We start from the raw sequence: 72,089 nt of genomic DNA, 5'->3' as shown, positions 1-72,089 counted from the left end.
GGGTACTTCAATCGCTTGAATCAAGTGGGAGTTAATCTTCCAGATAAGATAGTGATTGACAGAATTCTCTAGTCACCATCACCAAGTTAGTAGAACTTTGTGATGAACTATAGTATGCAAGGGATGACGAAAACGATTCCCGAGCGCTTCGTGATGTTGAAATCAACGAAGTTAGAAATCAAGAAAGAGCATCAAATGTTGATGGTTGACAAGATCACTAGTTTCAAGAAAAAGGGCAAAGGGAAATAAAGGGGAACTTCAAGTAGAATGACAAGCAAGTTGTCACTCCCATGAAGAAGCCCAAAGCTGAACCAAAGCCTGAAACTGAGTGCTTACACTGCAAAGGAAATGGTCACTAGAAGCAAAATGCCTTGAATATTTAGTGGATAAGAAGGATGGCAAAGTTAACAAGGGTATATTTGATATACATGATATTGATGTGTACCTTACTAGTGTTTATAGTAACCCCTGAGTATTTGATACTTGTTCGGTTGCTAAGATTAGTAACTCGAAACAGGAGTTACAGAATAAACAGAAACTAGTTGAGGGTGAAGAGACGATGTATGTTGGAAGTGGTTCCAAGATTGATATGATCATCATCGCACACTCCCTATACTTTCGAGATTAGTGTTGAACCTAAATAAATGTTATTTGGTGTTTGCGTTGAGCATGAATATGATTTGATCATGTTTATTGCAATACTTTATTCATTTAAAATTAGAGAATAATTGTTGTTCTGTTTAAATGAATAAAACCTTTGATGGTCATACACCCAATGAAAATAGTTTGTTGGATCTCGGTCGTAGTGATACACATATTCATAATATTGATGCCAAAAGATGCAAAGGTTATAATGATAGTGCAACTTATTTGTGGCATTGCCGTTTGGGTCATATCGGTGTAAAGCGCATGAAGAAACTCCATAAAGATGGATTTTCGGAATCACTTGGTTATGAATAATTTGATGCTTGCGAACCGTGCCTTTTGGGCAAGATGACTAAAAACTCCATTCTCCGGAACAATGGAACAAGCTACTGACTTATTGGAAATAATACATACCAATGTATGCGATCCAATGAGTGTTGATGCTTGTGGCAAGTATCATTATTTTTTGACCTTCACAAAATGATTTGAGCAGATATGGGTATATCTACTTGATGAAACATAAGTCTGAAATAATTGAAAGGTTCAAAGAATTTCAGAGTGAAGTGGAAAAATCATCGTAACAAGAAAATAAAGTTTCTACGATCTGATCGCGGAGACGAATATTTGAGTTACGAGTTTGGTCTTCAGTTAAAACAATGTGGAATAGTTTCACAGCTCACGCCACCTGGAACACCACAATGTTATGGTGTATCCGAACATCGTAACCGCACTTTATTGGATATAGTGCGATCTATGATGTCTCTTACTGATTTACCATTATTGTTTTGGGGTTATGCATTAGAGACAGCTGCATTCACGTTAGAAGGGCACCATCTAAACCCGTTGAGACGACACTGTATGAACTATGGTTTAGCAGTAAACCTAAGCTGTCGTTTCTTAAAGTTTGGAGTTGTGATGCTTATATGAAAAAGGTTTTCAACCTAATAAGCTCGAACCCGAATCGGAGAAGTGCGTCTTCATAGAATACCCAAAGGTAACTATTGGGTACACCTTCTATCACAGATCCGAAACCAAGATTCGTTGCTAAGATGGATCCTTTCTAGAGAAGGAGTTTCTCTCGAAAGAAGTGAGTGGGAGGAAAGTAGAACTTGATAAGGTAATTGTACCTTCTCCCAAATTGGAAAGTAGTTCATCACAGAAATCAGTTCCAGTGATGCCTACACCGATTAGTGAGGAAGTTAATGATGATGATCATGAAGCTTCAGATCAAGTTACTACCGAACCTCTTAGGTCTTCCAGAATAAGATCCGCACCAAAGTGGTACGGTAATCCCGTTCTAGAAGTCATGTTACTAGACCATGATGAACCTACGAACTATGAGGAAGCGATGATGAGCCCAGATTCCGCGAAATGGCTTGAGGCCATGAAATCTGAGATAGGATCCATGTATGAGAACAAAGTATGGACTTTGATTGACTTGCTCGATGATCAGCAAGCCATGTTAAATAAATGGATCTTCAAGAGGAAGACGGACACTGATAGTAGTGTTACTATCTACAAAGCTCGACTTGTCACAAAAAGGTTTTCGACAAGTTCAAGGTGTTGACTACAATGAGATTTTCTCAACTGTAGCGATGCTTAAGTCTGTCTGAATCATGTTAGCAATTGCCACATTTTATGAAATCTGGCAAATGGATGTCAAAACTGCATTCCTCAATGGATTCTTTAAAGAAGAGTTGTATATGATGCAACCAGAAGGTTTTGTCAATCCTAAAGGTGCTAACAAAATGTGCAAGCTCCAGCGATCCATCAATGGACTGGTGCAAGCATCTCGGAGTTGGAATATACGCCTTGATGAGTTGATCAAAGCATATGGTTTTATACAAACTTTTGGAAAGGCCTGTATTTACAAGAAAGTGAGTGGGAGCACTGTAGCATTTCTGATATTATATGTGCAAGACATATTGTTGATCAGAAATGATGTAGAATTTTTCTGCAAAGCATAAAGGAGTGTTTGAAAAGAGTTTTTCAAAGAAAGACCTCAGTAAAGCTACTTACACATTGAGCATCAAGATCTATAGAGATAGATCAAGACGCTTGATAAGATTTTTCAATGAGTACATACCTTGACAAGATTTTGAAGTAGTTCAAAATGGAACAGTCAAAGAAAGAGTTCTTGCCTGTGTTGCAAGGTGTGAAGTTGAGTAAGACTCAAAACCCGACCATGGCAGAAAATAGAAAAGAATGAATAGTCATTCCCTATGCCTCAGTCATAGGTTCTATAAAGTATGCTATGCTGTGTACTAGACCTATTGTATACCTTGCTCTGAGTTTGGCAAAGGAATACAATTTTGATCTAAAAGTAGATCGCTAGAACAGTGGTCAAGAATATCCTTAGTGAGGACTAAGGAGAGGTTTTTCGATTATGGAGGTGATAAAAGAGCCAGTCGTAAAAAGTTACAATGATGCAAGCTTTTACACCAATCCAGATGACTCTAAGTCTCAATCTGGATACATATTGAAAGTGGGAGCAATTAGCTAGAGTAACTCCGTGCAGAGCATTGTGGACATAGAATATTTGCAAAATACATACGGCTCTGAATGTGACAGACCCGTTGACTAAACTTCTCTCATGAGCAAAACATGATCATACCTTAGTACTCTTTGGGTGTTAATCTTAGCACACGATCGTTTAGTATGTTGCTACTGCTTTCTTCATGACTTATACATGTTCCTGTGACTATGAGATTATGCAACTCCCGTTTACCAGAGGAACACTTTGTGTTCTACCAAACGTCACAAAGTAACTGGGTGATTATAAAGGTGCTCTATAGGTGTCTCCGAAGGTACATGTTGGGTTGGCGTAATTCGAGATTAGGTTTTGTCACTCCGATTGTCGGAGAGGTATCTCTGGGCCCTCTCGGTAATACACATCACTTAAGCCTTGCAAGCATTTCAACTAATGAGTTAGTTGTGGGATGATGTATTACGGAACGAGTAAAGAGACTTGCCGGTAACGAGATTGAACTAGGTATTGGATACCGACGATCGAATCTCGGGCAAGTAACATACCAATGACAAAGGGAACAATGTATGTTGTTTTGCGGTTTGACCGATAAAGATCTTCGTAGAATATGTGGGAACCAATATGAACATCCAGGTTCCGCTATTGGTTATTGACCGAGAATAGTTCTAGGTCATGTCTACATAGTTCTCGAACCCGTAGGGTCCGCACGCTTAACGTTACGATGACAGTTTTATTATGAGTTTATAAGTTTTGATGTACCGAAGGTTGTTCGGAGTCCCGGATGTGATCACGGACATGACGAGGAGTCTCGAAATGGTCGAGACATAAAGATTGATATATTGGATGACTATATTCAGACACCGGAAGTGTTCCGGGTGTTTTCGGAGAAAAACCGGAGTACCGGAGGGTTACCGGAACCCCCCCCCCCCCGGGAAGTAATGGGCCTTGATGGGCCCTAGTGGAGAGAGAGAGGGGCCGGCCAGGGCAAGAGGCGCGCCCCCTCCCCTTGAGTCCGAATAGGACAAGGAAGGGGGGGCGCCCCCCTTGCCTCCCCCTCTCCCACTCCTTCCTTCCCCCTCCTTCTTGGAATAGGAAAGGGAGGGGGCAAACCTACTTGGAGTAGGTTTCCCCCTCCTAGGGCGCGCCTCCCCTTAGGCCGGCCCCCTCCTCCTCTCCCCCTTTATATACGGGGGAGGGGGCACCCCATAGACACACAAGTTGATCTACGAATCGTTCCTTAGCCGTGTGCGGTGCCCCCCTCCACCATATTCCACCTCGGTCATATCGTCGCGGAGTTTAGGCGAAGCCCTGCGCCGGTAGAACATCATCATCATCACCACGCCGTCGTGCTGGCGGAACTCATCCCTGACGCTTTGCTAGATTGGAGCCCGGGGAACGTCATCGAGCTGAACGTGTGCTGAACACGGAGGTGCAGTACGTTCAGTGCTTGGATCGGTCGAATCGTGAAGACGTACGACTACATCAACCGCGTTGTCATAACGCTTCCGCTTATGGTCTACGAGGGTACGTGGACAACACTCTCCCCTCTCATTGCTATGCCATCACCATGATCTTGCGTGTGCGTAGGAATTTTTTTTTTTGAAATTACTACGTTCCCCAACACACTTTGGTGTGGAACGTGTCCTCGTGGACCTACGAAGTTCAGTAGTAACTTGATCCGAAGTACCTTGATCATCAACATTAATTTCCTCTTTAGTTGGTGCTGGCACCACAGGAACATCAAGAGGTAGTACTTCATCAAGCTCTACTTTCCTCCGACTTAATTCTTTCGAGAGAAACTCTTTCTCCAGAAAGGACCCGTTCTTAGCAACAAAGATCTTGCCCTCGGATCTTAAGTAGAAGGTATACCCAATGGTTTCCTTAGGGTATCCTATGAAGATGCATTTTTTCGACTTGATTTCGAGCTTCTCAGGTTGAAGTTTCTTGACATAAGCATCGCGTCCCCAAACTTTTAGAAACGATAGCTTAGGTCTCTTCCCAAACCATAATTCATATGGTGTTGTCTAAATGGATTTAGACGGTGCCCTATTTAAAGTGAATGTAGCTATCTCTAGAGCATATCCCCAAAATGATAGCGGTAAGTCGGTAAGAGACATCATAGATTGCACCATATCCAATAGAGTGCGATTACGATGTTCGGACACACCATTACGCTGAGGTGTTCCAGGCGGCGTGAGTTGTGAAACGATTCCACATTTCCTTAAGTGCGTACCAAATTCGTGACTTAAATATTCCCTCCATGATCTGATCGTAAGAACTTTATCTTTCAGTCACGTTGATTCTCTACCTCATTCTGAAATTCCTTGAACTTTTCAAAGGTCTCAGACTTGTGTTTTATCAAGTAGACATACCCATATCTACTCAAGTCGTCAGTCAGAGTGAGAACATAATGATATCCTCCGCGAGCCTCAACGCTCATTGGACCGCACACATCAGTATGTATGATTTCCAATAAGTTGGTTGCTCGCTCCATTGTTCCGGAGAACGGAGTCTTGATCATTTTGCCCATGAGGCATGGTTCGCATGTGTCAAATGATTCATAATCGAGAGACTCTAAAAGTCCATCAGCATGGAGCTTCTTCATGCGCTTGACACCAATGTGACCAAGGCGGCAGTGCCACAAGTATGTGGGACTATCGTTATCAACTTTACATCTTTTGGTATTCACACTATGAATATGTGTAACATTACGCTCGAGATTCATTAAGAATAAACCATTCACCAGAGGGGCATGACCATAAAACATATCTCTCATATAAATAGAACAACCATTATTCTCGGATTTAAATGAGTAGCCATCTCGAATTAAACGAGATCCTGATACAATGTTCATGCTCAAAGCTGGTACTAAATAACAATTATTGAGGTTTAAAACTAATCCCGTAGGTAAATGTAGAGGTAGTGTGCCGACGGCGATCACATCGACCTTAGAACCATTCCCGACGCGCATCGTCACCTCATCCTTCGCCACTCCCCGCTTATTCCGCAGCTCCTACTTTGAGTTACAAATATGAGCAACCGCACTGGTATCAAATACCCAAGAGCTACTGCGAGTACTGGTAAGGTACACATTAATTACATGTATATCACATATACCTTTGGTGTTGTCGGCCTTCTTGTCCGCTAAGTACTTGGGGCAGTTCCGCTTCCAGTGACCACTTCCCTTGCAATAAAAGCACTCAGTCTCAGGCTTGGGTCCATTCATTGGCTTCTTCCCGGCAACTGGCTTACCAGGCGCGGCAACTCCCTTGCCGTCCTTATTGAAGTTCTTCTTACCCTTGCCTTTCTTGAACTTAGTGGTTTTATTCACCATCAACACTTGATGTTCCTTTTTGATCTCTACCTCCGCTGATTTCAGCATTGAATATACCTCAGGAATGGTCTTTTCCATCCCCTGCATATTGAAGTTCATCACAAAGCTCTTGTAGCTCGATGGAAGCGACTGAAGGATTCTGTCAATGACCGCGTCATCTGGGAGATTAACTCCCAGCTGAGTCAAGCGATTGTGCAACCCAGACATCTTGAGTATGTGCTCACTGACAGAACTATTTTCCTCCATCTTACAGCTGAAGAACTTGTCGGAGACTTCATATCTCTCGACTCGGACATGAGCTTGGAAAACCATTTTCAGCTCTTCGAACATCTCATATGCTCCATGTTTCTCAAAACGCTTTTGGAGCCCCGGCTCTAAGCTGTAAAGCATGCCGCACTGAACGAGGGAGTAATCATCAGCACGAGACTGCCAAGCGTTCATAACATCTTGGTTCTCTGGGATTGGTGCTTCACCTAGCGGTGCTTCTAGGACATAATCTTTCTTGGCGCTATGAGGATGATCCTCAGGTTTCGGACCCAGTCCGTATAGTTGCTGCCATCATCTTTCAGCTTGGTTTTCTCTAGGAACGCGTTGAAGTTGAGGGTAACGTGGGCCATTTGATCTACAAGACATATTGTAAAGATTTTAGACTAAGTTCATGATAATTAAGTTCATCTAATCAAATTATTTAATGAACTCCCACTCAGATTAGACATCCCTCTAGTCATCTAAGTGAAACATGATCCGAGTCAACTAGGCCGTGTCCGATCATCACACTAGACGGACTAGTCGACATCGGTGAACATCTCCATGTTGACCGTATCTTCTATACGACTCATGCTTGACCTTTTGGTCCTTCGCATTCCGAGGCCATGTCTGTACATGCTAGGCTCGTCAAGTCAACCTAAGTGTATTGCGTGTGTAAATCTGTCTTACACCCGTTGTATTCGAACGTTAGGATCTATCACACCCGATCATCACGTGGTGCTTCGAAACAACGAACCTTCGCAACGGTGCAAAGTTAGGAGGGACACTTTCTTGAAATTATTGCAAGGGATCATCTTATTTAAGCTACCGTCGTTCTAAGCAAATAAGATGTAAAACATGATAAACATCACATGCAATCAAATAGTGACATGATATGGCCAATATCATATAGCTCCTTTGATCTCCATCTTCGGGGCTCCATGATCATCTTCGTCACCGGCATGACACCATGATCTCCATCATCATGATCTCCATCATCGTGTCTCCATGAAGTTGCTCACCAACTGTTACTTCTACTACTATGGCTAACGTGTTTAGCAATAAAGTAAAGTAATTTGCATGGCGTTATTCAATGACACGCAGGTCATACAAAAAATAAAGACAACTCCTATGGCTCCTGCCGGTTGTCATACTCATCGACATGCAAGTCGTGATTCCCATTACAAGAACATGATCTCATACATCACATATATATCATTCATCACAACTTTTGGCCATATCACATCACAAAACACATGCTGCAAAAACAAGTTAGACGTCCTCTAATTGTTGTTGCATGTTTTTACGTGGCTGCAATAGGGTTCTAGCAAGAACGTTTTCTTACCTACGTGAAAGACAGAACGTGATATGCCAACTTCTATTTACCCTTCATAAGGACCCTTTTCGTCGAATCCGCTTCAACTAAAGTGGGAGAGACAGACACCCGCTAGCCACCTTATGCAACTAGTGCATGTCAGTCGGTGGAACCTGTCTCACGTAAGCGTGCGTGTAAGGTCGGTCCGAGCCGCTTCATCCCACGATGCCGCCGAAGCAAAATAAGACTAGTAGTGGAAAGAAAGTTGACAACATCTACACCCACAACAAATTGTGTTCTACTCGTGCAAAGAGAACTACGCATAGACCTAGCTCATGATGCCACTGTTGGGGAACGTTGCAGAAAATAAAAAAATTCTACGCTATCACCAAGATCAATCTATGAGTTCATCTAGCAACGAGATAAAGGAGTGCATCTACATACCCTTGTAGATCGCGAGCGGAAGCGTTCAAGAGAACGGGGTTGAGGGAGTCGTACTCGTCGTGATCCAAATCACCGATGATCCTAGTGCTGAACGGACAGCACCTCCGCGTTCAACACACGTACGGTTGAGGAAGATGTCTCCTCCTTCTTGATCCAGCAAGGGGGAAGGAGAGGTTGACGGAGATCCAGCAGCACGACGGCGTGGTGGTGGATGCAGCAGCGATCTCGGCAGGGCTTCGCCGAGCTTCTACGAGAGGGAGAGGTGTAGCAAGGGGGAAGGGAGGTGCCAAGAGCATGGGTGTGGCTGCCCTCCCTCCCCCCTCTTTATATAGGCCCCCTAGGGGGGCGGCCCTAGGAGATGCAATCTCCAAGGGGGGCGGCCAGGGGGGAAACTTGCCCCCCAAGCCAGGTGGAGGAGCCCCCACCCCTAGGGTTTCCAACCCTAGGCGCGGGGGGGCCAAGGGGGGGCGCACCAGCCCACCTGGGGCTGGTTAACCTCCCACTTCAGCCCATGGGGCCCTCTGGGATAGGTGGCCCCACCCGGTGGACCCCCGGGACCCTTCCGGTGGTCCCGGTACAATACCGGTGACCCTGAAACTTTCCCGATGGCCGAAACCTGACTTCCTATATATAATTCTTCACCTCCGGACCATTCCAGAACTCCTCGTGACGTCCAGGATCTCATCCGGGACTCCGAACAACTTTCGGGTTACTGCATACTAATATCTCTTCAACCCTAGCATCACTGAACATTAAGTGTGTAGACCCTACGGGTTCGGGAGACACGCATACATGACCGAGACGCCTCTCCGATCAATAACCAACAGCGGGATCTGAATACCCATGTTGGCTCCCACATGCTCCTCGATGATCTCATCGGATGAACCGCGATGTCGAGGATTCAATCAATCCCGTATACAATTCCCTTTGTCAATCAGTACGTTACTTGCCCAAGACTCGATCGTCGGTATCCCAATACCTCGTTTAATCTCGTTATTGGCAAGACACTTTACTCGTACCGTAATGCATGATCCCGTGACTAGACACTTGGTCACATTGAGCTCATTATGATGATGCATTACCGAGTGGGCCCAGAGATACCTCTCTGTCATACGGAGTGACAAATCCCAGTCTTGATTCGTGCCAACCCAACAGACACTTTCGGAGATACCCGTAGTGCACCTTTATAGTCACCCAGTTACGTAGTGATGTTTGGCACACCCAAAGCACTCCTACGGTATCTGGGAGTTGCACAATCTCATGGTCTAAGGAAATGATACTTGACATTTGGAAAAGCTCTAGTTAAACGAACTACATGATCTTTGAGCTATGCTTAGGATTGGGTCTTGTCCATCACATCATTCTCCTAATGATGTGATCCCGTTATCAATGACATCCAATGCCCATAGTCGGGAAAACATGATTATCTGCTGATCAACGAGCTAGTCAACTAGAGGCTTACTAGGGACATGTTGTGGTCTATGTATTCACACGTGTATTACGATTTCCGAATAACACAGTTATAGCATGAATAACAGACAATTATCATGAACAAAGAAATATAATAATAACTATTTTATTATAGCCTCTAGGGCATATTTCCAACAGTATGAACCATAGTAAGTTGGAGTACAGTAGATATTACACCAATATGAATTTAGAATGAGTTCATTACTGTACCTAAGTGGTGGTTTTATTTTCTTATACTAACGGAGCTTACGAGTTTTGTTTTGAGTTTTGTGTGGTTGAAGTTTTCAAGTTTTGGGTAAAGATTCGATGGACTATGGAATAAGGAGTGGAAAGAGCCTAAGCTTGGGGATGCCCAAGGCACCCCAAGGTAATATTCAAGGACAACCAAGAGCCTAAGCTTGGGGATGCCCCGGATGGCATCCCCTCTTTCGTCTTCGTTCATCGGTAACTTTACTTGGAGCTATATTTTTATTCACCGCATGATATGTGTTTTGCTTGGAGTGTCATTTTATTTTGTTTTGCTTGTTGTTTGAATACAATACCAAGATATGAAATTCTTTAATGAGAGAGAGTCTTCACATAGTTGCATAATTATTTAGCTACTCATTGATCTTCACTTATATCTTGTTGGAGTAGTTTTTCGTTTGCTCTAGTACTTCACTTATATCTTTTAGAGCACGGCGGTGGTTATATTTTGTAGAAATTGCTAGTCTCTCATGCTTCACTTATATTATTTTGAGAGTCTTAAACAGCATGGTAATTTGAACAAAAACTTTCATAGGAGGTGAATTGGATGCTATGATCAATTTGATACTTGATAATTGTTTTGAGATATGGAGGTAGTGATATTAAAGTCATGCTAGTTGGGTGATTATGAATTTAAAGAATGCTTGTGTTGAAGTTAGCAAGTCCCGTAGCATGCACGTATGGTTAAAGTTGTGTAACAAATTTGAAACATAAAGTGTACCTGGCTTGTGCATCCTTATGAGTGGCGGTAGGGGACAAGCGATGGTCTTTTCCTACCAATCTATCCCCCTAGGAGCATGCGCGTAGTGCTTGATTTTTGATGACTTTTAAATTTTTGCAATAAGTATATGAGTTCTTTTGACTAATGTTGAGTCCATGGATTATACGCACTTTTACCTTTCCGCCATTGCTAGCCTCTTCGGTACCGTGCATTGCCCTTTCTCACCTTGAGAGTTGGTGCAAACTTCGCTGGTGCATCCAAACCCCGTGATACGATACGCTCTATCACACATAAGCCTCATTATATCTTCCTCAAAACAGCCACCATACCTACCTATTTATGGCATTTCCATAGCCATTCCGAGATATATTGCCATGCAACTTTCCACCGTTCCGTTTATCATCATCATGACATACATTACTTTTGTCATATTGCCATTGCATGATCATGTAGTAGACATCGTATTTGTGGCAAAGCCACCATGCATTAATTTTTATACATGTCACTCTTGATTCATTGCACCATCCCGGTACACCGCCGGAGGCATTCATATAGAGTCATATCTTTGTCTAGTTTCGAGTTGTAATTCATATGTTGTAATCAATAGAAGTGTGATGATCATCATTATTAGAGCATTGCCCAAAGAAAAAAAAGAAAAAAAGAAGAAAAAAAGAAGAAAGGCCAAAAGAAAAAAAAAAGAGGCCCAAAGAAAAAAAAGAAAATAAAGAAAATAAATAAAAAGAGCAATGCTACTATCTCTTTTTCCACACTTGTGCTTCAAAGTAGCACCATGTTTTTCATATAGTGAGTCTCATATGTTGTCACTTTCATATACTAGTGGGAATTTTTCATTATAGAACTTGCCTTGTATATTCCTACGATGGGCTTCCTCAAATGCCCTAGGTCTTCGTGAGCAAGCAAGTTGGATGCACACCCACTAGTTTTCTTTTGTTGAGCATTCATTTATAGCTCTAGTGCATCTGTTGCATGGCAATCCCTACTCCTCATGTTGACATCAATTGATGGGCATCTCCATAGCCCATTGATTATCCTCGTCAATGTGAGACTTTCTCCTTTTTTGTCTTCTCCACACAATCCCCATCATCATATTCTATTCCACCCATAGTGCTATATCCATGGCTCATGCTCATGTATTGCGTGAAGGTTGAAAAGGTTTGAGATTATTTAAGTATGAAAACATTGCTTGGCTTGTCATCGGGGGTATGGAAGTTGGGAACATCTTTGTGTGATGAAAATGAAGCATAGCCTAACTATATGATTTTGTAGGGATGAACTTTCTTTTGCCATGTTATTTTGAGAAGACATGATTACCTTTATTAGTATGCTTGAAGTGTTACTATTTCTTATGTCAATATGAACTTTTATCTTGAATCATTTGGATCTGAACATTCATGCCACAATAAAGAGAAATTACTTTGAGAATCATGCTATGTAGCATTCCACATCAAAAATTCTGTTTTTATCATTTACCTACTCGAGGACGAGCAGGAATTAAGCTTGGGGATGCTTGATACGTCTCCAACGTATCTATAATTTTTTATTGTTCTATGCTATTATATTACTTGTTTTGAATGATTATGGGCTTTATTATACACTTTTATATTACTTTTGGGACTAACCTATTAACCGGAGGCCCAGCCCATATTGTTGTTTTATTGCCTGTTTCAGTATTTGAAAGAAAAGGAATATCAAACGGAGTCCAAACAGAATGAAACCTTCGGCAACACGATTTTTTGGAAGAATATCACCCAGGAGACTTGTAGTTCATGTCAGAAGACCCTCAAGGAGGCCATGAGATAGGAGGGCGCCCCCCTACTGGGCACGCCCCCATGTCTCGTGGACCCCTCAAGCACCCCCCGACCGACTTCTTTCGCCTATATATACCTACGTACCCTAAAACCATCAGAAATCAAGATAGATCGGGAGTTCCGCCGCCGCAAGCCTCTGTAGACACCAAAAACCTCTCGGGAGCCCGTTCCGGCACCCTGCCGGAGGGGGAACCCATCACCGGTGGCCATCTTCATCCTCCCGGCGCTATCCATGACGAGGAGGGGGTAGTTCACCCTCGGGGCTGAGGGTATGTACCAGTAGCTATGTGTTTGATCTCTCTCTCTCTCGTGTTCTCTCTCGTGTTCCCTCTATGGCACGATCTTGATGTATCCCGAGCTTTGCTATTGTAGTTGGATCTTATGATGTTTCTCTCCCTCTACTCTCTTGTGATGAATTAAGTTTCCCCTTTGAAGTTATCTTATTGGATTGAGTCTTTTATGAGAACACTTGATGTATGTCTTGCCGTGCTTATCTGTGGTGACAATAGGATATCATGTGCCTCTTGATGTATGTTTTGGTGACCAACTTGCGGGTTCCGCCCATGAACCTATGCATAGGGGTTGGCACACGTTCTTGACTCTCCGGTAGAAACTTTGGGGCACTCTTTGAAGTACTTTGTGTTGGTTGGATGAATCTGAGATTGTGTGATGCATATCGTATAATCATGCCCACGGATACTTGAGGTGACAATGGAGTATCTAGGTGACATTAGGGTTTTGGTTGATTTGTGTCTTAAGGTGTTATTCTAGTACGAACTCTTTAATAGATCGATCCGAAAGAATAACTTTGAGGTGGTTTCGTACCCTACCATAATCTCTATGTTTGTTCTCCGCTATTAGTGGATTTGGAGTGACTCTTTGTTGCATGTTGAGGGCTTGTTATATGATCTATCTATGTTATTATTGTTGAGAGAACTTGCACTAGTGAAAGTATGAACCCTAGGCCTTGTTTCCTATCATTGCAATACCGTTTACGCTCACCTTTACCACTTGTTACCTTGCTGTTTTTATAATTTCAGATTACAAAAACCTTTATCTACCATCCATATTGCACTTGTATCACCATCTCTTCGCCGAACTAGTGCACCTATACAATTTACCATTGTATTGGGTGTGTTGGGGACACAAGAGACTCTTTGTTATTTGGTTGCAGGGTTGTTTGAGAGAGACCATCTTCATCCTACGCCTCCTACGGATTGATAAACCTTAGGTCATCCACTTGAGGGAAATTTGCTACTGTCCTACAAACCTGTGCATTTGCAGGCCCAACAACGTCTACAAGAAGAAGGTTGTGTAGTAGACATCAGTAACTATCTATGAAATTGATTGATGGATATGAGAGTGGTGCAAGACCGGGACAGAGGAACCATAGGAATGTTATGTCAGGTTCCTTGCTCACTTCTCAAGCCCAATATCATTCCTCCAACTCAGACTTTCTGAAGGAAATATGCCCTAGAGGCAATAATAAAGTTATTATTTATTTCCTTATAATCATGATAAATGTTTATTATTCATGCTAGAATTGTATTTACCGGAAACATAATACATGTGTGAATACATAGACAAACAAAGTGTCACTAGTATGCCTCTACTTGACTAGCTCGTTAATCAAAGATGGTTATGTTTCCTAACCATGAACAATGAGTTGTTATTTGATTAACGAGGTCACATCATTAGTAGAATGATCTGATTGACATGACCCATTCCATTAGCTTAGCACCCGATCGTTTAGTATGTTGCTATTGCTTTCTTCATGACTTATACATGTTCCTATGACTATGAGATTATGCAACTCCCGTTTACCAGAGGAACACTTTGGGTACTACCAAACGTCACAACGTAACTGGGTGATTATAAAGGAGTACTACAGGTGTCTCCAATGGTCGATGTTGGGTTGGCGTATTTCAAGATTAGGATTTGTCACTCCGATTGTCGGAGAGGTATCTCTGGGCCCTCTTGGTAATACACATCACATAAGCCTTGCAAGCATTACAACTAATATGTTAGTTGTGAGATGATGTATTACGGAACGAGTAAAGAGACTTGCCGGTGACGAGATTGAACTAGGTATTGGATACCGACGATCGAATCTCGGGCAAGTAACATACCGATGACAAAGGGAACAACGTATGTTGTTATGCGGTCTGACCGATAAAGATCTTCGTAGAATATTTAGGAGTCAATATGGGCATCCAGGTCCCGCTATTGGTTATTGACCGGAGACGTGTCTCGGTCATGTCTACATTGTTCTCGAACCCGTAGGGTCCGCACGCTTAAGGTTACGATGACAGTTATATTATGAGTTTATGCATTTTGATGTACCGAAGGTTGTCCGGAGTCCCGGATGTGATCACGGACATGACGAGGAGTCTCGAAATGGTCGAGACGTAAAGATTGATATATTGGAAGCCTATATTTGGATATCGGAAGTGTTCCGGGTGAAATCGGGATTTTACCGGAATACCGAGAGGGTTACCGGAACCCCCCGGGAGCTATTTGGGCCATAGTGGGCCTTAGTGGAAAAGAGAAGGGGCTGCCCTAGTTGGGCTGCGCCCCCCCCCCCCTTCCCCTAGTCCTATTAGGACTAGGAGAGGTGGCCGGCCCCCTCCTCCTCTTTTCCCCTCCGAGGAATCCTAGTTGGACTAGGATTGGAGGGGGAATCCTACTCCCAGAGGGAGTAGGACTCTCCTGCGCCTCCCCCCTTGGCCGGCCAGCCTCCCCTCCTCTCCTCCTTTATATACGGAGGCAGGGGCACCTCTAAACACACAAGTTGACACAAGTTGATCCACGTGATCGATTCCTTAGCCGTGTGCGGTGCCCCCTGCCACCATATTCCTCGATAATACTGTAGCGGAGTTTAGGCGAAGCCCTGCTGCTGTAGTTCATCAAGATCGTCACCACACCGTCGTGCTGACGAAACTCTTCCCCGACACTTTGCTGGATCGGAGTCCGGGGATCGTCATCGAGCTGAACGTGTGCTCGAACTCGGAGGTGCCGTAGTTTCGGTGCTTGATCGGTTGGATCGAGAAGACGTACGACTACTTCCTCTACGTCGTGTCATCGCTTCCGCAGTCGGTCTGCGTTGGGTACGTAGACAATACTCTCCCCTCGTTGCTATGCATCACATGATCTTTCGTGTGCGTAGGAAATTTTTTGAAATTACTACGAAACCCAACAGTGGCATCCGAGCCTAGGTTATTGATGTTGATGTTATATGCACGAGTAGAACACAAGTGAGTTGTGGACGATACAAGTCATACTGCCTACCAGCATGTCATATTTTGGTTCGGCGGTATTGTTGGACGAGACGACCCAGACCAACCTTACGCGTACGCTTACGCGAGACCGGTTCCCTCGACGTGCTTTGCACAGAGATGGCTTGGGGGCGACTGTCTCTCCAACTTTAGTTGAACCAAGTATGGCTACGCCCGGTCCTTGCGAAGGTTAAAACGGAGTCTATTTGACAAACTATCGTTGTGGTTTTGATGCGTAGGTGAGATTGGTTCTTACTTAAGCCCGTAGCAGCCACGTAAAACAAGCAACAACAAAGTAGAGGACGTCTAACTTGTTTTTGCAGGGCATGTTGTGATGTGATATGGTCAAAGCATGATGCTGAATTTTATTGTATGAGATGATCATGTTTTGTAACCGAGTTATCGGCAACTGGCAGGAGCCATATGGTTGTCGCTTTATTGTATGCAATGCAATCGCGATGTAATGCTTTACTTTATTACTAAGCGGTAGTGATAGTCGTGGAAGCATAAGATTGGCGAGACGACAACGATGCTACGATGGAGATCAAGGTGTCGCGCCGGTGACGATGGTGATCATGACGGTGCTTCGGAGATGGAGATCACAAGCACAAGATCATGATGACCATATCATATCACTTATATTGATTGCATGTGATGTTTATCTTTTTATGCATCTTATCTTGCTTTGATTGACGGTAGCATTATAAGATGATCTCTCACTAAATTATCAAGAAGTGTTCTCCCTGAGTATGCACCGTTGCCAAAGTTCGTCGTGCCCAGACACCACGTGATGATCGGGTGTGATAAGCTCTACGTCCATCTACAACGGGTGCAAGACAGTTTTGCACACGCAGAATACTCAGGTTAAACTTGACGAGCCTAGCATATGTAGATATGGCCTCGGAACACGGAGACCGAAAGGTCGAGCGTGAATCATATAGTAGATATGATCAACATAACGATGTTCACCATTGAAAACTACTCCATCTCACGTGATGATCGGTCATGGTTTAGTTGATTTGGATCACGTAATCACTTAGAGGATTAGAGGGATGTCTATCTAAGTGGGAGTTCTTAAATAATATGATTAATTGAACTTAAATTTATCATGAACTTAGTACCTGATAGTATCTTGCTTGTTTATGTTGATTGTAGATAGATGGCTCGTGCTGTTGTTCCGTTGAATTTTAATGCGTTCCTTGAGAAAGCAAAGTTGAAAGATGATGGTAGCAATTACACGGACTGGGTCCGTAACTTGAGGATTATCCTCATTGCTGCACAGAAAAATTACGTCCTAGAAGCACCGCTGGGTGCCAGGCCTGCTGCTGGAGCAACACCAGATGTTATGAACGTCTGGCAGAGCAAAGCTGATGACTACTCGATAGTTCAGTGTGCCATGCTTTACGGCTTAGAATTGGGACTTCAACGACGTTTTGAACGTCATGGAGCATATGAGATGTTCCAGGAGTTGAAGTTAATATTTCAAGCAAATGCCCGAATTGAGAGATATGAAGTCTCCAATAAGTTCTATAGCTGCAAGATGGAGGAGAACAGTTCTATCAATGAGCATATACTCAAAATGTCTGGGTATAATAATCACTTGATTCAATTGGGAGTTAATCTTCCGGATGATTGCGTCATTGACAGAATTCTCCAATCACTGCCACCAAGCTACAAGAGCTTCGTGATGAACTATAATATGCAAGGGATGAACAAGACTATTCCCGAGCTCTTCGCAATGCTGAAAGCTGCGGAGGTAGAAATCAAGAAGGAGCATCAAGTGTTGATGGTTAACAAGACCACTAGTTTCAAGAAAAAGGGCAAAGGGAAGAAAAAGGGGAACTTCAAGAAGAAACGGCAAGCAAGTTGCTGCTCAAGAGAAGAAACCCAAGTCTGGACCTAAGCCTGAAACTGAGTGCTTCTACTGCAAGCAGACTGGTCACTGGAAGCAGAACTGCCCCAAGTATTTGGCGGATAAGAAGGATGGCAAGGTGAACAAAGGTATATGTGATATACATGTTATTGATGTGTACCTTACTAGAGCTCGCAGTAGCACCTGGGTATTTGATACTGGTTCTGTTACTAATATTTGCAACTCGAAACAGGGACTACGGAATAAGCGGGCACTGGCAAAGGACGAGGTGACGATGCGCGTGGGAAACGGTTCCAAAGTCGATGTGATCGCAGTCGGCACGCTACCTCTACATCTACCTTCGGGATTAATATTAGACCTAAATAATTGTTATTTGGTGCCAGCGTTGAGCATGAACATTATATCTGGATCTTGTTTAATGCGAGACGGTTATTCATTTAAATCAGAGAATAATGGTTGTTCTATTTATATGAGTAATATCTTTTATGGTCATGCACCCTTGAAGAGTGGTCTATTCTTATTGAATCTCGATAGTAGTAATACACATATTCATAATATTGAAGCCAAAAGATGCAGAGTTGATAATGAAAGTGCAACTTATTTGTGGCACTGTCGTTTAGGTCATATCGGTATAAAGCGCATGAAGAAACTCCATGCTGATGGACTTTTGGAACCACTTGATTATGAATCACTTGGTACTTGCGAACCGTGCCTCATGGGCAAGATGACTAAAACACCGTTCTCCGGTTCTATGGAGAGAGCAACAGATTTGTTGGAAATCATACATACCGATGTATGTGGCCCGATGAATATTGAGGCTCGTGGCGGATATCATTATTTTCTCACCTTCACAGATGATTTAAGCAGATATGGGTATATCTACTTAATGAAACATAAGTCTGAAACATTTGAAAAGTTCAAAGAATTTCAGAGTGAAGTTGAAAATCATCGTAACAAGAAAATAAAGTTTCTATGATCTGATCGTGGAGGAGAATATTTGAGTTACGAGTTTGGTGTACATTTGAAAAACTGTGGAATAGTTTCGCAACTCACGCCACCCGGAACACCACAGCGTAATGGTGTGTCCGAACGTCGTAATCGTACTTTACTAGATATGGTGCGATCTATGATGTCTCTTACTGATTTACCGCTATCTTTTTGGGGATATGCTTTAGAGACGGCCGCATTCACGTTAAATAGGGCACCATCAAAATCCGTTGAGACGACGCCTTATGAACTGTGGTTTGGCAAGAAACCAAAGTTGTCGTTTCTTAAAGTTTGGGGCTGCGATGCTTATGTGAAAAAGCTTCAACCTGATAAGCTCGAACCCAAATCGGAGAAATGTGTCTTCATAGGATACCCAAAGGAAACTGTTGGGTACACCTTCTATCACAGATCCGAAGGCAAGACATTCGTTGCTAAGAATGGATCATTTCTAGAGAAGGAGTTTCTCTCAAAAGAAGTGAGTGGGAGGAAAGTAGAACTTGACGAGGTAACTGTACCCGCTCCCTTACTCGAAAGTAGTTCATCACAGAAAACTGTTTCAGTGACACCTACACCAGTTAGTGAGGAAGCCAATGATAATGATCATGAAACTTCAGATCAAGATACTGCTGAACCTCGTAGATCAACCAGAGTAAGATCCGCACCAGAGTGGTACGGTAATCCTGTTCTGGAGGTCATGCTACTAGATCATGATGAACCTATGAACTATGAAGAAGCGATGGTGAGCCCAGATTCCGCAAAGTGGCTTGAAGCCATGAAATCTGAGATGGGATCCATGTATGAGAACAAAGTATGGACTTTGGTTGACTTGCCCGATGATCGGCAAGCAATTGAGAATAGATGGATCTTTAAGAAGAAGACTGACGCTGATGGTAATGTTACTGTCTACAAAGCTCGACTTGTCGCAAAAGGTTTTCGGCAAGTTCAAGGAATTGACTACGATGAGACCTTCTCACCCGTAGCGATGCTTAAGTCCGTCCGAATCATGTTAGCAATTGCCGCATTTTATGATTATGAAATTTGGCAAATGGATGTCAAAACTGCATTCCTGAATGGATTTCTGGAAGAAGAGTTGTATATGATGCAACCAGAAGGTTTTGTCGATCCAAAGGGAGCTAACAAAGTGTGCAAGCTCCAGCGATCCATTTATGGACTGGTGCAAGCCTCTCGGAGTTGGAATAAACGTTTTGATAGTGTGATCAAAGCATTTGGTTTTATACAGACTTTCGGAGAAGCCTGTATTTACAAAAAGGTGAGTGGGAGCTCTGTAGCATTTCTGATATTATATGTGGATGACATATTACTGATTGGAAATGATATAGAATTTCTGGATAGCATAAAGGGATACTTGAATAAAAGTTTTTCAAAGAAAGACCTTGGTGAAGCTGCTTACACATTGAGCATCAAGATCTATATAGATAGATGAAGACGCTTGATAAGATTTTTCAATGAATACATACCTTGATAAATTTTTGAAATAGTTCAAAATGGAACAGTCAAAGAAGGAGTTCTTGCCTGTGTTGCAAGGTGTGAAGTTGAGTAAGACTCAAAGCCCGACCACGGCAGAAAATAGAAAGAGAATGAAAGTCATTCCCTATGCCTCAGTCATAGATTCTATAAAGTATGCCATGCTGTATACCAGATCTATTGTATGCCATACCACTGAGTTTGGCAAGGGAGTACAATAGTGATCTAGGAGTAGATCACTGGAGAGCGGTCAAAATTGTCCTTAGTGGAATAAGGATATGTTTCTCGATTATGGAAAAAGGTTCGTCGTAAAGGGTTACGCCGATGCAAGTTTGACACTAATCTAGATGACTCTAAGTCTCGATCTAGATACATATTGAAAGTGGGAGCAATTAGCTAGAGTAGCTCCATGCAGAGCATTGTTGACATAGAAATTTGCAAAATACATGAGGATCTGAATGTGGCAGACCCGTTGACTAAGATTCTCTCACAAGCAAAACATGATCACACCTTAGTACTCCTTGGGTGTTAATCACATAGCGATGTGAACTAGATTACTGAATCTAGTAAACCCTTTGGGTGTTGGTCACATAGCGATGTGAACTATGGGCGTTAATCACATGGTGATGTGAACTATTGCTGTTAAATCACATGGCGATGTGAACTAGATTATTGACTCTAGTGCAAGTGGGAGACTGAAGGAAATATGCCCTAGAGGCAATAATAAAGTTATTATTTATTTCCTTATAATCATGATAAATGTTTATTATTCATGCTAGAATTGTATTTACCGGAAACATAATACATGTGTGAATACATAGACAAACAGAGTGTCACTAGTATGCCTCTACTTGACTAGCTCGTTAATCAAAGATGGTTATGTTTCCTAACCATGAACAATGAGTTGTTATTTGATTAACGAGGTCACATCATTAGTAGAATGATCTGATTGACATGACCCATTCCATTAGCTTAGCACCCGATCATTTAGTATGTTGCTATTGCTTTCTTCATGACTTATACATGTTCCTATGACTATGAGATTATGCAACTCCCGTTTACCGGAGGAACACTTTGGGTACTACCAAACGTCACAACGTAACTGGGTGATTATAAAGGAGTACTACAGGTGTCTCCAATGGTCGATGTTGGGTTGGCGTATTTCAAGATTAGGATTTGTCACTCCGATTGTCGGAGAGGTATCTCTGGGCCCTCTCGGTAATACACATCACATAAGCCTTGCAAGCATTACAACTAATATGTTAGTTGTGAGATGATGTATTACGGAACGAGTAAAGAGACTTGCCGGTGACGAGATTGAACTAGGTATTGGATACCGACGATCGAATCTCGGACAAGTAACATACCGATGACAAAGGGAACAACGTATGTTGTTATGCGGTCTGACCGATAAAGATCTTCGTAGAATATGTAGGAGCCAATATGGGCATCCAGGTCCCGCTATTGGTTATTGACCGAAGACGTGTCTCGGTCATGTCTACGTTGTTCTCGAACCCGTAGGGTCCGCACGCTTAAGGTTACGATGACAGTTATATTATGAGTTTATGCATTTTGATGTACCGAAGGTTGTTTGGAGTCCCGGATGTGATCACGGACATGACGAGGAGTCTCGAAATGGTCGAGACGTAAAGATTGATATATTGGAAGCCTATATTTGGATATCGGAAGTGTTTCGGGTGAAATCGGGATTTTACCGGAATACCGAGAGGGTTACCGGAACCCCCCGGGAGCTATTTGGGCCATAGTGGGCCTTAGTGGAAAAGAGAAGGGGCTGCCCTAGTTGGGCTGCGCGCCCCCCCCCCCCTTCCCCTAGTCCTATTAGGACTAGGAGAGGTGGCCGGCCCCCTCCTCCTCTTTTCCCCTCCGAGGAATCCTAGTTGGACTAGGATTGGAGGGGGAATCCTACTCCCAGAGGGAGTAGGACTCTCCTGCGCCTCCCCCCCTTGGCCGGCCAGCCTCCCCTCCTCTCCTCCTTTATATACGGAGGCAGGGGCACCTCTAAACACACAAGTTGACACAAGTTGATCCACGTGATCGATTCCTTAGCCGTGTGCGGTGCCCCCTGCCACCATATTCCTCGATAATACTGTAGCGGAGTTTAGCCGAAGCCCTGCTGCTGTAGTTCATCAAGATCGTCACCACGCCGTCGTGCTGACGAAACTCTTCCCCGACACTTTGCTGGATCGGAGTCCGGGGATCGTCATCGAGCTGAACGTGTGCTCGAACTCGGAGGTGCCGTAGTTTCGGTGCTTGATCGGTTGGATCGAGAAGACGTACGACTACTTCCTCTACGTCGTGTCATCGCTTCCGCAGTCGGTCTGCGTTGGGTACGTAGACAATACTCTCCCCTCGTTGCTATGCATCACATGATCTTGCGTGTGCGTAGGAAAATTTTTGAAATTACTACGAAACCCAACACTTTCATGCTATAATTAAGAACCCTCCTAAACAATGACAACGTATCGAGCGGGCCCTACGTCTATCGGGGAGCTCAAATCCTCACTAGAGTGAGGCACGTCTCGATCAATACATCTCGAATCTAAAGAGAGAATGTTATTGTTATGCTGTCCCCACTCTAGAGTATGATTGACCATATCATCCAGCGAGTGGTCTTAAGCGTTCAATGCATTCATACTGAACTCAAATGTGCGCGCTTCCCAAGAGAAAGTAATGCGAACTACTAACTGTTATGCTAGCTTGGCCCGATCAAGACTTCTATAACTCAGAAACTATCTTGTGTCTTATCTGTGTGCGCGGTTGAGGAAATTGGACTTCGTATTCTTCCTGGGTCTGGCTCGGCCGGAATCTACAATCTACACCTCTCGAAACACAATATCTTGAGTACCCGGAGAAGTTCTCTTTGTCTTCGAGCTTTTATTCCTCAATCCATTTATTCGTTCCCTTCTTTCATATACCTCCCCACCAATAGATAGAGACAAATGGGAATAACCGAACCACGTCTACAAAATGCCAGTACCATGCAGCTGCTTCAAAGCCAACGTGATGCTTCTTGGTTAGATGACCAAGATATTGGCGAATACCACATACGATCAAGAAAAGAGTACCTGTAATCACATGAAAACCATGAAAGCCAGATGCTAAGAAAAAGATAGAACCATAAATACTATCTGAAATAGTGGAGGGTGCTTGGTAATATTCCATTCCTTGAAATCAAGTGGATACTAGAGCCAGTGAAACGGTTGCTACTAAAGCGTAAACTGCTCCATTTTCCTTCCCCGCGAGTATAGCATGATGAGCCCAAGTTACGGCAGCTCTGGATGAAGGGAGAAGATGGGTATTAAGAAGAGGGATTTCCCAAGGATCTAAAACCCCAATCCCTTTTGGGGGCCAAATACCTCCGATCTCTACCGTAGGTGCCAAGGAAGAATTAGAAGAAGCCCAAAAAAGCAAAAAGGAACATAACCTCCAAGACTATGAAGAGAATAGAACCATATCGAGGTCCTAATTGTACAGCTTTTGTATGATGCCCTTCCAACGTGGATTCACGTAGAACATCCCGCCACCATACGAACATGGTATAAAGGATAAATATTAGGCCCAAACTGAGAAGTGTTGCACCCCCTTGAAATGAGTGCATGTACATCACACCTCCTACGGTGGTTGCCAAAGCACTGAGTGAACCCGAAATAGGCCATGGACTTGGATCTACCAAATGATAAGAATGCCTCTGAGATTCAATCATAAACCACTTTGTCCCGGTTGTATGTAAACCCCCCCTCACCCCCATCCCCTAAAGTGGTAAAGAAGGAGGCTCTTTTTTGTCTCATTAGGACAAACAAATAGGAAGGGATAGTTCTTTCATTGCATTGATAGAAGTGAGACTATCAAAAGATCTCTCTATTATTTAGAGAAAAGAGTTGGCGTGGGTTCTACCAACGAAACGAAGAAGTTTTTGATTGGTCTTTATCATTCGGAACCCTCTCCGTATTAGTAAGAAAAACACATCCAGACTCTGACTTCAATGGTGGGAACAACCTCAGCACTCCGGCATGAACATGAACAATCATTCTATGAAAAATTTCATGTATGATAATGGTCGATCCCTCGGGAGTGACATTCGTTACTTTGGATTTTGTTCACGCGGTGATCTTCTCTCTTTCCAAGAGTACTACCCTTTACGTAGTCTATGTCTGGGGAGACAGGTGCGGTAGAGAGGTCCCCCACTTCGATACCTGGCCCGTTAGCATCTCCGATCCGAGAGTTGGGATGAATCCGTTAGTTTCGGTTGGGAGCCAGACGGTAATGGACCTACAACCCTTGCTTGTCGACTAGCTGCAGAGCTAACCTTTGTTCTATTGGTTTGGTGGTTGCTACCAAGACGATTTCTTTATGCCCATCAAAGAACCTCGAGATGCTAATCCACGAAAAACGATACGAGAAATGCGAAAGAACTCAACTATGGAACGAGGACGACCCGTGAAAATACCTCGATTTCTTACTCATGCCATTGAACTCTTTCTTGGCAACTTGGACAACTTATAACGATGTTTGTCCTGCATATCAGACGGAAGATTGGGTTACAAAATTCAAAAGCTTTCGTCTCAATTCATATTTAGCTGCGAGCAATCTACATTTGTGATCTCGTATATTTCGTCGCTTCTCCGGCATCTTACTTAGTTTCCCCCTCATCTTTTAGCAAAAAGTCGCTCCACAGTAGTAAAGTCTCATCTTTTGTATTGGCCGAAGTGACAATAGTCACATTGAACCCTCGAATATGGTCGAAGATCTCGAAATGATCTTCCAGTTTCGGGGAGAATTTGCAAAACTCCGTTTCCATAAAGAATTTGATGGAGTTTTCCTGTATTTCGACCGGAGAATCCAACATAGACATTATTGTAAAGATTCTGACCAAAAAATGGTACATTCCATGCCCTCGGAGAACGCTTTGTCGTGCAAAGTCACTGACATATCCAGTGTCTTTTTCGGACCCCGAGAATGGATTGGATCGAAACGACTTTCCTGCTTGAAAATAGGGGGCCCTTTGTGTCTGTATGAATCTCTGACCGCACAAAATCTCCATAGCCAATTTTCCAAATTGGATTATGAAATTAGAGGCAACTTTTGGTACTGATCTTATTTCAAATAATCCAGGAACTTCCATAACATTGGCGTGATTCAGTTTGAGCAACAGATCCCGACGTAATACATCTTCGTAATGAAAATGGAGTGGAAACATCATGGCTTTTCCGCTTTTTTTGAGAATGAGCACTATGAACTATCCGGTTCAAAAAGGATAGTTGATTGAACCGAAACCAACACCAAGTACGAGTTATTAAGCGCCGAATCAAAAAAAAGTGTACTTCATTTACGCTTGATGTAGGATTTACCTATTCATATGAAGTTCACTCTTCTGCTGACTTGAGTCTAGAAGGGAAGCGACTGATTTCCAATTCTTCTTTGCTAGCGCTTGACTCCTGTGGAATTCCATTAACAAGCTTAAAAGAAATCCTTTTATTTGGTTTTTGAGATACTAGTTATTTATAGGTTAAGTTCGATATTTCACTCCGTGGGCCGACTAATTAATTCAAGTAATTCCTGGAGGGGAATCAATCGAAGAGATTGCCTGCACATGCTACAATTCCTTACTCAAAAGGACTAGAGTGCTAAGCTGCCTTCCCGGCACCACCACTATAATGAATGGCTCAAACAAATAGGAGATGAGAATATAATTGATCCTTTCTAGAATATAATATAAAGAGTAGCTTGTTCTACCCATCTATCTAGAGAATAAAAAGGAACTAATGTCACTGATAGGAAATACATAGACCGTGCGCCCACTTACCACTCTACCACTTCAATTCAATGATGGACTTCATCGATACCGATACCAAACCTAACTTGAGAGAGATCGATCACAGGCATATCGAGCACATGTCTCACTCTACAAGTCAAGTTTGATGAGCTCTTAGCGGACTTGTGCCTACTATCTACTAAGTGTGTGCTAGGGAAAGAAAGCAAGCTGAGCAGTTCTCACTCTGTCCGTTGACCAAGAAAGCTTAAAGAATACCGTAAAGTGATCACTAAAACTTCATACCGATTCGCCACGTGAAAGCGGGGTTAAGGTAAGGCAAGAAAGACTGGCGCCGAAAGATATATATGTTTTGAAGAGAGAGATCAGCAGGCAAAAATCTTGAAGGAAGGACTAACCGAAGGAAGGAACAGACCGTAGCAAAAGCCGAAGAAGATGCGAATCAGGAAAAGGGAGACGAGTTCCAGTTGTTAGAAAGACCGGTGCCCGGAAAAGCAAGTCGGAAGGGGATCCGGATGGTCAGTGCTTAAAGAAAAAAGATAGGTGTTGCTCTGTTGTTTGCTTTGAGGTTTTCCCTGGTTGGGGAGACCGAGAAGAAAACCAGTAGGAAGGCGATCCGAAGTCTAGTGTTAAAAGAGATAGTTGCCCGCCTCTTGATGGAGAATTGAAAACATCCCAACGTATTTTTCACTAATTAAGTAGTAGTGAGGCGTCCGTACGTCAGCTGGAGAAGAATGCTTGCTTTTCGTATCACTGGTGTAGTGATTGACACGGTCTTTGCATATTGAACAACCTAAGAGTGGAAACACCTTAATCGCTTCTCCAAACTTATCTATATATATTTCTCGATGGAAGCAGAAGGAAAGGCTTAAAGAAGGTGACAAGAAGAGAAACTTATTAGTTCGTTGTAGCCAACTTGTCATTCCAATGAGAGGTCGAAGTACGATAGAAGTTATTGATGCCGATTTAGGCGAGCAACATAGCCTGGCAGAGCCAGAGGAAGAAGTCCGTCTTGTTGGCGAGTTAGCAAGTAGTTTCCTTTAGATGATTTCCGCGAGCATACTAGCTTTTCACGAACGCAGAGGAGAAAGAAAACCAACAACCAATAGGGTGAGGCAACTAACTACCAACCCTTTTATTGAATAGCCGCGGCGTGGGTAAACATAAAGAAGCCACAGAAGAAATCCAGCAATATATGGTTAAAATCTTGTTCTGGACACAAAAGCATGCTAAATTGCTGAAATTCTCTCTGAAAGAACTACATATAATCTGAAGAATCATACAGCAGCAGATAATGACAGGCTGCACATGTGTTGCGACACTGCAAATGAATGAAAAAAATGAAGGCAAATGGATTTAAGAAGCTGGCTCATGGGAATATACACTTGAATATTTCATTAAACCAAGCATCAAAACTTAGAAGTAAAATGTATTCTCCGTTTTAGACATGTGAAATGAAGCAACATCTTCCAGTGCAACTCTAGCCTACAAAGACTATAACAGTAATGCATGGTCAAAATCTTGTTCTGGACACAAAGCATGCTAAATTACTGAAATTCTCTCTGAAAGAACTATATATAATCTGAAGAATCATACAGCAGCAAATAATGACAGGCTGCGACCAGTTCTTCTATCTGTATGTACCACTAGGCTCCAAAATATGGCCAACCAAATCTGTTCAATATACGATACCAAATCAGGTACTATTCTGGCTTGGTTGCAAGCAGCTTCAACCCTGCGCCTTCTATACAATGCATGCCCCTGTCCATGTAGTTGCTTCTGTCAAAGTTGGTCACCGCGTTTTTGCCTCGTATCTCGATGGCAGCAATATCATAAGCTTCTGCGGCTTCTTCCTCAGTTTCTAGTTCAAACACGAAAACAGAACATCAGGGAATTGAAATGGGATGCTGTCTTTCAGTTAGAAAAATGGGTAACTGTTGATGAGAGTTCAAGGGGGGCAGAATTAGGGATGTGCATCGTACTGAAAGTTCCAAGGTAAATGTCTCTAGTTCCAGCAATCAGTCCTATGCGTGCCTGCCATCGACCATCTTTCTGCCTCCTGTCGTAGGACATGGTTACATGTGAGTTTTGAGCTGGTTTGAAGAAGAAAAGCTGGCTTTTTGAACAAGCTGAACAAATGAGAAGGAGACGCCACCTTGTAACTCCTCTGTAAATAGACGCCCCTCTTGAGAAGCAGCTACTCCTCCTGCAGGACAAATCGACTTGTTATAGAAGTCATCATCTCACTAGAACACTGATCTGAAGAGTCTGAATTAATATACCTTGACATACCTTCTCAAGTATGTCACACATTCCTCTGGAGACATGTCCTGTATGTCCGCCAGCTCCTTCTCATATTCCGAAATCTGGAATAATATTGACTCATGAGATCCACTTGTCCATAACTATATCGGTGCAAGCAAAAACAAGAGAGAAAAACGTACCGAAAAGTTCAGCTTTGTATTTAGTCCAAAGAATTTAAGAGCTGCAACATCATATGCCCTGGCAGCTTTTTGCTCAGTATCATAACTTCCTGCGTAGTAGAAAATTTGGAGAGAAAACAATCAGATCCTATGCACAGATCCTTAGGCCTTAGGCCACAACGGAACGCCTAGCGCTTAATCATGCTAGGCGTGCGCTTAGGCGAATAGACGCTAGGCGGTGGCAAAATGCACAATTAATGCCTGGCGCTTTTTTTCCTTGAGAATAATGAAAGACATAATGTCAGGACTGAAATAAATAATGCTTACCTAAATAAACTGAAGCACCGCCGTATTGGAACACCATTGCAAGAAACCATCAGTAACCAATCAGAATATATATCTAATATAATAGTATATCTTAAAGAAACAGGAAATAACAAAGATACCAGAAAAGATTAACATGATATATGTTAAAACTCATGACAATTAAATGTTATGCCTAATTTTGAAGCAATTCAAGAAAGCTAGTATGTTATACTTGCTAAGAGATAACGTCCAAGACATAAATTTAAGGGGCCGTTTGGATCATAGTCAAGAGCTGCCGCACCAAAAAATTGGCGTTGACTGCTAGGGCGGTTGGCCACTTGGTTGGAAGCCAAAATTTTGAAGCCATGCCACAATATTGGCTGGCAGTTCAGCTTTTACGCCCACGAGCGGGCAAAACGCTGGCGGCGGATTCCCTTGCCAATATATTAGCACATCAGCTATTTGCAAGGCGGGTGTGGGCGGGATCCAAACAGCCTCTAAGAGCCAAAACAGGAGGGACAGGGTAGTATGGTAGTGCCAAAACCACAGGAGTGGATCATATAAAGAGAAAAATAGTGAATTAATTTTAGTTAGTTCACAAAGTTGGTATCAAACCCCCCACCTCATGATGATCGAAAGGGAGACACACTGCCAACCTACCTACACTCCTGGACAGGATGTAAGAGGCAAGATAGTTTGTATATTATCTTGTTACAACTATTACCACTTGACATCTTTAGCAATTGTTTCCTAACTAAAAAAAGATGCTAAATAATTTTCTTATACCCGATTGGTCAACCATTGAATTGATCTTTGACCAGTAAATCAGTGAACTGGTAATTTGACCGGCTAATTGTTCGGTTTGAGTTTTAAATGTATGGTCTTATGGGACACAAAACTCCAGAATTATATGTTTGGAAGTCCAGGTTAACAAACAGGACATGATTCTTCCTGTTATGCAAATTCAGGTGCTCACTATGGTGTTTAGTGATATGCATCTGACAGCTAAATTTTCTTTGCATTCTAGTCCGGTTTGTGTCTAGGCATCCCAGGCCCCAGCTTTCTTAGCACCATGTACTCAGCAAAAATTTAACCTTGCTAACTTATCATATAAGTTCCTGATTCCAAAAAAAAGGCACAACGCATAATATATTATCCTCATGTCGAATAGAAGATAGTCAAATTCAATAGGTACCTCTGCATGGCGCAGTGTGATAGGATCTCACACCCCACTAAATGCATGCCAAATATAGTCTTCACTTAAACCAAAACAAGAAAACCTACGCACGGATACAATTCCTTCGAAAGCTATGTCGCTTTTTTATTTTTATTGAGGAAAAAAAATTAAGAGTGGAGTTCGAAGTTGCATGAGACCTATGTTGAGTCGGTACTCTTGCTGGAGATTGGTTAAATAAAGGATAGCATTAATGCAGCCCAAGACTGTAATGTCAGCACTACTAACTACCAAGTGTAGTGAATCAGATGGCGCAAAAAGGCATGACGATACAAATTATAAACTTGGACAAACAGAAAATTTCATGAAATGCAGAAACGACACAGTACTACCTTGCTGACACAGAAACTACGGGAAAAAAGATAACGTTACAAAGAAACCGCCAATAAACTGGCATTTTCTTTTAACGAAAATAATAAACACGTGAAACACAATGTTCCATTATTTTTCCCTTTGAACTATATATATATTGCCTACTACTCCCTCCGTCTTGACACTAATGTAGTGTCAAAAATGCTCTTATATTATGGGACGGAGGTAGTATTTATGATACTTCCGGAGCCAATCAAACTATATGTCCTACTCTGTCCTAGTATTTGTTTAACTATTAGCCAGCCGAATTGCACATCATTAATGTTCTTTGTGCTCCATATAGCAAGGTCTCCATCAAAAGTGAAAGTAAGAGTTATCTACCTATTTATCTCTAGTGTTTCTATGCCTACGCGTGGGCTGTGGCTCTCTCCTGAGTGCATGCTGCCCTAGACCTAGCCACATTCTACAATGGACCGCCGACAACGAGACTATAAGCATAAACCGCCAACTATCACAAATGTATCCTTCACAAATAGGTCATGGCACAGAGATACAATGTATATAACTGCCCCTTAGAAGCTCCAAATAAAAGAGGCATACCTTGCTTTCCTTTCCTTCTCCGTCCTTCTACTCTGCAAGTACTGTCCCACAAATGAGCTTCATATTTCCCACTCCACCTGTGCCTGCACAATTGATTAAGTTTGGTAAGCAGTGCCATCTATGATTTGTTTAGTTAATATAGTGAAACACATTGTTGTGTTTCCACTGATCAAATACTAATTATAGGAACACAAAACCAAGCTTACCTGGTCACACCATGGAAACAAGATGAGCGGGAGCCAGGTGCTCGCACCGCAGTAATTGCAGAAGTAGAACCGGCGGTGCCCTTCTCCTCTCTATACCCCGCAACGGTTACAGGATTAATAGAATCAACAATTTCCTCAGACTCATCCTTTTTGACAATGCTGAGAACATGAACTCCCTTGTGATTATCGCCACCATCAGCACACCCCTCATTTTCTGGCACAGTTACCAAAGCATCCTTCTCCCCGGCATGGTTCTCGCTGTTCAAAGGGTCAACCGAGTGGCTCTTCACATCTGCACAGGCCTGAACTTCAGCTTCATCAACTTCCTCATTCTTCGGGACCTTCTTCTGATCAGTGCCACTGGACTCGTCTCCCTTGTGAGTGCTTGCATCGTTGGCCTCTGACTCCACTGCGCCGTGCAAGACACCAATCTCCGCCGTGGCAGGGGCTATTGCAGGCAAGGAATTCAGATTGATAGAAGGGCTCCTCTCGATCTTCCGACCATACCCAGATTCCCCAGCAGCTTTCTCCTCCACAAAACCGTTCATTTGCTGACCCTGACTAACTTCCTCCCCGGATTTCATCATCTATGTACTGGAGCAGAGACAAAACAACTCCCAAAACCCTAATAACCTACCAATCAGCCTTCCTATTCACGAACTATCTGAAAGACGGGAAAAAGACACAGAGCATCCCAAACAAGAAAAAAGAATCAAACGGTTAGATCCCAACCAGGCAATCATTCCATCGCCCAGCAGAACTTCTTCTGCCGCCGCCAGAATCGGAAAAACAAGAAAGTACCTTGAGCCGCCTGCTCGCCGCGATCGAAAGATCCGGAGGCCTCCGGGGGGCTGGACGAGCGCCCAAGAAAGCAAAAGAAGAAATATCCCAGCGCGGATATTAGTAGCAACGGCGAGGCAGCAAAAGCTGGGAAAATCTATCAACGGCAATGGATACCGATGCAGGAAATAAATATCGGGCGGGGTGGGGCGGCGGAATTGGGGAAGGAAACGACGAGGCCAGCGCGGGCGAGGGGCGGGGCGGGGGGCGGCCTAGTGCGGAGTGATGCCGGAAACAACAAGCTAATCGCCGGTGGAGAAGGAGAACAAAAGATTTGGACAAATCGAGAGAGGAAACGCGAAGTGGGGGAAATCGCGGAGGGCGGATTTTATCTCGCGCTTGACAGGGCGCCGCCGCACTGGCGCTCTGAAACCATCGGATGGATATTTGCTGGATCTTTTACTCTTACCACCTGCAGCGGTTACTGGCAGCACTACATCAGGAGTAAAATACAGTAGAAAAATAAAATAATGCTCGTTTTATATTAATATAAATGGGGGATTTGCTGGTAATAAAAATGGAGGCGATGTGGTGATGTGGGAGTTTTGCTTCGTGGGCGACGCCCTCGTGATGCGTGCCAGGCTGGAGGAGCCTGGCAGTCCGTGCCTCGGAGGCCCCGTTCTGTGGCAGTTACACGTGGACGCAGAAAAATGTGCTGCGAGTGTGGACGGAAGATCTGAGCCGTTCAGGAGGTATGAGAGCTGAGAGTGCGTGCTGGAACGTTCTAGCGGATGTACGGCGGGGAGCCGATCTCGAGGCCGACCGCCTCGACGGCTCGGAGCTGCGGAGGATTAGAGGGCCAAGATCCTGCGGCTGGCTGCGCGTTTTGCTTGTTTATTTATGGGTCAATTCAGCTCTGTGATTTTAGGGTTGTTTAGTTCTTAGCCACATATTGCCACACTTTGCCATATCTTATCTTAGGCAGATTTGATCAAGTTAGATGATTGTTTGGTTCTACCCATATCTAATTTAAGAATTTTATTATGAGCAGTGAACCCCACATGTCATAGACACAAAAGGTGTGGCAAGATTTCCTTAGACAAGCCAAAGCATGGCTAACAATTTAAACAACTCAAGCCCATATAAAATAGTGGATTATACCATGATCGTCGTGCTTAGGTGCACTAGTTTTCACATTTGGATTTGTTCTATCATTAGTGGAACTAGAACCATCATTAGGGTTAGGGGAAGTAGAAGTAGATGCATCATTACTGGCAAGTATGGCAAAAAGTAATGTGGCAAATATAAGGCAAAAATAATCACAATCCAAACAACATTTTTATTTTATCCTAAAATCTAAAAAGTGCATACGCACTATTTAGAGATAATGAACGGCCGGCTCATGACCGCTCGATCCTGTCCGATTCATCGCGCGCGTGGGGCAGGTGCTACGAGGCTCTCAACGGCTGACGTTTGTCGCTATCCGCTCGCGTCTACGCCCTTCATCCTCATCCCCTCGCGTCGGCTGCCGCCACCACGCCTCACCGGACACCTCCGCCTTCGCCCCAACTTGCACTGGCCGCAGTAACCCACCTCTGGCACCCTATCGCTGCCCCTCTCTCTCTCCAGGAAAAAAAATCCACATCCATCACATTTGTTGTGTCTATCTTTCTTGTTTCCCAGCTCGATCCCCTTTGCTTGGTCAACGTTCGATGCTGGAGCTCGCGACGAAGCATGGAGGAGAAGAGGAGCAACGGCGTTGACGCACTGCTCCATCATCTCGCAGGGGCCGTCGTATTCCCTGCTGCCTCCCCGACTCACCGTTCGCGAGCACCCCACGGTCACCGGTGCGCTTAGGCCGTCATTTCCCTGCGTGTGTGTCATCGTCCATGCCGGCATCTTCCTTCTGCGCATGGCGTCTTGGGGGCCGGCGTCTACCTCCCTCGCGTGGCTCACCGTGTCTGCATCAATCTACATCTACGCAAGGCAGCCATCTTCGATCTGACATGCGTGACGGCGTCCTGGTCGCCATCGACCTCCTACTCGTTAGCTAGGCATCGAAGCCTGCAAGCTGTGGCAACTTCCCAGCGCATGGATGCATCGACCTTGAGTCGTGGCCGTCCCTGTCATCCCGTTCACGGCAGACTCTTTTTCCTCTCGCGTGTGTGTGTTTCTTTCTCTCACGGTGTGTGTGGATTGTTACGTTTACTAGTTGCCTCATGTCAGGTGGATGGATCTGAGTGCTAGCTTAGTGTGTGTCGTGTGCATATGGATCTGAATGCTAGTCACATAGTGTTGAATTCATGTCCCTTCCCGTGTGTGTGTATGGAGATCAAATCGATCTCTACAAATTAATTCTAGTTGGAATTTGCTACCCTCTATGGTGCTCCATTCTGTTTGGTACATCTTTTTTCCTTTTAAATGATATATGCAATGCTAAAATTGACATGCTTACGGCGATGTTTTGCACGATCTGTAGTTTTAGAGCAAGCAGGCTATGTTGCACACTCACGATTATGCAGTTGGCTGGGGAAGTAGACGAAGTTGAGATGGTGAAAACCACACATCCATGCTGAATATCGACTACTAGACAGTTGGTCAAGATAACAGACGAAGTTGCACATTATTCGTTAGACAGTTGGTCAAACTATCCCGACCATATTTTTTTAATCATGAATAGGAAATATGTATGATGGAAACATCCCCTTTTGGTAGTCAATTTTTTGTTGGCATTTATAGTAGTTGTAGTTGCAAATATAGTCGTTTTTATACAACCTATGGGAAGTTGCACACACGCGATGATACTAAGAGTAGTCTTTAGCAGATCTTGTAAAATACCGTACCGCAAAATCATTTTCGTGTATACCGAAAAACAGTTTACGGTAATGTAGTCCAGTTGCACACATATTGATGTCTAGTTGGCTTGTAATATAGTCTAGTTGCACATATATTGATGTTTAGTTGGCAGAAAGACTAGTTGCACACACATTGATATTTAGTTGGCAGGAAGACTAGTCACACATATTGATGTTTAGTTGGCTTGTAATTTAGTCTAGTTGCACACACATGAATGTTTAGTTGACAGGAAGACTAGTTGCACATACATATGCTCAGTTGGCTTGTAATTTAGTCTAGTTGCACACACATTGATGTTTAGTTGGCAGGACACTAGTTGCACACACATATATATGCGCAATTGACATGGCTATGTAGTCTAGTTGCACACACATTGATATTTAATTGGCAGGACTAGTTACACACACATATACTCAGTTGGCGCGTCACTGTAGTCTAGTTGCACATACATTAATGTTTAGTTGGCAGGACTACTGGCACACACATATGCTCAGTTGGCGCGACAATGTAGTCTAGTTGCATATACATTGATTTTAGTTGACAGGAAGACTAATTCGTCAAAACATCCACATAGGGGGTCTACTTTTGAAGAGCACGCCGCGAGGGTTTCAAGGGTGAAAACGGATCTGAATTTTGACACGTGGTTTAAAAGATATGTCTTCTATAATTTTGAAAACCAAAAATTAATGCATAAGAGATGAACATGAAGAACATTAATGCAGCGGCATGCAGGCATCCATCATGTGAGAAGAGACCACATAGAGTAATTAATTAGTCGTGTCCTTTTTAGTGGCACTTTTGGATTACAGTAATTTTGCCTTCTAACGTGCTGCCTTTTCTGGGACCAGGGGCCGGCCGCTCGCGAGAGCTAGCGAGCCCCCGACCGCCAGCTAGACGCGCCCTTATTTTATTCGCGATGTATTCATGTGATTTTTAAATGGTAAACATTCCCGGTCGGAAACTAGTTGAGGACAATACTTTTTAGATATTTTATCTAAAACTCAAAATCTATCTCCCAGTTCTTTTTTCTAAACCCCTATATTAATTAATAAAAAAGGTTATTATCTTTCATTACAAAACACGCCATGCAGGACGGAACACTACTAAGATTACCCACAGTAGGAGTAATGTAAGTAGTAACATCACACATATATAGATAAAATAGATGATGTGGCAAGCAATAAATGAAGAAAGAGAGGCATGTGGTAACATAGCTAGTTACTACTAGTATGAGTAACATCATACATATCAAAGTAAGATGAGTCTATAGCCTAATAAATGAAGTGTTGCATGTTACCACACATATGTTACTCCCCGCTAGTCCTGGCCATCTCCGGCCCGACCCTAAAATCCAGGGCCTAGGCCCGATGGGCTTGCCCGTGGGCCGGGCTTGGGCCTGAGTTTTGAGCCCACCAACAGGGCTTGGACGGGCTTGAGCTTGGCATATTGGCATTTTAAGGAAGAGGCCCGACCCACGGCCCTAAGCCCAAAGGGCTTTTCAGGGCTTTTTACAAGATGGGCCGGGCTTGGGCTTGAAAAGTAGGCCCGATGATAGGGCCTGGGAGGTCCTGGGCCTCAGTTTTCTGTCGTGAGCTTTTTTAGACCTAGCCCGGCCCGGCCCATGGCCAGGTATACTCCCCACTATAGAGGTATGCCCGTCCCATGGGCATGTTACTACTCTATGTTACTACCCATTGTGGCTAGTCTAAGAAGAATCCCATCAGATCTACTAATAAAGCTAAACTTCACAATTTTGCGAGCCACCTCATTGGCTAGCCGATTAATTTTCGCAATTTTAAAATTCTTGATCATCCTGGACATACTCAAGGATTCTTTCTTCAGATCAACGAGAGGCGACCTATCGAGCTTCTCATTTGTAAGAAAAAAGAACAAAAACACAATCAGTCTCTAGAATAATGGACTCGTGAAGGATAATACCGATATAGAGGTCTGCCGGACATGCACATAGCTCAGCTTCATTCACGCTAGAACACTGACCTAGAAAGTCCCACGAAGAAATAATAACTTCATCAGATGAGTTTCTAGCAACCACCCCCCATAATGGCGGCATTAATACTCTCTACATAACTGGCATCGACATTGATCTTGATATTATCATCTGGGGGAGGTTTCCACAACACATGATCTTGTAATGGTGCGGAAACTGGTATAGCACCTCCTATTTCTCCTTTGCCTTTGTTACTAGAAACAACCTCAATAGTGTCGTGACATGACGTAAAAGAAGACGAATAATTGTCCACAAAAATTGCAGAAGCACCAATAAATTCCTTCCCCTTTTCAAAAATTACCAAGCTCGCCAAAAGAGAAACAAAATTTGCTCTTGTTGTTGCAAGCTCAGATAATCCAACAAAATCAAAAGCCAATCTGATATCGAGAATTTGAACAACTCTTCATAGGAATATTCCACGACTCTCTCAAATTCAATCGCAGAGCGCGGGCCTTTGAACAAGTAATGAGAGCATGAAAAGTGTTTTCATCTTCTACTCAATAAATGGAGCACATACCTGAAGTAATTTGATAGTGTTTAACTCTATTAGTTTGCAGTGCAAAGCTATTGGATGCGGCACGCCATGCAAAATTCCTTATCATCTGAGGAATATTAGCCTTCCAAATTAGATTCCAAAGCCTACTTTCTACGTTTGGTTCACCACTAGATTGACTCACTTTATCATGACTATCCTTCAACTTAAGCACAAAATTGTACGCACTTTTAACAGAAAAAATTATAGCTCTTCTCATAGTGCCATGCAATAATATCCCCACCCCCAGAAGCGTGAATACGAATCTTAAGAATCTCCTTTGCAGGGATAGAAAAGATACTTAATCAAATTTTCATCCCAAACCTTTCTCCCGCTGAAGAACAAATTGGAGACCCACTTTAATCTAGATTATGCCTTTTAGTTGAAATTTTAAGACTAGAGCTCCTAGGTAACCAATATCCCTCCAAATATTAATGCTAGATCCATCACCCACCCGCCAAATGACTCCCTTCTTAAGCAGTTCCAGACCATGCACAATACTTTGCCAAGTCACTCATGCAGACTACTATAGGATCGAAAGTATGTCTAGAGGGGGGTTATTAGACTACGTGAACAAATAAAAATCTATCATTTTCCCAATTTTAGTTGTGGGCAGAGTTTAGCAATTATGACAAGTCAAGCAATCAACCTACACATGCAATTCTAAGAGTATAGCAGCAGAAAGTAAAACATTGCATATGAAGGTAAAGGGAAGGGTTTGGAGAAGGCAAACACAATGGAGATACGAAGATTTTTGGCGTGGTTCTAATAGGTTGTGTTGTCGTACTTCCACGTTGATGGAGACTTCAACCCACGAAGGGTAATGGTTACGCGCGTCCACGGAGGGCTCCACCCACGAAGGGTCCATGAAGAAGCAACCTTGTCTATCCCACCATGGCCATCGGCCACGAAGGACTTGCTTCACTCGGGTAGATCTTCACGAAGTAGGCGATATCCTTGCCCTTACAAACTTCTTGGTTCAAACTCCACATCTTGTCGGAGGCTCCCAAGCGACACCTAACCAATCTAGGAGACACCACTCTCCAAAAGGTAATAGACGGTATGTTGATGATGAACTCCTTGCTCTTGTGCTTCAAATGATAATCTATCCAACACTCAACTCTTTCTCACACATTTGGCTATGGTGGAATAAGGATTTGAGTGGAAATCAACTCGGGGAAGGCTAGAAATTAAGGTTCAAATGGTAGGAATGGAATCTCTTGATCTCAACACATTAGTAGGTGGTTCTCTCTCAAAAAATGAATGTTGGAAGTGTAGGCACGTAGTGATGGCTCTCCTCTATGAGGAAGAGGGGTGGAGGGGTATATATAGCCTCCACATAAAATCTAACCATTACACACTTTTGAGCCATCTCGGTGGCACCGATCAGAAAACTCGGTGGCACTGATCTGTGTAAAAATATGAATGTTAGGAATCTCGATGGGACCGATGGGAACAACTTGGTGGGACGATGTGCTAGGGCTTAGGGCAAAACTCATATTGGTGGCACTGATTACATCAACTTGGTGGGACCGAAGTGAAGCAATAAGGCAACAGAGAATCAGTCAAGCCATCTCGGTGGGACCAATTGCAACTTCTCGGTGAGACCGAAATGATTGCAACAAGTCATAGAGAGCTAGCAAGGCCATCTCGGTGAGACCAAGATCCGCATCGGTGGAACCAAATTGTTAGGGTTCTGGCTGTGGCTAAGTCCAGATGTACTCGGTGGCTCCGGATGAGAAGTTTCGGTGGGGCCGAGTTAGAGATTAGGGTTTGGACATATTTGTGTAGAGAAAGTGGCTGAGGGTTTTGGAGCAATATCACTAAGCCCTTTGAGAAAATAGATCATTAAGCAACACCGCATCCCCTTTTAATAGTATTGGCTTTCCTATGGACTCAATGTGATCTTGGATCACTTAAACAAAAATGTAGAGTCTTGAGCTTTTACTAATCCTTGTCCTTAGCATTTTGTGTTGGGGAACGTTGCAGAAAATAAAATTTTCCTACGGTTTCACCAAGATCCATCTATGAGTTCATCTAAGCAACGAGTGATAGGAGTGCATCTACATACCTTTGTAGATCGCGAGCGGAAGCGTTCAAGAGAACGGGGATGATGGAGTCGTACTTGCCGTGATCCAAATCACCGATGACCAAGTGCCGAACGGACAGCACCTCCGCGTTCAACACACGTATGGAGCAGATGACGTCTCCTCCTTCTTGATCCAGCAAGGGGGAAGGAGAGGTTGAGGGAGAAGGCACCAGCAGCAGCACGACGGCGTGGTGATGGTGGAGAGGCAGTACTCCGCCAGGGCTTCGCCAAGCACTTAACGGAGGAGGAGAGGTGTTGGGGAGGGGAGGGGCTGCGCCTTGGATGTTCTGTGCAGCCCTCCCCTCGCCCCTCTATTTATAGGGGAAGGGGGAAGGGGACCGCCCCCCTCTAGATGAGATCTAGAGGGGGGCGGCGGTCAAGGGAGGGGGCTTGCCCCCCAAGCAAGGGGGCGCCCCCACTAGGGTTCCCCCCCAACCCTAGGCGCATGGGCCCAACGGGGGGCGCGCCCAGCCCTCCAGGGGCTGTTTCCCTGCCCCCTACGGCCCATGAGGCCCTCCGAGAAGGGTGGACCCTCCCGGTGGACCCCCAGAACCCCTCCGGTGGCCCCGGTACAATACCGATATGCCCCCGAAACTTTCCGGTGACCGTATGACAACTTCCCACATATAAATCTTTACCTCCGGACCATTCCGGAACTCCTCGTGACGTCCGAGATCTCATCCGGGACTCCGAACAACATTCGGTAATCACATACAAGTCTTCCCAATAACCCTAGCGTCACCGAACCTTAAGTGTGTAGACCCTACGGGTTCGGGAGACATGCAGACGTGACCGAGACGGCTCTCCAGTAAATAACCAACAGCAGGATCTGGATACCCATGTTGGCTCCCACATACTCCTCGATGATCTCATCGGATGAACCATGATGTCGAGGATTCAAACAACCCGTTATACTATTCCCTTTGTCAGACGGTATGTTACTTGCCCGAGATTCGATCATCGGTATCCCAATACCTCGTTCAATCTCGTTCCCGGCAAGTCACTTTACTCGTACTGTAATGCATGATCCCGTGACCAGACACTTGGTCACTTTGAGCTCATTATGATGATGCACTACCGAGTGGGCCCAGTGATACCTCTCCGTAATACGGAGTGACAAATCCTAGTCTCGATCCGTGTCAACCCAACAGACACTTACGGTGATACCTGTAGTGCACCTTTATAGTCACGCAGTTACGTTGTGACGTTTGGTACACCCAAAGCACTCCTACGGTATCCGGGAGTTACACGATCTCATGGTATAAGGAAAAGATACTTGACATTGGAAAAGCTCTAGCAAAACGAACTACATGATCTTGTGCTATACTTAGGATTGGGTCTTGTCCATCACATCATTCTCCTAATGATGTGATCCCGTTGTCAACGACATCCAATGTCCATAGTCAGGAAACCATGACTATCCGTTGACCAACGAGCTAGTCAACTAGAGGCTTTCTAGGGACGTATTGTGGTCTATGTATTCACACGTGTATTACGATTTCCGGATAATACAATTATAGCATGAATAAAAGACAATTATCATGAACAAGGAAATATAATAATAATCCTTTTATTATTGCCTCTAGGGCATATTTCCAACAGTCTCCCACTTGCACTAGAGTCAATAATCCAGTTACATTGTGATGAATCGAACACCCATAGAGTTCTGGTGTTGATCATGTTTTGCTCGCGGAAGAGGTTTAGTCAACGGATCTGCGACATTCAGATCCGTATGTACTTTGCAAATATCTATGTCTCCATCTTGAACATTTTCACGGATGGAGTTGAAACGACGCTTGATGTGCCTGGTCTTCTTGTGAAACCTGGGCTCCTTGGCAAGGGCAATAGCTCCAGTGTTGTCACAGAAGAGTTTGATCGGCCCCGACGCATTGGGTATGACTCCTAGGTCGGTGATGAACTCCTTCACCCAAATTGCTTCATGCGCTGCCTCCGAGGCTGCCATGTACTCCGCTTCACATGTAGATCCCGTTACGACGCTCTGCTTGCAGCTGCACCAGCTTACTGCCCCACCATTCAACATATACACGTATCCGGTTTGTGACTTAGAGTCATCCAGATCTGTGTCGAAGCTAGCGTCGACGTAACCCTTTACGACGAGCTCTTCGTCACCTCCATAAATGAGAAACATGTCCTTTGTCCTTTTTAGGTACTTCAGGATATTCTTGACCGCTGTCCAGTGTTCCTTACTGGGATTACTTTGGTACCTTCCTACCAAACTTACAGCAAGGTTTACATCAGGTCTGGTACACAGCATGGCATACATAATAGATCCTATGGCTGTGACGCTCATCTCTTCTTTATCTTTTGCCGTGGTCGGGCATTGAGCCGAGCTCAATCTCACACCTTGCAATACAGGCAAGAACCCTTTCTTGGACTGATCCATTTTGAACTTCTTCAAAATCTTATCAAGGTATGTGCTTTGTGAAAGACCTATGAGGCGTCTTGATCTATCCCTATAGATTTTGATGCCTAATATGTAAGCAGCTTCTCCAAGGTCCTTCATTGAAAAACACTTATTCAAGTAGGCCTTAATGTTGTCCAAGAATTCTATATCATTTCCCATCAAAAGTATGTCATCTACATATAATATGAGAAATGCTACAGAGCTCCCACTCACTTTCTTGTAAACGCAGGCTTCTCCATAAGTCTGCATAAACCCAAACGCTTTGATCATCTCATCAAAGCGAATGTTCCAACTCTAAGATGCTTGCACCAGCCCATAAATGGATCACTGGAGCTTGCATACTTTGTTAGCATTCTTAGGATCGACAAAACCTTCCGGCTGCATCATATACAGCTCTTCCTTAAGATAACCGTTAAGGAATGCCATTTTGACGTCCATCTGCCATATCTCATAATCATAGTATGCGGCAATTGCTAACATGATTCGGACGGACTTAAGCTTCGCTACGGGAGAGAAAGTCTCATCATAGTCAATCCCTTGAACTTGTCGATAACCCTTAGCAACAAGTCGAGCTTTATAGATGGTGACATTTCCATCCGTGTCCGTCTTCTTCTTAAAGATCAATTTGTTTTCTATCGCTCGCCGATCATCGGGCAAGTCAGTCAAAGTCCATACTTTGTTTTCATACATGGATTCTATCTTGGATTGCATGGCTTCTAGCCATTTGTTGGAATCTGGGCCCGCCATCGCTTCTTCATAGTTCGAAGCTTCACCGTTGTCTAACAACATGATTTCCAGGACAGGGTTGCCATACCACTCTGGTGTGGAACGTGTCCTTGTGGACCTACGAAGTTCAGTAGCAACTTGATCCGAAGTACCTTGATCATCATCATTAATTTCCTCTCCAGTCGGTGTAGGCACCACAGGAACATTTTCCTGAGCTGCACTACTTTCCGGTTCAAGAGGTAGTACTTCATCGAGTTCTACTTTCCTCCCACTTACTCCTTTCGAGAGAAACTCCTTTTCCAGAAAGGATCCGTTCTTGGCAACAAAGATCTTGCCTTCGGATCTAAGGTAGAAGGTATACCCAATGGTTTCCTTAGGGTATCCTATGAAGACGCATTTTTCGACTTGGGTTCGAGCTTTTCAGGTTGAAGTTTCTTGACATAAGCATCGCATCCCCAAACTTTTAGAAACGACAGCTTAGGTTTCTTCCCAAACCATAATTCATACGGTGTCGTCTCAACGGATTTAGACGGTGCCCTATTTAAAGTGAATGTAGCTGTCTCTAGAGCGTATCCCCAAAATGATAGCGGTAAATCAGTAAGAGACATCATAGATCGCACCATATCCAATTGAGTGCGATTACAACGTTCGAACACACCGTTACGCTGAGGTGTTCCAGGCGGCGTGAGTTGTGAAACGATTCCATATTTTCTTAAGTGTGTACCAAATTCGTGACTTAAATATTCTCCTCCACGATCTGATCGTAAGAATTTTATCTTTCGTTCACGTTGATTCTCTACCTCATTCTGAAATTCCTTGAACTTTTCAAAGGTCTCAGACTTGTGTTTCATCAAGTAGACATACCCATATCTACTCAAGTCATCTATAAGAGTGAGAACATAACGATATCCTCCGCGAGCCTCAACGCTCATTGGACCACACACATCAGTATGTATGATTTCCAATAAGTTGGTTGCTCGCTCCATTGTTCCGGAGAACGGGGTCTTGGTCATTTTGCCCATGAGGCATGGTTCGCATGTGTCAAATGATTCATAATCGAGAGACTCTAAAAGTCCATCAGCATGGAGCTTCTTCATGCGCTTGACACCAATGTGACCAAGGTGGTAGTGCCACAAGTATGTGGGACTATCGTTATCAACTTTACATCTTTTGGTATTCACACTATGAATATGTGTAACATTACGTTCGAGATTCATTAAGAATAAACCATTGACCATCGGGGCATGACCATAAAACATATCTCTCATATAAATAGAACAACCATTATTCTCGAATTTAAATGAGTAGCCATCTCGCATCAACCGAGATCCAGATACAATGTTCATGCTCAAACTTGGCACTAAATAACAATTATTGAGGTTTAAAACTAATCACGTAGGTAAATGTAGAGGTAGCGTGCCGGTGGCGATCACATCGACCTTGGAACCATTCCCGACGCGCATCGTCACCTCGTCCTTCGCCAGTCTCCGCTTATTCCGCAGCTCCTGCTGTGAGTTACAAATATGAGCAACGGCACCGGTATCAAATACCCAGGAGTTACTACGAGTACTGGTAAGGTACACATCAATTACATGTATATCAAATATACCTTTAGTGTTGCCGGCCTTCTTGTCCGCTAAGTATTTGGGGGCAGTTCCGCTTCCAGTGACCCTTCCCTTTGCAATAAAAGCACTCAGTCTCAGGCTTGGGTCCATTCTTTGACTTCTTCCCGGCAACTGGCTTACCGGGCGCGGCAACATCTTTGCCGTCCTTCTTGAAGTTCTTACCCTTGCCCTTCTTGAACTTAGTGGTCTTATTGACCATCAACACTTGATGTTCTTTCTTGATTTCAACCTCTGCTGACTTCAGCATTGAAAAAACTTCAGGAATGGTCTTCACCATCCCCTGCATATTGTAGTTCAACAGAAAGCTCTTGTAGCTCGGTGGGAGCGACTGAAGGATTCTGTCAATGACCGCCTCGTCGGGAGGTTGATCTCCAGCTGGGACAGGCGGTTATGCAACCCAGACATTTTGAGTATGTGCTCACCGACAGAACTGTTTTCCTCCATCTTACAACTATAGAACTTGTCGGAGACTTCATATCTCTCGACCCAGGCATGAGCTTGAAAAACCATTTTCAGCTCCTCGAACATCTCATATGCTCCGTGTCGCTCAAAACGCTTTTGGAGCCCCGGTTCTAAGCTGTAAAGATGCCGCACTGAACGAGGGAGTAATCATCAGCACGTGACTGCCAAGCGTTCATAACGTCTTGTTTCTCTGGGATGGGTGCTTCACCTAGCGGTGCTTCTAGGACATAATCTTTCTTGGCTGCTATGAGGATGATCCTCAGGTTCCGGACCCAGTCCGAATAGTTGTTGCCATCATCTTTCAGCTTGGTTTTCTCTAGGAACGCGTTGAAGTTCATGTTGACATGAGCGTTGGCCATTTGATCTAGAAGACATATTTTGCAAAGACTTTAGACTAAGTTCATGATAATTAAGTTCATCTAATCAAATTATTTAATGAACTCCCACTCAAATTGACATCCCTCTAGTCATCTAAGTGTTACACAATCCGAGTCGACTAGGCCGTGTCCGATCATCACGTGAGACGGACTAGTCATCATCGGTGAACATCTCCATGTTGATCGTATCTTCCATACGACTCATGTTCGACCTTTCGGTCTCTGTGTTCCGAGGCCATGTATGTACATGCTAGGCTCGTCAAGTTAACCCTAAGTGTTTATGCATGTGTAAAACTGTCTTACACCCGTTGTATGTGAACGTAAGGATCTATCACACCCGATCATCACGTGGTGCTTCGAAACGACGAACTTTAGCAACGACGCACAGTTAGGGGGAACACTTTCTTGAAATTATTATAAGGGATCATCTTATTTACTACCGTCATTCTAAGTAAACAAGATGTATAAACATAATAAACATCACATGCAATTATATAATAGTGACATGATATGGCCAATATCATATAGCTCCTTTGATCTCCATCTTCGGGGCTCCATGATCATCTTCGTCACCGGCATGACACCATGATCTCCATCATCGTGTTTTCATGAAGTTGTCACGCCAATGACTACTTCTACTTCTATGGCTAACGCGTTTAGCAATAAAGTAAAGTAATTTACATGGCGTTCTTCAATGACACGCAGGTCATACAAAAATAAAGACAACTCCTATGGCTCCTGCCGGCTGTCATACTCATCGACATGCAAGTCGTGATTCCTATTACAAGAACATGATCTCATACATCACAATATATCATTCATCATTCATCACAACTTCTGGCCATATCACATCACATGACAATTGCTGCAAAAACAAGTTAGACGTCCTCTAATTGTTGTTGCATCTTTTACGTGGCTGCAATTGGGTTCTAGCAAGAACGTTTTCTTACCTACGAATAACCACAACGTGATTTTGTCAACTTCTATTTACCCTTCATAAGGACCCTTTTCATCGAATCCGCTCCAACTAAAGTTGGAGAGACAGACACCCGCTAGCCACCTTATGCAACTAGTGCATGTCAGTCGGTGGAACCTGTCTCATGTAAGCGTACGTGTAAGGTCGGTCCGGGCCGCTTCATCCCACAATACCGCTGAAGCAAAATAAGACTAGTAGCGGCAAGCAAGTTGACAAGATCTACGCCCACAACAAAATTGTGTTCTACTCGTGCTATAGAGAACTACGCATAGACCTAGCTCATGATGCCACTATTGGGGAACGTTGCAGAAAATAAAATTTTCCTACGGTTTCACCAAGATCCATCTATGAGTTCATCTAAGAAACGAGTGATAGGAGTGCATCTACATACCTTTGTAGATCGCGAGCGGAAGCGTTCAAGAGAACGGGGATGATGGAGTCGTACTCGCCGTGATCCAAATCACCGATAAACAAGTGCCGAACGGACAACACCTCCGCGTTCAACACACGTACGGAGCGGATAACGTCTCCTCCTTCTTGATCCAGCAAGGGGGAAGGAGAGGTTGAGGAAGAAGGCTCCAGCAGCAGCACGACGGCGTGGTGATGGTGGAGAGGCAGTACTCCGACAGGGCTTCGCCAAGCACTTAACGGAGGAGGAGAGGTGTTGGGGAGGGGAGGGGCTGCGCCTTGGATGTTCTGTGCAGCCCTCCCCTCACCCCTCTATTTATAGGGGAAGGGGGGAAGGGGGCCGACCCCCTCTAGATGAGATCTAGAGGGGGGGGTGGCGGCCAAGGGAGGGGGCTTGCCCCCCAAGCAAGGGGGGCGCCCCCACTAGGGTTCCCCCCAACCCTAGGCGCATGGGCCCAAGGGGGGGCACGCCCAGCCCTCCAGGGGCTGTTTCCCTGCCCCTACGGCCCATGAGGCCCTCCGAGAAGGGTGGCCCCTCCCGGTGGACCCCCGGAACCCCTCCGGTGGCCCCGGTACAATACCGATATGCCCCCGAAACTTTCCGGTGACCGTATGACAACTTCCCACATATAAATCTTTACCTCCGGACCATTTCGGAACTCCTCATGACGTCCGGGATCTCATCCGGGACTCCGAACAACATTCGGTAATCACATACAAGTCTTCCTAATAACCCTAGCGTCACTGAACCTTAAGTGTGTAGACCCTACGGGTTCGGGAGACATGCAGACGTGGCCGAGACGGCTCTCCGGTCAATAACCAACAGCGGGATCTGGATACCCATGTTGGCTCCCACATACTCCTCGATGATCTCATCGGATGAACCATGATGTCGAGGATTCAAACAACCCCGTATACTATTCCCTTTGTCAGACGGTATGTTACTTGCCCGAGATTTGATCGTTGGTATCCCAATACCTCGTTCAATCTCGTTGCGGGCAAGTCACTTTACTCGTACCGTAATGCATGATCCCGTGACCAGACACTTGGTCACTTTGAGCTCATTATGATGATGCACTACCGAGTGGGCCCAGTGATACCTCTCCGTAATACGGAGTGACAAATCCCAGTCTCGATCCATGTCAACCCAACAGACACTTTCGGAGATACCTGTAGTGCACCTTTATAGTCACCCAGTTATGTTGTGACGTTTGGTACACCCAAAGCACTCCTACGGTATCCGGGAGTTACACGATCTCATGGTCTAAGGAAAAGATACTTGACATTGGAAAAGATCTAGCAAAACGAACTACACGATCTTGTGCTATGCTTAGGATTGGGTCTTGTCCATCACATCATTATCCTAATGATGTGATCCCGTTGTCAACAACATCCAATGTCCATAGTCAGGAAACCATGACTATCCGTTGACCAACGAGCTAGTCAACTAGAGGCTTTCTAGGGACGTATTGTGGTCTATGTATTGTATTACGATTTCCGGATAATACAATTATAGCATGAATAAAAGACAATTATCATGAACAAGGAAATATAATAATAATCCTTTTATTATTGCCTCTAGGGCATATTTCCAACATTTTGAGGGGTCCACATCGCTAGTTCGTGCCATGCCAATCATTGAACATCCTGAAATATTTATCTTGAATGGACATTAGTTCGATGAGATACATGTTGTTATGAATTACCAAAACCACCCGAGGATTAGTTGCACTTTCAACTATGGATATCAAGAATATGTCCCTGAGGATAATACTTTGCCTTTGTCAGCTTAGCACACAATGAGTATGGATAAACCAACAATCGCCATGCTTGTTTAGCTAAGAGGACTTGGTTAAATAATCTGATATCCCAAAATACCATACCTCCCTTACCTTTAGGCCTTGCTAATTTGTCCCATGCTAACCAATGTGTTTTCCTTCTATCTTCCTCATATCCCCACCAAAAATTCCTGATAATCTGGGATAACTCCTCACAAAGTGAAGCCGGAAACTTAAAGATACCCATTGCATACGCAGCTAGAGCGTGAATAACTAATTTTATTAAGTCTTCGTTCACCTACAAGAAGCATATTTTTCAATCCAATCAGAGAGCCTTTTCAAAACCTTTTCTTTAGTATATTGAAACTGACCAACCTTCATTCTTCCCTCTGGAACCAGTAGTCCAAGATATTTATCTTCGAACCCATCGACCGTAATTTTGGAATGACCATTATAGCCACTTGATTCTCCAAACTGCACTTGTTCCCAAACATCATGGAACACTTATCAAGACTCAATAATTACCCAATCCCCTTCTCATACCCCATCAAAATATTTTTAATGGCTACTGTTTGGTCAAAGGAGCCTTTGAAAAATATCATTTTGTCCTCTGCAAACAAGAAGTGATAAATACCAGGAGCTTGTCTATTCAAACGAAGCTCCTAAGGATCTCCCCTAGCAGAAGCATCATTAAGCAGTAAAGAATGTGCATCAGCTACAAATAGGAACAAATACACGAATAAAGGATCTCCCTACCCGAGCCCCTGAGTAGGTGAAAATGACTCCAATAACTGTCCATTAAAGCACACCGCAAATTTCACTGATGTAACACACGACATAATCCAATTTATCCACCTCGGTGCAAAACCCAAAGCCCCCATCATACATTGCAAGAAATGCCAGTACACGCGGTCATAGGCTTTCACCAAGTCCAACTTATACGCACAAAATTCCCCTCTTAAATATTTAAGCATACTCAACAAATGCATACATTCAAAGACTATGAGAGCATTGTCAGAAATTAACCTTCCTGGAATAAATGCACTTGAGCAGGGGAAATCGTACCATCAAGGAGCGGTCACAGTCTATTAACAAGACACTTGGAAAAAATCTTGTAGATAACAACATTGCACAAACTTATCGGCTTGAAATCTTTAATAGATCAAGGACTCTTAACTTTCGGGATGATAACAATAGTTGTGTTATTAATGTCCTCTAACATAATTCTAGAATTAAAAAACTATTGAACAACCTTAACAATATCCTCTTTGATCAAATCCCAATTCTGTTAGAAAAACCTTGTAGGAAAACCATATGGTCTCGGGGCTTTTAACGGCCCCATTTGAAAAAGAGCATCGCTAATCTCTTGTTCCATAAATGGTTTGCAAAGATCATCATTCATATCACTAGAGACAAGGGGATTGACTAGCAAAATAATATGGGACAGGTGAACTGAATCATCACAAGAATAAAGTTGTTTAAAGAACAAGGCTGTGATACCTTTCATCTCCTCCAGATTTTTGTTAGACACCCATCATCCCTCCTTAATGCATAAATATAATTTTTCTTTGCTCTCTAGGAAGCCTTCCTTTGAAATTAGTTAGTATTCCGGTCTGCTCCACTTATCTTATCCAAACGAGATTTTGCTTCCATAACATTTCTTTCTTTATAAGAAGGTCATCCATCTCTACAAGAATTTTCTTCCTTTCCATCACTGCAGAATGATCATTCCTACTAAACAACATATTTAGTATTTTACGAGCCCACTCCAGTTTTTTTGGCAGATACCCAATATGAACCCGACTCCACCCATGAAGAAATTTCAATAATTTGTCTAACTTATTTGCAACATCTTCAAGATCGTTAATATTTGAATCTCTATTCAAACAAGCACTAATCTGATCATCCAAAGCCCCACCTTCCCTCTCCCAATAAGGTTCATATTTAAACTGTTTAACAAATATACCAACCCTGGGAGTACCCAACAACTCAATAAAAATGGGGCAGCAATCAGACCTGGAGCTTATAATATGGGATACCTTGCATCGAGGGAACATTGTATACCAAAGCGGACACACCATCACACAATCAAGACGCACCTTTAACATTCTTGCATCCATCTTGCTTATTATTATATGTCCAAGACACAACATGAAAACCCAAGTCATATAAATTACAATGAGACAGTGCTTCACGAAAATTAGCCATTAATCTAGCAGACCTCTTATGACGAGAGAAATGCTCATTTTTCCACATAGCTTCGTTAAAATCCTCCCCCCACCATAAACCAAGCTCCAACACTAAGAGGTTTTACCCATCTCAAGAGATCCCACATAACGTACCTTTGGCTCGCCTTAGACTCACCATAAATGAATGTGCACCTCCACTTTGTTCCATCTCCCTTGTCGACGTACATATTAATAAAATGATCACCATATTTGTTCATCTCACAAGAGTATGCCCATCTTCACTTTTTTCTCACTGGGCCACTGCCTCGCTACACATCCGCGATGGCCCTTTTAGCATGTTGACGACGGCCTGGGGGTCATCCAAGTATCGTGAAAGTACCTGACCCACCACCAGCTTGTCCGCCACCGCTCGCAAAGCCACCTCCATGTCGAATCGACTTGCTCTTGATCATTGTCGGAGAGTGCAACTTGGCCTTGTTGTTCCTAAAAAGTGTAGGGGGCTTCATTGTTGTGGCAGCTGATACGTCCATTTTGCATCATGTTTTCATACTATTATTTATAGTGTTTTTATTCAATATAATACTTTGTGGAGTAATTCTAATGCCTTTCTCTCATAATATGCAAGGTTTAAACAAAAGGGAGATTACCGGCAGCTGGAATTCTGGACCTGAAAAAGCTATGTCAGAGATACCTATTCTACACATCTCCAAATGAGGTTAAATTTTACGGATATTTATTTTGGAAAATATAAAAATTATTGGAGAAAAGATATACCAGAGGGGCCCATCCAGGTGCCCACTAGGCACCAGGGCGCGCCTACCCCCCGGGCGCACCCTTGTGAGAAGTGGCCCCCCTGGCCATCCCCCGATGCCCATCTTCTGGTTTATAAGGTCATTTGCCCTAGAAAATAAAAATAAAAAGAGGACTTTTGGGATAGAGCGCCGCCGTCTCGAGGCAAAACATGTGCAGGATCTCTTTTGCTCTTCGGCGGAGCGATTCCGCCAGGGATACTTCCCTCCAGGAGAGGGAAATTGAAGCCATCGTCATCACCAACAGCCCTCTCACCTTGGAAGGACCACTCTTCATCAACATCTTCACCATCACCATCTCATCTCAAAACCCTAGTTCATATCTTGTGTTAAATCTTTGTATCAAAACCTTAGATTGGTACATACGGGTGACTAGTAGTGTTGATTACATCTTGTAGTTGATGCTCTTAGCCAGTTTATTTGGTGGAAGATTATATGTTCAGATATATTATGCTATTCAATACCCCTCTGATCTTGAGCATGAATATGTTTTGTGAGTAGTTACTTTTGTTCTTGAGGACATGGGAGAAGTCTTGTCATAAGTAATCATGTGAATTTGATATTCGTTCGATATTTTGATGACATGCATGTTGTGATTCCCTTAGTGGTGTTATGTGAACGTCGACTAAATGTCACTTCACCATCTTTGGGCCTAAGGAAATGCATTGGGGAGTTGTTATTAGATGATGGGTTGCTAGAGTGACAGAAGCTTAAACCCTAGTTTATGCGCTATTCCGTAAGGGGCTGATTTGGATCCATATGTTTAATGCTATGGTTAGATTGTATCTTAATTCTTGTTTTGTAGTTGTGGATGCTTGCGAGAGGGGTTAATCATAAGTGGAAGGCTTGTTCAAGTAAGAATAGCACCTAAGCACCGGTCCACCCACATATCAAATTATCAAAGTAGCGAACACGAATCAAACCAACATGATGAAAGTGACTAGATAAAATCCCCGTGTGTCCTCAAGAACGCTTTGCTTACTATAAGAGGCCGTTCTGTCCTGTCCTTTGCTATAAAAGGATTGCGCTACCTTGCTGCACTTATTGTCACTATTGATACTTATTGCTTGTTACAAATTATCTTGCTACCAAACTATCTGTTACCGACAATTTCAGTGCCTGCAGAAAATACCTTGCTGAAAACCGCTTATCATTTCCTTCTGCTCCTCGTTGGGTTTGGCACTCTTACTTATCAAAAGAACTATGATTGATCCCCTATACTTGTGGGTCATCAGCAGCCAAGCCAATGGAGAACTTCGGTGTTGATGCTTGTAATCTCCGTTGGTAATTCCCCGAAGAGGAGAGGATGATGCAGCACAACAAAGGTAAGTATTTCCCTCAGTTATGAAACCAAGGTTATCAATCTAGTAGGAGAACCAACAACACCTGCATACAAACAACAAATACTTGCAACCCAACACGTAAGAGGGGTTGTCAATCCCTCAACGCTATTGAGATAGATTAAATTGTATAGGTTTTGATAAATAGATCTAACAAAATACAAAATATAATAAATAAAAGAAAATTGCAGCAAGGTATTTTTGGTTTTGATATATGATAGGAAATAGACCCCCGGGCCATAGTTTTCACTAGAGGCTTCTCTCGAGAAAATAGCATACGGTGGGTAAACAAATTACTATTGGGCAATTGACAGAAAAGCAAAGAATTATGACGATATCCAAGGCAATGATCATGTATATAGGCATCACGTCCAAGATTAGTAAACCAAAATGATTCTGCATCTACTACTATTACTCCACACATCAATCGCTATCCAGCATGCATCTAGTGTATTAAGTTCATGGAAAAATGCAATAAGAACGATGGCATGATGTGGACAAGATAAACTCACGTATGAATAAACCCCATCTTGTTACCCTTAACAGCAATGATACATGCGTGTCATGTCTCTTTCTGTCACTGAGATTGAGCATCGCAAGATCGAACCCATCACAAAGCATCACTTCCCATGGCAATATAAATCAATCTAGTTGGCCAAACAAACCACTAAATCGGAGAAGAAATACGTGGCTATAACAATCATGCATAAAAGAGTTCAACAAAGACTCAAATTGTCAGGGGAACGAACACCTATGGGATTGCAGGAATCCCTTGTATGTTCGGCTGGGAGAGTAGCTGCACGAAGAGCAGGTCTAGCAGTCAGCACAAGGGGATTTTTACCCAGGTTCGGGCCGCAAGGATGCGTAATACCCTAGTCCTGCTTGTCTGGGTATATGTGTTCTTACGCTGTTGAACTAGCTACGGTGCATGCATAGTCCAAAAAGTCTGAATCCTCTCTCTGTATGCCTCGGGCCTCCTTTTATACGTGAAAGGGGTTGCCACAGTGGCACACAGGAGGTGGAAAGCAAGCTACAGTGTATGAGCTTATCGCTCGGCGCCGTAGAATAAAAACATTTAGTGCATTGCCTACGTGCCCTCTAACTTTATCGGGGACGGCAACAGAAGCCATCCCGTCCATCGCCGTCCCTCCTTGCTTCGATACGCGTCCAGGCTGACGAGGCATGCAGTGCCACGCTGGCTAACTAGCTGTTGTATTGGCGCTGTGGTAGAACCTCCATGAAGATCTGCATGCCGCCACACAGGCGTCTGCTTAGTTGGCACACTGGTCGTCGCACTGGAATGGTGGTGAGGTAGAAAATGTTGGGGAACGTAGCAGAAATTCAAAATTTTCTACGCATCACCAAGATCAATCTATGGAGACACTAGCAACGAGAGAGGGAGAGGATGAGTGTATCTTCATACCCTTGAAGATCGCGATGCGAAAGCATTACAAGAACGCGGATGATGGAGTCGTACTCGCGGCGATTCAAATCACAGAAGATCCGATCTAGCGCCAAACGGACGGTGCCTCCGTGTTCAACACACGTACAGCCCGGGGACGTCTCCTCCTTCTTGATCCAGCAAGGGGAGAGGAGAAGTTGAGGGAGAACTCTGACAGCACGACGGCGTGGTGTTGGTGGAGCTCGTGGTTCTCCAGCAGGGCTTCGCCAAGCACTACGGAGGAGGAGGAGGTGTTGGAGAAGGGAGAGGGTTGCGCCAGGGAAGAGGTGTGGCTGCCCTCCCATTCCTCCACTATATATAGGGGCAAGGGGAGAGGGGGAAGCGCCCTAGGATTTCCCCTGGGGGGGCGGCGGCCAAGCAGATTGGATCTCCCTAGGGAAAATCCTAGGGAGACTTGCCCCCCAAGCCAAGCAGGTGGAGGATTGCCTCCCAAGCCAGGTGAAGGCGCCCCACCTCCCCAAATAACGTGGGAAAGGGTGTGGGGGGCGCACCACCCCTTAGTGGGCTGGTTTTCCCCTTCCCCTTTGGCCCATGAGGCCCTCCAACACTTGCCGGGGCTCCCGAAACACCTTTCGGTCATGCTGGCCATAGCCTGGTACCCCCGGAGCACTTCCGGACTCCAATACCCTTCGTCCAATATATCGATCTTCACTGCAGGACCATTCCGGAACTCCTTGTGACGTCTGGGATCACATCCGGGACTCCGAACTACCTTCGGTAGCCACATACTATTTAACAACTCTAGCATCACCGGACCTTAAGTGTGTAGACCCTACGGGTTCGGGAATCATGCAGACATGACCGAGACATTCTTAGGCCAATAACCAACAGCGATATCTGGATACCCATGTTGGCTCCCACATGTTCCACGATGATCTCATCGGATGAACCACGATGTCGGGGATTCAATCAATCCCGTATACAATTCCCTTTGTCAATCGGTATGTTACTTGCCCGAGATTCGATCGTCGGTATCCCAATACCTTGTTCAATCTCGTTACCGGCAAGTCACTTTACTCGTTCCGTAATGCATAATCCCGTGACTAACTACTTAGTCACATTGAGCTCATTATGATGATGCATTACCGAGTGGGCCCAGAGATACCTCTCCGTCATACGGAGTGACAAATCCCAGTCTCGATTTGTGCCAACCCAACAGACACTTTCGAAGATACCTGTAGTGCACCTTTATGGCCACCTAGTTACGTTGGGACGTTTGGTACACCCAAAGCATTCCTACGGTATTCGGGAGTTGCACAATCTCATGGTCTAAGGAAATGATACTTGTCATTAGAAAAGCTCTTAGCAAACAAACTATACGATCTTGTGCTATGCTTAGGATTGGGTCTTGTCCATCACATCATTCTCCTAATGATGTGATCCCGTTATCAATGACATCCTATGTCCATGGTCAGGAAACCATAACCATCTATTGATCAATGAGCTAGTCAACTAGAGGCTCATTAGGGACATGTTGTGGTCTATGTATTCACACATGTATTACGGTTTCCAATTAATACAATTATAGCATGAACAATAGACAATTATCATGAACAAGGAAATATAATAATAACCATTTTATTATTGCCTCTAGGGTATATTTCCAACAGTCTCCCACTTGCACTAGAGTCAATAATCTAGTTCACATCACTATGTGATTGTAACGAATCCAACACCCATTGGGTTTGATCATATCTCGCTTGTGAGAGAGGTTATTAGTCAACGGGTCTGAATCTTTCAGATCCGTTTGTGCTTTACAAATCTCTATGTCATCTTCTAGATGCAGTTACCATGCGCTATTTGGAACTATTCCAAATAACTGCTCTACTATACGAATCCGGTTTACTACGCAGAGTCATCCGGATTAGCGTCAAAGTTTGTATCGACGTAACCATTTACGACGAACTCTTTTACCACCTCCATAATCGAGAAAATTCCTTAGTCCACTAGTTACTAAGGATAAGTTTGACCACTGTCATGTGATCCATTCCTGGATCACTCTTGTACCCCTTGACTAACTCATGGCAAGGCACCCTTTAAGTGCAGTACATAGCATAGCATACTGTAGAGCCTACGTCTAAAGCATAGGGGACGACCTTCGTCCTTTCTCTCTCTTCTGCCGTGGTCAGGTCTTGAGTCTTACTCAATACTCATACCTTATAACACAGCCAAGAACTCCTTCTTTGCTGATCTATTTTGAACTCCTTCAAAATCTTGTCACGGTATGTATTCATTTGAAAGTACTATTAAGCGTTTGATCTATCCTTATAGATCTTGATGCTCAATGTTCATGTAGCTTAATCCAGGTTTTCCATTGAAAAACACTTTCAAACAACCCTATATGCTTTCCAGAAATTCTACATCATTTCCGATCAACAATATGTCAACAACATATACTCATCAGAAATTCTATAGTGCTCCCACTCACTTCTTTGGAAATACAAGTTTCTCGTAAACTTTGTATAAACCCAAAATCTTTGATCATCTCATCAAAGCGTATATTCCAACTCCGAGATGCTTACTCCAGTCCTTAGAAGGATTGCTGGAGCTTTGCATACTTGTTAGCATTTTTCAGGATTGACAAAACCTTCTGGTTGTATCACATACAACCTTTCCTCAAGAAAATCGTCTAGGAAACAATTTTTTGACATCCTATCTGCAAGATTTCATAAATAATGCAGTAACTGCTAATATAATTCCAACAGACTCTTGGCATGGCTACGAGTGAGAAAGTCTCATCGCAGTCAACTCCTTGAACTTGTCGGAAAACATCTTAACGACAAGTCGAGCTTTCTTAATGGTGATACTTACCATCATTGTCTGTCTTCCTTTTAAAATCCATATGTACCCAACAGCCTTACGACCATCAAGTAGTTCTTCCAAAGTCCATACTTTGTTTTCATACATGGATCCTCTCTCGGATTTTTTATGGCCTCGAGCCATTCGTCGGAATTCGGGCCCACCATCGCTTCTCCATAGCTCGTAGGTTCATTGTTGTCTAGCAACATGACCTCCAAGGCAGTATTACCATACCACTCTGAAGCAGTACGTGTCCTTGTCGTCCTACGAGGTTTGGTAGTGACTTGATCCAAAGTTTCATGATCACTATCATCAGCTTCCACTTCAATTGGTGTAGGTGCCACAGGAACAACTTCCTGTGCCCTGCTACACACTGGTTGAAGTGATGGTTCAATAACCTCATCAAGTCTCCACCATCCTCCCACTCAATTCTTTCAAGAGAAACTTTTCCTCGAGAAAGGACCCGTTTCTAGAAACAATCACTTTTGCTTCGGGATCTGAAATAGGAGGTATACCCAACTATTTTGGGTGTCCTATGAAGATGTATTTATCCACTTTGGGTTCGAGCTTATCAGGATGAAACTTTTTCACATAAGCATCACAGCCCCAAACTTTCAAGAAATGACAGCTTAGGTTTCTCTAAACCATAGTTCATATGGTGTCATCTCAACGGAATTACGTGGTGCCCTATTTAAAGTGAATGCGGTTGTCTCTAATGCCTAACCCATGAACGATAGTGGTAATTCGATAAGAGACATCATGGTATGCCCCATATCCAATAGGGTGCATCTATGATGTTCGGACACACCATCACACTATGGTGTTCCAGGTGGTGTTAGTTGTGAAACAATTTCCACAATGTCTTAATTGTGTACCAAAGTCACAACTCAGATATTCATCTCTATGATCATATCATAGACATTTTATCCTCTTGTCACGAAGATCTTCAACTTCACTCTGAAATTACTTGAACCTTTCAATAATTCAGACTTGTGTTTCATCAAGTAAATATACTTAGCATCTACTCAAATCATCTGCAAAGTAAGAACATAACGATATCCACTGCGTGCCTCAACACTCATTGGACTGCACACATCAAAATGTATTACTTACAACAAGTTGCTTTGTTGTTCCATCTTACTAAAAACGAGGCTTTTCAGTCATCTTGCCCATGTGGTATGATTTGCATGTCTCAAGTGATTCGAAATCAAGTGAGTCCAAACAATCCATCTGTATGGAGTTTCTTCATGCGTCATACCAATAGACATGGTTCGCATGTCTCAATCTTTTCAAAAACGAGTGAGTCCAAAGATCCATCAACATGGAGGTTCTTCATGTGTTTTATACCAATATGACTCAAATGGCAATGCCACAAGTATGTGGTACTATCATTACTATCTTATATCTTTTGGCATGAACATGTGTATCACTACAATCGAGATTCAATAAACCATTCATTTTAGGTGCAAGACCGTTGAAGGTATTATTCAAATAAACAGAGTAACCATTATTCTCCTTAAATGATTAACTATATTGCGATAAACATAATCCAATCATGTCTATGCTCAATGCAAACACCAAATAACAATTATTTAGGTTTAACACCAATCTCGATGGTAGAGGGAGCAAGCGATGCTTGATCACGTCAACCGTGGAAATACTTCCAACACATATCTTCACCTCGCCTTTAGCTAGTCTCCGTTTATTCCGTAGCTCTTTTATTTCGAGTTACTAACACTTAACAACCGAACCGGTATCTTAATACCCTGGTGCTACTAGGAGTACTAGTAAAGTACATATTAATATAATGTATATCCAATATACTTCTGTCGACCTTGCATGCCTTCTTATCTACCAAGTATCTAGGGTAATTCTGCTCCAGTGACCGTTCCCCTTATTACAGAAGCACTTAGTCTCGGGTTTGGGTTCAACCTGGGGTTTCTTCACTAGAGCAGCAACTGTTTTACCGTTTCATGAAGTATCCCTTCTTGCCCTTGCCCTTCTTGAAACTAGTGGTTTCACTAACCATCAACAATTGATGCTCCTTCTTGATTTCTACTTTCGCGGTGTCGAACATCGCGAATAGCTCAAGGATCATCATATCTATCCCTGATATGTTATAGTTCATCACGAAGTTCTAATAGCTTGGTGGCAATGACTTTGGAGAAACATCACTATCTCATCTGGAAGATTAACTCCCACTCGATTCAAGTGATTGTTGTACCCAGACAATCTGAGTACAAGCACAACGATTGAGCTTTTCTCCCTTAGTTTGTAGGCTAAGAAACTCGTCAGAGGTCTCATACCTCTTGACGTGGGCACTAGCCTGAAATCCCAATTTCAGCCCGTGACGTTTCAAAAACGTCTTCGGCGACACAATTCTAAACCGTTTAACATTACTGAACTATCATGTAGTCATCAAAACGTGTATGTCAGATGTTCGCAACATCCACAGACGGCATTCGAGGTTCAGCACACCGAGCGGTGCATTAAGGACATAAGCCTTCTGCGCAGCAATGAGGACAATCCTCAGTTTATGGACCCAGTCCGCATAATTGCTACTATCAACTTTCAACTATATTTTCTCTAGGAACATATCTAAACAATAGAACTAAAGCGTATGCAACGACATAATTTGCAAAGACCTTTTGACTATGTTCAGGATAATTAAGTTCATCTAATGAACTCCCACTCAGATTGACATCCCTCTAGTCATCTAAGTGATACATGATCCGAGTCAACAAGGTCGTGTCCGATCATCACGTGAGACGGACTAGCCATCATCGGTGAACATCTTCATGTTGATCGTATCTACTATACGACTCATGTTCGACCTTTCGGTCTCTTGTGTTCCGAGGCCATGTCTGTACATGCTAGGCTCGTCAAGTCAACCTAAGTGTTTCACATGTGTAAATCTGTCTTACACCCGTTGTATGCGAACGTTAGAATCTATCACACCCGATCATCACGTGGTGCTTCGAAACAACGAACTTTCGCAATGGTGCACAGTTAGGGGGAACACTTGCTTGAAATTTTAGTGAGGGATCATCTTATTTATGCTACCGTCATTCTAAGCAAATAAGATGTAAACATGACAAACATCACATGCAAATCATAAAGTGACATGATATGACCATCATCATCTTGCGCCTTTGATCTCCATCTTTGAGGCGCGACATGATCACCTTCGTCACCGGCATGACACCATGATCTCCATCATTGTGTCTCCATGAAGTTGTCTCGCCAACTATTACTTCTACTACTATAGCTAACGGTTAGCAATAAAGTAAAGTAATTATGTGGCGTTATTCAATGACACGCAGGTCATACAATAAATTAAGACAACTCCTATGGCTCCTGCCGGTTGTCATACTCATCGACATGCAAGTCGTGATTCCTATTACAAGAACATGATCAATCTCATACATCACATATCATTCATCACATTCTTTTTGGCCATATCACATCACATAGCATACCCTGCAAAAACAAGTTAGACGCCCTCTAATTGTTGTTGCATGTTTTACGTGGCTGCTATGGGTTTCTAGCAAGAACGTTTCTTACCTACGCAAAAGCCACAACGGTGATATGCCAATTGCTATTGACCCTTCATAAGGACCCTTTTCATCGAATCCGATCCGACTAAAGTGGGAGAGACTGGCACCCGCTAGCCACCTTATGCAACAAGTGCATGTCAGTCGATGGAACCTGTCTCACGTAAGTGTACGTGTAAGGTCGGTCTGGGCCGCTTCATCCCACAATACCGTCGAAACAAGATAGGACTAGTAACGGTAACCATATTGAACAAAATCAACGTCCACAACAACTTGTGTTCTACTCGTGCATAGAATCTACGCAATAGACCTAGCTCATGATGCCACTGTTGGGGAACGTAGCAGAAATTCAAAATTTTCTACGCATCACCAAGATCAATCTATGGAGACACTAGCAACGAGAGAGGGAGAGGATGAGTGTATCTTCATACCCTTGAAGATCGCGATGTGGAAGCGTTACAAGAACGCGGATGATGGAGTCGTACTCGCGGCGATTCAAATCATGGAAGATCCGATCTAGCGCCGAACGGACAACGCCTCCGTGTTCAACACACGTACAGCCCGGGGACGTCTCCTCCTTCTTGATCCAGCAAGGGGAGAGGAGAAGTTGAGGGAGAACTCTGACAGCACGACGGCGTGGTGTTGGTGGAGCTCGTGGTTCTCCAGCAGGGCTTCGCCAAGCACTACGGAGGAGTAGGAGGTGTTGGAGGAGGGAGAGGGCTGCGCCAGGGAAGAGGTGCGGCTGCCCTCCCATCCCTCCACTATATATAGGGGCAAGGGGAGAGGGGGAGGCGCCCTAGGGTTTCCCCTGGGGGGCGGCGGCCAAGCAGATTGGATCTCCCTAGGGAAAATCCTAGGGAGACTTGCCCCCAAGCCAAGCAGGTGGAGAATTGCCTCCCAAGCCAGGTGGAGGCGCCCCACCTCCCCAAATAACGTGGGAAAGGGTGTGGGGGGGGGGGCGCACCACCCCTTAGTGGGCTGGTTTGCCCCTTCCCCTTTGGCCCATGAGGCCCCCCAACACTTGTCGGGGCTCCCGAAACGCCTTTCGGTCATGCTGGCCATAGCCTGGTACCCCCGGAACACTTCCGGACTCCAATACCCTTCGTCCAATATATCGATCTTCACCGCAGGACCATTCCGGAACTCCTCGTGACGTCCGGGATCACATCCGGGACTCCGAACTACCTTCGGTAACCACATACTATTTAACAACTCTGGCGTCACCGGACCTTAAGTGTGTAGACCCTACGGGTTTGGGAATCATGCAGACATGTCCGAGACATTCTTAGGCCAATTACCAACAGCGGGATCTGGATACCCATGTTGGCTCCCACATGTTCCACGATGATCTCATCGGATGAACCACGATGTTGGGGATTCAATAAATCCCGTATACAATTCCCTTTGTCAATCAGTATGTTACTTGCCCCAGATTCGATCGTCGGTATCCCAATACCTTGTTCAATCTCTTTACCGGCAAGTCACTTTACTCGTTCCGTAATGCATAATCCCATGACGAACTACTTAGTCACATTGAGCTCATCATGATGATGCATTACCGAGTGGGCCCAGAGATACCTCTCCATCATACGGAGTGACAAATCCCAGTCTCGATTTGTGCCAACCCAACAGACACTTTCGGAGATACCTGTAGTGCACCTTTATAGCCACCTAGTTATGTTGTGACGTTTGGTGCACCCAAAGCATTCCTACGGTATCCGGGAGTTGCACAATCTCATGGTCTAAGGAAATGATACTTGACATTAGAAAAACTCTTAGCAAACAAACTATACGATCTTGTGCTATGCTTAGGATTGGGTCTTGTCCATCACATCATTCTCCTAATGATGTGATCCCGTTATCAATGACATCCTATGTCCATGCTCAGGAAGCCATAACCATCTATTGATCAACGAGCTAGTCAACTAGAGGCTCACTAGGGACATGTTGTGGTCTATGTATTCACACATGTATTACGGTTTCCAATTAATACAATTATAGCATGAACAATAGACAATTATCATGAACAAGGAAATATAATAATAACCATTTTATTATTGCCTCTAGGGCATATTTCCAACAGCAAACCCTTGACGGGCACGGGCCTGGCCGCAGCCCAGCGATTGTCCCCAGCAAGGCTTGCCGGGGGCCTCGCAGTCATCCCCGGCAAGGGTCTTGCCGGGGGTCTTTGTCTCCTAGTCCCACGTGGACTCGCAGGCTGTCAATGTCCATGAAGATCTGCATGCTACCATGCATGCATTCTCAAATCTTAGTCTTAACATTGTCGATGGTGTCAGAACTTTCAGCCTCAAGGGTGATGGGCTTGCTGGTGCCGCGTTGGTTGCCCCGACAAGGGTGTTGCCGGGGGGAGGTCCAGCTCGCCCTCTGCTCCTTGTTCCTTGACTTGAGTATCTGCCTTGGTAGTCTTCCCGTTTTATCTTCTGCTGTCGGGCCCGGCCGTAGGTGTGGCTACGACTGCCCATGCACAAGTAAGGGGTACAAAAGAGCCCATACTTTTGTACACCGACAGGAGCCCCCGGGCCTGGGCCACACATGAGCGAAAGGCGTAGTTGGGTGATACGTCTCCAACGTATCTATAATTTTTGATTGTTCCATGCTTGTTTATGGGCTTTACTTTACACTTTTATATCATTTTTGGGACTAACCTACTAACCGGAGGCCCAGCATGTATTGCTGTTTTTTTGCCTATTTCAGTATTTTGAAGAAAAGGAATATCAAATGGAGTCCAAACGGAATGAAACCTTTGGGAGCGATCTTTTTGGAACAAATGCAATCCAGAGGACTTGGAGTGCAAGTCAATAAGCAATCGAGGAAGCCACGAGGGTGGAGGGCGCCCCCCCTGCTAGGCGTGCCCCCTGTCTCGTGGGCCCCTCGGGCATCCACCAACGTATTTCTTCCTCCTATATATACCTACGTACCCCGAAAACATCAGAGGCAACCACGAAAAACTATTTCCACCACCGTAACCTTCTGTATGCGCGAGATCCCATCTTAAAGCCTTTGCCGGCACTCCGCCGGAGGGGGAATTGGCCACGGAGGGCTTCTACATCAACACCATAGCATCTCTGATGAGTTTTGAGTAGTTTACCACAGACCTTCAGGTGCATATTTATTAGCTAGATGTCTTCTTCTCTCTCTTTGGATCTCAATACCATGTTCTAATTGATCTTATTGGAGATCTATTCGACGTAACTCTTTTTGCGGTGTGTTTGTCGAGATCCGATGAATTGTGGGTTTATGATCAAGTTTATCTATGAGAAATATTTGAATCTCCTCTGAATTCCTTTATGTGTGATTAAGTTATCTTTGCAAGTCTCTTCGTATTATCAGTTTGGTTTGGCCTACTAGATTGATCTTTCTTGCAATGGGAGAAGTGCTTAGCTTTGGGTTCAATCTTACGGTGTCCTTTCCCAGTGACAGCAGGGGCAGCAAGGCACGTATTGTATTGTTGCTATCGAGGATAAAAAGATGGGGTTCATATCATATTGCATGAGTTTATCCCTCTACATCATGTCATCTTTCTTAATGCGTTACTCTGTTCTTCATGAACTTAATACTCTAGATGCATGCTGGATAGCGGTCGATGTGTGGAGTAATAGTAGTCGATGCAGGCAGGAGTCGGTATACTTGTCACGGACGTGATGCCTATATACATGATCATGCCTAGATAATCTCATAATTATTCGCTTTTCTATCAATTGCTCGACAGTAATTTGTTCACCCACCGTAATAATTATGCTATCTTGAGAGAAGCCACTAGTGAAACCTATGGCCCCCGGGTCTATATCTTATCACATAAGTTTGCTATTTACTTTTATTTGCATCTTTACTTTTCCAATCTATGTTATAAAATACCAAAAATATATTTATCTTATCATACTATCTCTATCAGATCTCACTTTCGCAAGTGGCCGTGAAGGGATTGACAACCCCTTTATTGCGTTGGTTGCGAGTTCTTGTTTGTTTGTGTAGGTGCTTGGGACTTGTGAGGAGTCTCCTACTGGATTGATACCTTGGTTCTCCAAAAACTGAGGGAAATACTTATGCTACTATTGCTGCATCACCCTTTCCTCTTCAAGGAAAACTAACGCAAGCTCAAGACGTAGCAAGAAGGATTTCTAGTGCCGTTGACGGGGAGATCTTCGCTCAAGTCAAGACATACCAAGTACCCATCACAAACTCATCTCCCTCGCATTTACATTATTTGCCATTTGCCTCTCGTTTTCCTCTCCCCACTTCACCATTGCCGTTTTATTCGCCCTCTCTTTCCCAATCTCCTCTCTCTTTCGCTTGCCTTTTTGTTTGCTTGTGTGTTGGACTACTTGTCGCAGTGGCGCAAGATAATACCAAATTGTGTGATTTCTCCAATACCAATAATAATGATTTCCTTAGTACTCCGATTGCTCCTCTAATAATATTGAGTCTTGTGAAATCAATGCTGCTTTGCTAAATCTTGTTATGAAAGATCAATCTTCGGCCTTCCTAGTGAAGATGCCGCTACCCATCTAAACAACTTTGTTCATTTGTGTGAGATGCAAAATAAGAAAGATATGGATAACGATATTGTTAAATTAAAGTTATTTCCGTTTTCACTTAGAGATCGTGCTAAAGTTTGGTTTTCGTCTTTGCCTAAGAATAGTATTGATTCATGGAATAAGTGCAAAGATGCTTTTATCTCTAAGTATTTTCCTCCCGCTAAGATCATCTCTCTTAGGAACGATATTATGAATTTTAAACAACTTGATCATGAGCATGTTGCCCAATCTTGGGAAAGAATGAAATTGATGATTCGCAATTGCCCTACTCATGGTTTGAATTTATAGGTGATCATACAATTTTTTTATGCCGGATTGAATTTTGCTTCTAGAAATCTTTTAGATTCGGCCGCGGGAGGCACGTTTATGGAAATCACCTTAGGAGAAGCTACAAAACTCCTTGATAATATCATGACTAATTATTCTCAATGGCACACCGAATGATCTACTAGTAAAAAAGTGCATGCTATAGAAGAAATTAATGTTTTGAGTAGAAAGATGGATGAACTTATGAGATTGTTTGCTACTAAGAGTGCTTCTATTGATCCCAATGATATGCCTTTATCTACCTTGATTGAGAATAATAACGAATCTATGGATGTAAATTTTGTTGGTAGGAATAATTTTGGAAACAATACTTATAGAGGAAACTTTAATCCTAGATCGTTCCCTAGTAATTCCTCTAATAATTATGGAAACTCCTACAATAATTCTTATGGTAATTTTAATAAATTGCCCTCTGATTTTGAGAGTAGCGTGAAAGAATTTATGATCTCTCAAAAGAATTTTAATGTCTTGCTTGAAGAAAAAATGCTTAAAGTTGATGATTTGGCTAGGAACGTTGATAGACTCTCGCTTGATGTTCATTCTTTGAAACTTATATTTACTTCTCCTAAGCATGATATCAATGAGTCTCTCAAAGCTATGAGAAGTTCCATTGACGAATGCAAAGAAAGAACCGCTAGATTGCGTGCTAAGAAAGATTGCTTTATAAAGGCGTGTTCTTCTAGTTTCCATGAAAATAATGATGAAGATCTTAAAGTTATTGATGTGTCCCCTATTAGATCTTTGTTTTGCAATATGAATCTTAATAATGATGGGACTGGAGATGAGTCAACTTTAGTTAAAAGGCGTCCCAACGATTCAGAATTTTTAGATCTTGATGCTAAATTTGGTAAAAGTGGGATTGGAGAGGTCAAGACTTTAAATAGAATTGAACCCACTATCTTGGATTTCAAGGAATTTAATTATGATAATTGTTCTTTAGAAAGTTGTATTTCCTTGTTGCAATCCGTTGTGAATTCTCCTCATGCTTATAGTCAAAATAAAGTTTTTACCAAACATATTGTTGATGCCTTGATGCAATCTTTTGATGAAAAACTTAATTTGGAAGTTTCTATACCTAGAAAACTTAATGATGAGTGGGAACCTACTATAAAGATTAAAATTAAATATCATGAGTGTTATGCTTTGTGTGATTTGAGTGCTAGTGTTTCCACAATTCCGAAAACTTTATGTGATATTCTAGGTTTCCATGATCTTGATGATTGCTCTTTAAATTTACACCTTGCGGATTCCACCATTAAAAATCCAATGGGAAGGATCAATGATGTTCTCGTTGTTGCAAATAGAAATTTGGTGCCCGTAGATTTTATTGTTCTTGATATAGATTGCAATCTTTCATGTCCTATTATTATTGGTAGACCTTTCCTTAGAACGATCGGTGCGATTATTGATATGAAGAAAGGGAATTTAGATTCCAATTTCCATTAAGGAAAGGCATGGAGCACTTTCCAAGAAAGAAGATTAAACTACCTTATGAATCTATCATGCGGGCTACGTACGAATCAAGTGCCAAAGATGGCACTACTTAGATCTATCCTCGCGTTTATGCCTAGCTAGGGGCGTTAAACGATAGCGCTAGTTGGGAGGCAACCCAATTTTCTTTGTGTTTTTTGTTTTTGTTTATGTTTAGTAATAAATTTTCATCTACCTTCTGTTTAGATGTGTTTCCATGTTTTATTTAGTGTTTGTGCCAAGTAGAACCTATAGGATAACCTATGGTGATAGTTAATTTGATTCTGCTGAAAAACAGAAACTTTGCACTCACGAGAAAAAAAAAATCAATAAATCACAGAAACGTGATTTTGCATTGATTCTTTTTGCTGTATATCAATAGATAAATTTCCCAGGACTTCCTATTTTGGTAGGATTTTTAGAGTTCCATAAGTATTCGAAAGTTACAGATTTCTACAGACTGTTCTGTTATTGACAGATTCTGCCTTTCGTGTGTTGTTTGCTTATTTTGATGCATCTATGGCTAGTAAGTAAGGGTATGAACCATAGAGAACTTGGAATACAGTAGGTTTAACACCAATATAAATAAATAATGAGTTCATTACAGTACCTTATGTGGTGGTTTTTCTTTCTTTCACTAACGGAGCTTATGAGATTTCCTGTTGAGTTTTGTGTTGTGAAGTTTTCAAGTTTTGGGTAAAGATTTGATGGACTATGGAATAAGGAGTGGCAAGAGCCTAAAGTTGGGTATGCCCATGACATCCCAAGATATTCAAGAATAGCCAAAAGCCTAAGCTTGGGGATGCCCCGAAGGCATCCCCTCTTTCGTCTTCGTTTATTGGTAACTTTACTTGGAGCTATATTTTTATTTGCCACATGATATGTGTTTTGCTTGGAGCGTCTTGTATGATATTAGTCTTTGCCTTTTAGTTTACCACAATCATCCTTGCTGTACACACCTTTTGGGAGAAGCCCACTTGATTTGAATTTATTAGAATACTCTATGTGCTTCACTTATATCTTTTGAGCTAGATAGTTTTTGCTCCAGTGCTTCACTTATATTTTTTAGAGCACGGCGGTGGCTTAATTTTGAAGAAATTGTTGATCTCTCATGCTTCACTTATATCATTTTGAGAGTCTTTTAGAACAGCATGGTATTTTCTATGGTTATAAATTTGGTCCTAGAATGATGAGCATCCAACTTGGGTATAATAAAAACTATCATAGAAAGTGCATTAAACACTAGGATCAATTTGATGCTTGATAATTGTTTTGAGATATAAATGTAGTAATGTTAAGATTCATGCTAGTGGGTAAATATGAAATTGAGAAATACTTGTGTTGAAGTTAGCAAGTCCCGTAGCATGCACATATGGTAAAAGTTGTGTGACAAATTTGTTGCATGAGGTATTCTTTTGATTATCTTCCTTATGAGTGGTAGTCGGGGACGAGCGATGGTCTTTTCCTACCAATCTATCCCTCTAGGAACATGCGTAGTAGTACTTTGCTTCGAGGGCTAAGTAAACTTTTGCAATAAGTATATGAGTTCTTTATGACTAATGTGAGTCCATGGATATACGCACACTCAACCTTCCACTTTGCTAGCCTCTATTATGCCGCACAAATTTCGCCGGTATCATGCACCCATTATTTACTTTCCTCAAAACAGCCACCATACCTACCTATTATGGCATTTCCATAGCCATTCCGAGATATATTACCATGCAACTTTCCACCGTTCCGTTATTATGACACGCTCCATCATTGTCATATTGCTCTTTGCATGATCATGTAGTTGACATCGTATTTGTGGCAAGGCCACCTTCATAATTTTCATACATGTCACTCTTGAATCATTGCATATCCCGGTACACCGCCGGTGGCATCCATATAGAGTCATACTTTGTTCTAAGTGTTGAGTTGTAATTCTTGAGTTGTAAATTAATAAAAGTGTGATGATCTTCATTATTAGAGCATTGTCGCAAGTGAGGAAAGGATGATGAAGACTATGATTCTCCCACAAGTCGGGATGAGACTTCGGACTTTATAAAAATAAAAGAGGCCAAAGAAGCCCATAAAAAAAGGCCAAAGAAGCCCACCAAATAAAAAAATGAAATGAGAGAAAAAGAGAGAAGGGACAATTGCTACTATCTCTTTTCCACACTTCTGCTTCAAAATAGCACCATGATCTTCATGATAGAGAGTCTCCTATGTTGTCACTTTCATATACTAGTGGGAATTTTTCATTATAGAACTTGGCTTGTATATTCCAATGATGGGCTTCCTCAAAATGCCCTAGGTCTTCGTGAGCAAGCAAGTTGGATGCACACCCACTTAGTTTCTTTTGTTGAGCTTTCATACATTTATAGCTCTAGTGCATCCGTTGCATGGCAATCCCTACTCACTCACATTGATTTCTATTGATGGGCATCTCCATAGCCCGTTGATATGCCTAGTTGATGTGATACTATCTTCTCCCTTTTTTTCCTCACAACCACCACCATATACCACCATAGTGCTATGTCCATGGCTTACGCTCATGTATTGCGTAAGGGTTAAAAAAACTGAATCGCGTTAAAAAGTATGGACCAATTGCTTGGCTCGTCATCGGGGTTGTGATGATGGGAGTATTTTGTGTAATGAAAATGAAGCATGGCCTAACTATATGATTTTGTAGGGATAAGCTTTCTTTGGCTATGCTATTTTGATATGACATGATTATTTATTAGTATGCTTTAAGTATTATTATTTTTATGTTTTATACGCTTTTATCTTGAATCATTTGGATCTGAACAATCATGCCACAATAAAGGAAATTACATTAAGAATTATGCTAGGTAGCATTCCACATCAAAAATTTTGTTTTTATCATTTACCTACTCGAGGACGAGCAGGAATTAAGCTTGGGGATGCTTGATATGTCTCCAACGTATCTATAATTTTTGATTATTCCATGCTATTATATTACTTGTTTTGGATGTTTATGGGCTTTACTTTACACTTCTATATCATTTTTGGGACTAACCTACTAACTGAAGGCCCAACCCGTATTGCTGTTTTTTTGCCTATTTCAGTATTTTGAAGAAAAGGAATATCAAACGGAGTCCAAACGGAATGAAACCTTTGGGAGCTATCTTTTTGGAACAAACGCAATCCAGAGGACTTGGAGTGCAAGTCAAGAAGCAATCTAGGAAGCCACGAGGGTGGAGGGCGCGCCCCCTATCTCGTGGGCCCCTCGGGCATCCACCGACGTACTTCTTCCTCCTATATATACCTACGTACCCCGAAAACATCAGAGGCGACCACGAAAAACTATTTCCACCACCGTAAACTTCTGTATCCGCGAGATCCCATCTTGGAGCCTTCGCCGGCGCTCCGTCGGAGGGGGAATCGACCATGGAGGGCTTCTACATCAACACCATAGCCTCTCCGATGAGTTGTGAGTAGTTTACCACAGACCTTCGGGTCCATAGTTATTAGCTAGATGGCTTCTTCTCTCTCTTTGGATCTCAACACCATGTTCTCCTTGATCTTCTTGGAGATCTATTCGATGTAACTCTTTTTGCGGTGTGTTTGTCGAGATCCGATGAATTATGGGTTTATGATCAAGTTTATCTATGACAAATATTTGAATCTCCTCTGAATTCTTTTATGTGTGATTAAGTTATCTTTGCAAGTCTCTTCGAATTATCAGTTTGGTTTGGCCTACTAGATTGATCTTTCTTGCAATGGGAGAAGTGCTTAGCTTTGGGTTCAATCTTGCGGTGTCCTTTCCCAGTGACAACAGGGGCAGCAAGGCACGTATTGTATTGTTGCTATCGAGGATAAAAAGATGGGGTTCATATCATATTGCATGAGTTTATCCCTCTACATCATGTCATCTTTCTTAATGCGTTACTCTGTTCTTCATGAACTTAATACTCTAGATGCATGCTAGATAGCGGTCGATGTGTGGAGTAATAGTAGTAGATGCAGGCAGGAGTCGGTCTACTTGTCACGGACGTGATGCCTATATACATGATCATGCCTAGATAATCTCATAATTATTCTCTTTTCTATCAATTGCTCGACAGTAATTTGTTCACCCACCGTAATAATTATGCTATCTTGAGAGAAGCCACTAGTGAAACCTATGGCCCCCGGGTCTATCTCTTATCACATAAGTTTGCTATTTACTTTTATTTGCAACTTTACTTTTCCAATCTATGTTATAAAATACCAAAAATATATTTATCTTATCATACTATCTCTATCAGATCTCACTTTCGCAAGTGGCCATGAAGGGATTGACAACCCCTTTATTGCGTTGGTTGCGAGTGCTTGTTCGTTTGTGTAGGTGCATGGGACTTGTGAGGAGTCTCCTACTAGATTGATACCTTAGTTCTCAAAAAACCGAGGGAAATACTTACGCTACTATTGCTGCATCACCATTTCCTCTTCAAGGAAAACCAACGCAAGCTCAAGCATTGGGCCATACCCAAAGCAGTGCGCGGGCATGCGTGGCAGAGATTTAACTTGCACGATCTCCTTGCCAGTTGCGCTTCCCCACGATCCGCGTTGAGTGCATGACATGGGGGTCGTGCGTGGGACGGCCTCAGAACTTTTGTGTCATCCCGTAGTCGATAGTAAAGAGGCGGTCGTGCTTCCCTTATTAAAAGAAAGGGATTTGCAGGGGTGATACTCATTTACTAAGTGGACTCGGGTCGCAGCCTGCATGGCACTGCACCCCACGACCACGAGGTGGAAAATGGTCGCTCCACCCGTCCTCACGTCTCCTTTTGCTCGCCATGTGTCCCCCATGCTTTGGGAAGGGTAGGCGTTGGATGCGGAGGATATGGGTATTAACACCGATGCAGGAAACTAGGTGTCGCTGATTGGGGCAGCGGGTCGGTCCCGATTCCCTGTGCTTTAGGAGGCCGCATTGGTCATGTGGGGTGGTCGCCCCTTGGGCTGGGAGGCCAGGCTCCGGCCCTGCCCTTCTATAAAAAGGGAGAGGGACGGTGCTTTTCTGCACTCGCCTTGTTCTCCTCCTCCTGCTTGGTATCTTTCTTCCACTCGCCATGGTGAGAGGGCGTGCTGGCGCTTCGACGGCGGCGACGAGGGCTTCTACTCGACATCGCGTTCCTCCTCCCCCGGAGCTTTCGGCGGCGGAGCCCGCTGCAAGGGGGAGAGGAAGGGGACGAGGCCGAGGTCGCCGTGGTACTCGGGGAAGAGGAGGACGAGGCGGCGCGCCGGCTACGCTTCCGCTGGCGGCCCCTCCCCCGGTGGACGGCCATGTCGGAGATCAGCCTTACGAGTTCTTCATCAGGCT

The 72,089-nt window shown here is 43.4% G+C and overlaps 2 protein-coding genes and 1 pseudogene across 2 annotated transcripts; all 3 read right to left on the bottom strand.

The window, feature by feature from the left end:
- Positions 1–23,286: 23,286 nt before the first annotated feature.
- LOC119320396 lies at positions 23,287–24,127 on the bottom strand (annotated as a pseudogene).
- Positions 24,128–25,009: 882 nt separating this feature from the next.
- Positions 25,010–25,588, bottom strand: LOC119320397 (60S ribosomal protein L5, mitochondrial-like). Its single transcript, XM_037594499.1, has one exon. The coding sequence runs from the start codon at positions 25,577–25,579 to the stop codon at positions 25,010–25,012; it is 570 nt and encodes a 189-aa protein (XP_037450396.1). The 5' UTR covers positions 25,580–25,588.
- Positions 25,589–27,518: 1,930 nt separating this feature from the next.
- LOC119322810 (AP2-like ethylene-responsive transcription factor BBM1) lies at positions 27,519–32,454 on the bottom strand. Its single transcript, XM_037596340.1, has 9 exons — positions 32,032–32,454; positions 31,231–31,894; positions 31,025–31,107; positions 28,900–28,908; positions 28,594–28,682; positions 28,442–28,515; positions 28,305–28,355; positions 28,132–28,208; positions 27,519–28,010 (listed from the first exon to the last, which is right to left on the bottom strand). Exons 2-9 carry the CDS (start codon positions 31,815–31,817, stop codon positions 27,853–27,855), a joined length of 1,128 nt encoding a protein of 375 aa, XP_037452237.1. The 5' UTR covers positions 31,818–31,894; positions 32,032–32,454; the 3' UTR covers positions 27,519–27,852.
- Between the last annotated feature and the right edge of the window lie 39,635 nt (positions 32,455–72,089).

The sequence above is a fragment of the Triticum dicoccoides genome, chromosome 6B (assembly GCF_002162155.2).
Source record: "Triticum dicoccoides isolate Atlit2015 ecotype Zavitan chromosome 6B, WEW_v2.0, whole genome shotgun sequence".
Classification (NCBI taxonomy): Eukaryota; Viridiplantae; Streptophyta; class Magnoliopsida; order Poales; family Poaceae; genus Triticum; species Triticum dicoccoides.
The sequence above is the reverse complement of the archived record's forward strand: the minus strand, read 5'-3'. Positions and strand labels throughout refer to the sequence as shown.

Bases quoted from the DNA above. Each gene is read 5' to 3' on its own strand.
- LOC119320397 (XM_037594499.1), bottom strand. From the start codon at position 25,579: ATGATGTTTCCACTCCATTTTCATTACGAAGATGTATTACGTCGGGAT.
- LOC119322810 (XM_037596340.1), bottom strand. From the start codon at position 31,817: ATGATGAAATCCGGGGAGGAAGTTAGTCAGGGTCAGCAAATGAACGGT. The intron at 28,516-28,593 runs GTACGTTTTTCT...ATATTATTCCAG, and splicing joins ATACAAAGCTGAACTTTTCG to ATTTCGGAATATGAGAAGGA. The intron at 28,209-28,304 runs GTGGCGTCTCCT...GTCCTACGACAG, and splicing joins ATTTACAGAGGAGTTACAAG to GAGGCAGAAAGATGGTCGAT.